This window comes from Hevea brasiliensis, chromosome 15, assembly GCF_030052815.1.
Source record: "Hevea brasiliensis isolate MT/VB/25A 57/8 chromosome 15, ASM3005281v1, whole genome shotgun sequence".
Lineage (NCBI taxonomy): Eukaryota > Viridiplantae > Streptophyta > Magnoliopsida > Malpighiales > Euphorbiaceae > Hevea > Hevea brasiliensis.
Window position 1 is genome coordinate 57,200,799 of NC_079507.1, and position 72,089 is coordinate 57,272,887.

At 32.1% G+C, this 72,089-nt stretch overlaps 2 protein-coding genes, 1 long non-coding RNA gene, 1 other non-coding gene and 1 pseudogene across 4 annotated transcripts; 3 read left to right on the forward strand and 2 right to left on the reverse strand.

Annotated features, from left to right (window-relative positions):
* Nucleotides 1–12,983: 12,983 nt before the first annotated feature.
* LOC110668884 (non-functional NADPH-dependent codeinone reductase 2) lies at nucleotides 12,984–15,030 on the forward strand. The gene is made up of 4 exons (XM_021830273.2): nucleotides 12,984–13,370; nucleotides 13,713–13,956; nucleotides 14,041–14,220; nucleotides 14,636–15,030. Exons 1-4 carry the CDS (start codon nucleotides 13,054–13,056, stop codon nucleotides 14,882–14,884), a joined length of 990 nt encoding a protein of 329 aa, XP_021685965.2. The 5' UTR covers nucleotides 12,984–13,053; the 3' UTR covers nucleotides 14,885–15,030.
* Nucleotides 15,031–26,065: 11,035 nt separating this feature from the next.
* LOC131173972 (uncharacterized) lies at nucleotides 26,066–27,612 on the reverse strand. Its single transcript, XR_009144321.1, has 3 exons — nucleotides 27,101–27,612; nucleotides 26,466–26,504; nucleotides 26,066–26,320 (listed from the first exon to the last, which is right to left on the reverse strand). It is a non-coding gene; the product is annotated as an uncharacterized LOC131173972 (long non-coding RNA).
* An 8,048-nt stretch (nucleotides 27,613–35,660) lies between these two features.
* LOC131173938 (non-functional NADPH-dependent codeinone reductase 2-like) lies at nucleotides 35,661–37,725 on the forward strand. Its single transcript, XM_058136767.1, has 4 exons — nucleotides 35,661–36,049; nucleotides 36,341–36,584; nucleotides 36,665–36,844; nucleotides 37,296–37,725. Exons 1-4 carry the CDS (start codon nucleotides 35,733–35,735, stop codon nucleotides 37,527–37,529), a joined length of 975 nt encoding a protein of 324 aa, XP_057992750.1. The 5' UTR covers nucleotides 35,661–35,732; the 3' UTR covers nucleotides 37,530–37,725.
* A 14,692-nt stretch (nucleotides 37,726–52,417) lies between these two features.
* On the forward strand, nucleotides 52,418–55,194 carry LOC131173937 (non-functional NADPH-dependent codeinone reductase 2-like; annotated as a pseudogene).
* Nucleotides 55,195–59,587: 4,393 nt separating this feature from the next.
* Nucleotides 59,588–59,695, reverse strand: LOC131174184 (small nucleolar RNA R71). The gene has a single exon (XR_009144432.1). It is a non-coding gene; the product is annotated as a small nucleolar RNA R71 (small nucleolar RNA).
* Nucleotides 59,696–72,089: the final 12,394 nt, after the last annotated feature.

A 72,089-nucleotide genomic window follows, 5' to 3' on the forward strand; every position in this document is an offset into this window, starting at 1 on the left:
CCCATAGGTTGGGTCGTGACAAAGTAGGTAAAAATGTAAAAGATTTTAATAAGTCATATACTTAATATTCAAGAGAAATGAGAAAAAAATTATTTTCTAATATTAATAAATAAATTATTTAATAATAATGGATATAAATACCATTTAATTTTGAATTTTAATAAATGATTTGTATTATATTTTAAATGAGTTAATGTATACCAATCAAAAGATAAAAAAAAGAAAAAAATAAAAATAAAAATATTATAACTTTAAAAGAAATAAAATGAATAAAAAAAGAAAATGAGGATTTAAATTTTAAAATTAAATAATATAAATTGAATTTTAAATTAATCAATATTTATGCCAAATGGATATTATTTGTCAATTATTAAGCCATGTAGATTACAAAATATGATACATATAAAGTTTTTAAGTGCATTGAAATAGCCTAAATAACCTGCTTGAAACTGGCCCACTGAATCACTAATGACAGCCCCATAACACGTTTTATTTTCCTCCACCATAACCCCATCATCTATATTACATTTCATCCAATTTAATAGAGAAGATTCCCACCGAGTAGCACTCACCAAAGAGACAGGCGAGTTAGACACCACTATCCTGCTTTGGGCTTCTTCCCACTCCTTCCGGCTTTTTTTGGCAAAAGAAATAATTTCATTTGTGCCACTATCCATACCATGCCAAAGTAAAAAATTCCTTTTAGACCACATGCTCCATATAATCATTAAACACCTGTCAACCTTACGGGAATCATGAAGTGTAAATAAATAATTCACAAAATCAATAAAAGATCAATAACATGTGCACTAACCTTTTGATACACTGTAGTTGTGTTTGGTACCTTTGTGAAGCACCTAGGACCCCAGATGTTGTCCCTTTAGCTTGTCCACACCAAGATCACTAATGGCAGCCCCTTGAACAGCTTCTCAAGCCTTTCCAATCAATTAGAAATTAATGTTTTGCCTTTAGATATGTTATAGATGTATATAGGACACAAGAAATAATTTCTAGCAATTTTAATTTAAGAGAATATTGGCAATTGTCTTTGAATTGATGAGATATGAAAAAGAAGAGAGGAGAGGTGCTCAATGGGTCCTGCACATGACAAGCATCTATTATCAACTTTCACACCTTTTAATTGAAGGTTGACTTTTATAGGAATAATATTATGAACCGCTCTCCATAATAAATTCTTCACTTTTGGGGGAACCTAAGCACTCCAAAGCCTTTTCTAGTTAAACAAAAATTAGAATTTAAATTGGGATGATTCAAATCCAGCAAGTACCGATACCTTTTCTTGACAGAATAGATACCATTTTTTGTAAAATACCAAATCCAACGATCTTCACTCTCAAAAAGACTAATTGGAATTTTTAAAACAACAACCACATCATTTACATTCAAAAATTCTTGAATTCGATGTAAGTTCCATTGTCTAATGCCATCATCAATAAAATCCATAACCTTAAGATCCTCGTGACCCGTAATCAAAGGAGTTTCAACAAAAAAATTATCATATCTAATTAACCAAGGATCGTGCTAGATGTTAATCCTTCTCCCATCACCCACTCTCCATCACAATCTTTATTAGGGGTGAGCATTCGGTTTGAACCGAACCGAACCAAATCGAATTAAAATATGAAAATCGAATTACATATTTTAGAAACTGAACCGAATAGAAATGACTGAAAAAGTGAATCGAACCGAACCGCTCTATTTTGATTTGGTTCAGTTCGATTCGGTTTAAACTGATCGTTTTGATTTTTGATTGATTTTTAAATTTAGACTTGATTTTTAAGTTGTTTGTTCTAATTTTGACTTTGGTTTGAACCTAATAACCATTAATCAATGAAATTAATATATATATATATATAATTAAATATAATTCATAAATTCCCCATAAAAATAAATAAATTTAAAAATCGATTCGGTTCGATTTGGTTCTGTTTGAATATATAAAATTACTATTCAGTTGATTTAATCGATTTTTTTATCTTCAAAATCGAATCGAACCGAAATAATCGAAATTTTTATAATATAAAATTGAACCGAACCGAACCGATTGAACCTAATTAATTCGGTTCAGTTCGATTTTTCGGTTTGAACCTAAATTTGCTCACCCCTATCCTCTATTTAGCACAACTTTAGCTTGCAAAAGACTCCTCCACACAAAACTAGGGTTAAAACCCTTTGAAGCATCTAAGAAATCCCCTCTTGGGAAATATTTGGCTTTGAAAATCCTACAAAGAAGAGTATGTGGGTTGGATATAAGACGTCAACCGTGCTTGCCAAGCATAGCTAAATTAAAAAGATGAAGATTACAAAAGCCCATACCTCCTGCATCTTTCTTAAAACACATATTGTCCCAAGAAAACCAATGTATATTTTTGTGACCATTAGGCTTTGAACCCCACCAAAAGCAATTCATCATCCTTTACAACTCCTCACACAAAGAGATAGGAATACAGAAGACGCTCATGCAATAAGATGGAATAGCCTGAGCAACAAATTTAAGAACAATCTCCTTACCCGTGCGAGAAAGAAGTTTACTATGCCACCTTGAGATCCTTTTCCAGAGCCTATCTTTAAGAAAGAAAAAAAAATATGTTTTTTATTCTTACCCACCAGAGAAGGTAAACCCAAATATTTTCCATGGTCAAAAGGAGAGTTAACAAGTAAAATATCAGAGATCTCACCCCTAATATCTACAGAACAATTAACACTGAAAAAGATTCCAGATTTTTGAAAATTAACTGCCTTCCCAGAAGCATTTTCATAAGTGGCTAGAATATTCTTCACATTTGCAGATTCCCTCGCATTAGCCCTAAAGAAAAAGAAACTATCATCCATAAAAAACAAATGGGACACACTAGGTCCATGTCTGCTCACCTTGCTACCATGAATATCCCCTCTAAATTCTGCCTTTTGAAGAAGCATAGACAAGCCGTCAGCACAAATAATAAAAAGATATAGAGAAAGAGGGTCACCCTGCCTTAACCCTCAATGGGAAAAAATAGGACCAATTTCAGTACCATTTAGCACCACTTTATAAGAGACAGAAGTAACACATTTCGTAATAATAGAAATCCATCTCGAATCAAAACCAAGCTTGTTCATCATCTGAAAAAGATATTGCCAATCAACTTTATTATAAGCCTTACTGATATCAATTTTCAAAGCTACTTCTCCTTTATTACCTCTTGTCTTCCTCTTAATATGATGGATAACCTCAAAAGCCACCATAACATTATCCATAATTAAACGACTAGGGATAAAAGCAGACTGAAATGGAGAAATCAAATAAGGCAAAACAAGCTTAAGCCTATTAACTAACACCTTAGACATAATCTTATAAAGAACATTACATAAAGAAATAGGTCTAAGATCTTTTAACAAGATGAGATTATCCTTTTAAGGAATAAGGACAATAATAGTCTCATTAAGAGTCGATGGAAAAGTCCCGCTAGAAAGCCACTCTTTACAACTATTCACCACAGAATCTCCAATAATATGCCAAAATTTTTAAAAAAATGCTGGGTTCAATCCATCTGGACCTAAGGCCTTATCAGGATGCATCTGAAAAATAGCCTTCTTAAACTCCTCATTACTAAACGGCGCCATTAGCTTACTACAATCAGTCTCAGAAATCTTTGTAGAGATGTGATCAACAACAGAAGAGTAATCACTAGAGGCATTAGAAAAAAGATCTTCAAAATAAGATATAACAAGATTACTCATACTATCCTGATCACTACACCAATTACCAGCATTATCCGGCAAAGCACTAATAAAATTAGTTCGCCTCCGAGCAGAAGCCTGAGAGTGAAAAAATTTGGTATTACAATCCCTCTCCTTTAGCAAAAAAGTCTTAGAGCGTTGTTTCCAATAGATTTCTTCCTCTTCTAAAACCTCATTGATTTTATTTTATTTTTAAGCTCCGCATCCTGGACCAAATCATTAACAAAATTATTCCGCACTCCCATAAGCTAAAATTTTAGACTGTCAATACGTTTTCAAAAATTGGTAGACAAAGTCCTACCCTACAAATGCAGCTTCTCACCACACACAGTTAGCCATCTCACAAGATCAAAACCTGAAGACTCCATCCAGCAAACCGTGATAATTTTAGTAATATCAGGATGATGAAACCAAATATTTTCAAACTTAAATCTTTTCACTTTTCCCACCCAACCCCAAACATCCGTCTCCAACATGATAGGAGTGTGATCAGACGTGGTAGTCACCAAATTAGTAAGCTTAGCATGCGAAAAAAAAAGACAACCAACTGCTAGAAGCTAAAGCCCTCTCTTGAACCCAATGATTCGTACCCTTCCCTCTCTCCCAAGTAAACCCAAACCATGCAGAGGCAAATCATTAAGATCACACTGCTCAACCACATCTCTAAAACCCTGTAGTAAAGAATTAGGATGAGGTGTCCCTCCTCTCTTGTCCTCTAACCATAATAAATCATTAAAATACCCAATACAAACCCAAGGAAGAAGAGATTGGGTAGCCAAATGAGATAAGATATTCCAAGACTCAAGTCGCCTATTACAGTCAGGAATGCCATAAAAGCTTGTAAGTCTTCAATTCATAGCTTTATCACCCTTAACAATCAAGTCAATAAAGTTTTGCGAATAGCCCACAATATCCACCAAAGAATTATTCCTCCAAAGCACTGCTAGTCCTCTTCCTCTACCAATTCGATCAACACAAAAACACCCCTAAAAACTAATTTTATTCTTTATATTCATAATTTTATCAACATGAACCAAAGTTTCACAAAGGAAAACAACATCCGGCCTCTTAGATTTAATGAGCTCAGAGAGAGCCCGAACTGCATGGGGGTTGCCAAGCCCCTAGCAGTTCCAACTTATATAGATCATTGCTTTTGGCAGGCTTGATTATCAGGTCCCACCGCTAGTAAATTTTTTAATAAATGATTGTTACGAGAAGAGGAATGTGCAAATGGGTTAATATTTTTAACCAATTGTTGCTTACCTGCTCCAACCCGCTGTCTTTTCTTGTGTTCAGCTTGACCAATAGATAAGTGGGCCTCATCTTGCATAACTGGCCCAATACCCATCTGGTCCTCTGGGTCAACTTGATACATACCATTAGTGGAACCCATCAACACGTCAGAGTCATCATTAGAATTGGACATATTTGCATGGGACATATCTGCACGTGAATGAGAGTTCTCTGCATGGAAACTAGCAAATGGATCAATGTAATTAGTGTGATTCTGCTCCTGAAATATAGCATCCATCATCGGTGAAGAATCCTTAGGATGATTTAATTTCACAAATCCCGCCTGTGAACTTACAACCGTCAATCATGATCTATCCCTTAGCCACCGTGATCCATTAGAACTCCTGGACCTCCCCGTCGGCCGCATCTAAGGTCCCCAACCCTTTGGCGCACTAGAATTCTAATCCTCAAAAAGTTTAGCACAAAATTTATCCAAATGTCCTAGTATGCCACACAAAAAGTAAAAATTTGGCAACCATTCATATTTAAAATGAATCATGTGAAAATGGTCATCACCAATCTGAACTTTTTTTCCATCTTTTTAATGGCTGGCGTGTATCCAGTAGAACACGCACTCTCATATAAGTTTTCCAGCCTCCAAATGAATTAATAGAATCATAGAATAAAAACTTGCCTATGAAATTACCCAATTTTTGAGCCACTGCTTCAGTATTGAATCCCACTGGTAAATCATGAATCTGAACCCAAACTCCGAATAAATGAGTGGAACTTGGGCAGGAATCTCCCCTGGTTTCAGATGATGAGTGATAACCAAATGATTATTGAAGGACCAGGGACCACCTTCGATGACTCTATTTAAATCCACTTGATGAAAGAATTGAAAGAGAAATAATTGGGGCCCTATCTCTTCAATACAAACTCCTTTTCCTGGTCGCCATAGATTAGACAAAGTCTCACGCATAGCACCTAGATTTATTTGCCGATCAGTGAGAAACTTTTCAATAAGATAGAACTCAGAGAACGCTGGTGTACCTTCACTGAGAAGAGGATCAAGCCGAAAACTCTCCTCCTCTTCATCTATAAGGGACATACTTCAAAAGAAAATGACATGAGGAAAACTAAACTTGTCATAGAGAACAAGAAGGAAACTTGCAACATGGCAAGACAAGTGCATTACTATGCTAAATGGCTTAATTTTATGAGACTATTTTTATGCTTTAGCTTTAATATATATATATATATTATTTGGGAGTGGTCCAAGAATTTAAGATTTTTAAAATCATCTATATATCTAGAGAAATGTTAAAAAAATATATAATTTTAAAAATTTCAAATCGAATCTAAAAATTTAGAATATTCTAATTAACTTTAAAAATTTATAGAAATTATTGCGTATCTTATTTGTGAATGGTCTAAGAATTAAAAATGCTCAAAATCACCTATGTCATCTAGAAAAATATTAAAAAAAAAAATTCAAAACTTTTAAATTAGTCGGTTCCTATTCAAAATTGCTAGATCGAACTAGCTGATTTTGATTCAGGACAAAGAAACCATAACCACCTCCCTTAGACTGATTTTGGTCCGAAACCATTAACCTAGTTCAGTCTTGAGTTTAAGTTGAATTAATTTCGGTCTAATTCATGGTCCGAATTAGATCATGACCAGATCTAGCCGGAAAAGTCATTATTGAGTGCTCTTGATCTGAAAATTTTTATTCAAAATCAAAATAATCAATTAAAAAAATTAAATTTCTTGCTGTGGGAAGAATTTACAATTTCTGTGCTTTTACTAATGATTTTTGTCTATATAATACAGTTTAAGAAAAATTATATTCTTAAGTTCACTCTTTGTTCATTCTCCACCAGTCATTTTTCAAGAATTCTATCGAAATATTTTGTTTTCAGAATTCTTAATATGAATAAAAAATTTATGAAGACACTATCATTAATCACTGATAAATAATAGACATAAAAATTAAGTTAAACACCCACATTTACGCAACAAACAATTACCAATTTCTGATGCAACAACATATAATTTTTAATTATCAATCATGATGAAATTTATGGAACACTCATCATTAAAATCTTTGTATATACGACAAACTGTATTTTAAAATTTCAACATTTGAAAAGTCTTCGAAAGCAAAACTTGTGCATCACTTTGTCCCCGCACTCCAAGTTGCCCCTTCAGTCTTTTGTTTTGTTATACTGTTTACGTTTGTTGATGGTTTAAATTTCATTTTGATTTACTCTTTGCATCGCATAAAAATGGACCGAGTTTCTGTATTTTCATTTGTTTTAATTTATAAATTATTTTTTAAATAATAATTTATTTATTAATTATTAATATATTCTTTTTAATATACATTGAAAAAGTGAAATTCGTTAATTTTAAATATAATTTAGTAGTATAAAATTTTCAATTTTTTTAATAGAGTAATTTAAGTGGAGTTTATATTAAAAAAAGATTGAATAAAATTTATTGTTTTAATTGTATTAATTATATTTTTTTAATTATATAAAAAATATAAGTAAATCTTTTTTTGTGAGAGTAAAAAATTACTAAACATTGTTGACATTAATTAATAAAATAAAAAAACTCAGCATTAATGAGAAGTAGGGGTGTGCAAATGGTCGGTTCGGTTTTGAACTGAATTGAACTAATAAAACTGAAAATCAAAAATAAAAAATTTTAAAAACCAAATTAAATCGATTATTAAGAGAAAATCAAATCAAATCAAATCAAACCGATATTCTGAATCAAACAGATAAATATCGGTTAGGTTTGATTTTAAACCGATCAAACTGAATTTTGTAAAATTTTATATTTTCAACATTAAATCTCAATAACAAAAATATAAAAAAAAAACATAGAAATTAAAACTAAAAAATCTTAGGATTTCTTTGATATATATATATATATATATTAGTAATTTCAGTTCAGTTTAGTTTTTTTTTATTTTTTATAAAAATAACTGAACCAAACTGATTAACTGAATTATCAAAATTTATAAATCAAATCAAATTGATTAAATTTTAAAATCAAACTGATTAAACCGAATTGATTTAATTCGATTCGATTTTTCAATTTAAACCAAAATCTACTCACCCCTAATAAGCAATATTGCTAGTCATTTTTAGATACATGAGGTTTTGAATTTTTACCAAAAAGAATAGAAATACCTAGTGAAAAATGCCCGAATCCTGATTCATTGCCGTCATATTCAAGTTTTGCGCAATCAATATATATATATATATATATGACAAATGCTAACTAATTTTCTTTATTTATGGCAATTTTACGTTAAGTACCAATTCATAGATTATAGTTTTGAGCTCTTGAGTACAAGTACACAAGCAAAGAAAAGAAGGTAATAGGAGACTAGGCTACAGAAAATGGGGAGTATTCCTGAGACCATCCTTGTTTCGAGTGACAAAACTATTCCTCTTTTAGGTTTTGGAACAGCTGAATGCCCTTTTGGTGCTTCTTCTTCTGAAACGATGAAAGACTCCATTTTATGTGCAATAAAAACTAGGTTATCGACGCTTTGATACTGTTGCTCTCCACTAATCTGAGCCTCCCTCGGGAAGCAGTATCAGATGCCATACAGCTTGGGCTTCTTGTTGTTACTTGTTAGCATATCTATGCATGACATGGTGGAGCAGAGGAGTGACAAGTAGTCAGTTATTATTATTATTATTATTATTTTGTATTTTAAAAGAGATCAGAATAATATTCAAATTTTTAATTTTATATGCCATAGCCCATGAGATAAATATTTAATTATTAACTCATTAATTAATATAACCAAAGGGTTCCAATTCCAATGTGCATCGGTCATTGCAGTGCAAGTGGCTTTATCATGCCGTTGGATGTATTTTTATTATTATTATTATTATTATTATTAGAATAATGCCGTTGGATTTAATTGAAAATAGAGATTAGTGTAGATATTTGGCTCCATCCCAAATGAAAACAAGTAACACAATCTAATGCAATGTTTTTCTAAGAAAAAAAATTAATGCAATATTTACCAAGGCGTAGGGCAGTATAATGTAATTAAATTCTATATTAAAATTTAATATAAAATTAAATTACATTACATTCTATTAAAAAAATAATTTTTATAATCTTAAATATTAAGGTGAATTCCAAAGCTTATTATTACTTATTCTCAATATTTTTTCCCTTTTTCATACTTTATTAAAAAAATGCATTGTAATATAATAATTTTCTATATTAAAAGATACATTATAATATTATTTGTAACGACCCAGCCCAGCCCAGTCAGTATTGTCCGCTTTGGCCCGTGGGCCTCACGGATTTGTCCCTTGGGAGGTTTCGCTCCCAAAAGCGCTACTTTAGGTGACTTCACATCTATGGCCCAGATTCTCTTCTCCCATTTCCGATGTGGGACGGGCGGCACCTGCAGGCGTTACGTATCGCCGTCCCCACAGTCCGTTACAACCCACCAACTTCCGCTGGGGGCGTCCTCGCACCCACTCGTACTGGAGGGAGTCCGGCTCTGATAAGGTTTTGTGGAGGAGTCAGTCAGTGGAAGAGTACACCTGGGAGTCAGAGCGGGACATGCGTAGCAAGTACCCTTATCTGTTCAATGTATAATCATGTGCTTTTATTCTGCCTTGTGTAAAATTCGAGGACGAATTTTCTGTAAGGGGGGAAGAATGTAACACCCCTGATTTTTTTATATATATTATTATTGGGCTTTGTGTAGGTATCCTCAATTCGCGAAAATTCGACAGTTGTCCGGATCTGTGAATTTCCGGCCAGACAGACCAGCTACCGGAAAAGTCTCCGAATTGGATCAAGGTTTTGGCTTACCCATCATTGTCAGGCATCCCGAGCGCGTTCCCGAAGTCGGAATCGGCAAAGGTAAACCCGAACCTTGCTTTTTCGTAATTTTCTAGTGCTTAAATAGGATTGAAAATCCATAAAATATTCGTGGTAGCTTAGAAAATTACGATTCTTTTTGCAATAGCTTAGTAATATTTCTAAGGACCGCGGGGTAGAGTTTTATAATTTTTAGAGCTTATTTGAGCAGTTTTTGCAAAAATGATCAATTATAAGGACTAAATTGAAATTTTACATATTGTGATGAATGATTGATTTGATGGGCCCAGGAGGGGCTGTGTGATGTGATTGAGTTGTGGATATAGAAGTGTGTTTTGAGCCCTTTTGCAGGTTGGGTAGGTCCTAGGTATAGGGGAGACTCTGCCGGATTTTCGGCACGACTTAGGACGTATTGGGTCTTTTCTTGATTTGTATTGAGTCATTTGTATTAAATAATTGTAATATAATTGTCGTGAGCCGATGCCTTCTTCCTCCGCCCTCGGTGACCATCGTCAAGTCTGTGAGTAAAATATTAATTTTAATTGTAATTTCGATATTATTATATGTTCAGCATGCCCATGCATCACTTATATGCATATATTTATGTAGTTAAACTCTAGGCACGATTTGTGTTGCATTCATAACTGTTAATATGCCATGGATGTTGTTGTGGTAATTTGGAGCAGTGTGCGTGCGTTGGCGTGCGTGTGATGTGGTGTGGACTATGGATAGGACGGGGTAGTCACGGCTTGAGTAATTCGCTGGGACCCGTTCCTTCGAGGGGTAGTCACGGCTTGAGTAATTGGGACCCTCGATTTGGTTATTAAGTGGAAGTCCGAGCTTGAGTAATTGCACCGTTGGATTTAAGAGAGTATAGGGATCACTCCCAATATATTATGATTGATACTACAGGGTGTGTGAGTGCTCCAAATTACCTTTTTGATGTTATGATGTGAAAATGTTGTTGATGTTGCATTTCACTCTACAGGGTGCATTAGTTCTAGATAGTTATAGAGATTATGGTTAAAATTGATATTTTACTCTCTGAGTTAAACGCTCACTCCTGTTCAATATTTTTTCAGGATTTTATTTTGGTTAACTGCTTTTCTCCTCGCAGTCAATTATTACTGTTTGTATAAACTTGTTAAATCTTAGAATTTCCGCATGTGTTAGAAATGTTATTTGATTTGGGTCTGTAAACTAAATTATTATTTTGGGACCTGTAAACTTAATATGCTATGCATGTTGATGGATTGGATGAGGGAGCTGAGCTCCCATTTATTATTATGTTGATGAGTATGTGGAGGGTGAGCTGAGCTCCCCAATTGACTATATATTGTGTTTACAGGTCGGGTGAGTCGAAAACTCCCCGTTGGTAAGTCCATTTTATGGCCGGACTCTGTCCGTTTGTTTTTTTGATATTGGGCCCAAATGGGCCTTAGAGTTGGGTTAATGAACAGTTAGGCTTACTACGGGTCTCGGGGGCTTTAGGCTGGCCCAGGTCCTAGTGCCGGTCCGGCCCATAGGTTGGGTCGTGACATTATTTTTCTTTTTTATTATATATATTGATAATTATTGGCATCGGAGTATCTAGATAAGTAATACGTATACAAGATACTGTTCAATAATGCAAAGGAATACGAATGCTTGGGGTATATCTACGACTACTTCTAGATGCTTTTGCTGATGTTTGAGGTTGGTTACGGTTGCTTTCCCTGCACAAAAGTAAAAGATTAGAGGGGTCATCTTAATACAAGACAAGGAAATTGAGAAAAGGCAAAAGACAAAAAAATTTAGAGTAAATGGTTCAAATAATATTTTATCTAAGGTAGGAAATACTTATATATATATATATTGTAAGAAATCCGATTATATATTAATATGTAAATACTTATGTCAAGTGGGATTAATCTATTAAGCTAAATCTTTACTCGAAGTTAGAATATATCACCTGATAGGATAATTATAACTTCGGTGGGTCTGAAATAATAGCGATTAGAAGTCTAGTAACTGTAAGCTTTGACAAGCTTGTTGGGTAATAGGGAAACGACGCATTGATGGTGTAGTATTCACTTGAGGCTTAAGCTTGACAAATGCTTGGCCTAGTCTAGCACTGCGTTCTCAAATTACATGTCACCTTAGATACATATCTTATTGAATTAAGTTACTAATAGTGTCCATAAAGATAGGTTTCGTAAGTTAGAGATCCTTTCGAGTAGCACTAATTGACTCCTTTAGTTTATAACTAGTGGGATGATTGATTGAGCCTAGAGGCTATTCAACTAGTTGTGCCAAGGCTCTGTCTCGCATATTGTGAACCCATGAAAGGAAGTTAGATGATCAAATGCTTTGGACGACTAATATGTGCTGGGTTTATAATACTCTTATATAGCATATAGCATTTGAGTGGTGGTCAGAAATATGATCCCTTTTGAGATACGTGACACCAATTTAAATAGTCGAGTAATTTATATTGTATCATGCATTATGATAATAATTTTTATAAACAATTAAATTGAAAATTATTTATCACACATATATGTGGAGAGATTTTTATTAAAAAAATAAGAAATTAATTTTCATATAACAAGATATAAATTTAAAGGATGATTATGTATAATTTTTTTCTCTCATATAATTTCATAAAGATAATTAACATTTTTTAAAAATTCAAGGACACGCTTGCAAAAAAAAATCAATAAAGTATATGGAGATTAAAAAATAAACGTAAGAGATAAAAGAGGGAAAGAGCTCCATGGGACGAAATTTGTTTTTATTAATTGTTTGAGATAAACAATAATTTTTTTTAAAAAAATACATTAAAATTTATAAATAAAATTTTAATTTTAAAAATTTTAGAGAAATAACAAAAAGTAATTTTTTAAAAAATACATGGGTAATTTTCCAATTTTAAAAACTTGTGGGGTCAAGCTCCATGTTGTTGGGCCCTTGTCTCCAATTAGAACCAACGGCAATAGAACCGGTGGACCCCACTTCGAATATTTTGCATTTTTGCTGGAAGAGTCATTGTAGACTGATACTGACTACTGAGGATTCCCATTTGAAAAGTCTTGAAAGCCGGCTGTGCACCTTTGATCTGAAGCTTTCTTTTATGTTAATTAATAGATTATAATTTTGAGATCTTGGGTATAAGTCGGCAAGTAAAGAACAGAAACTCATTGGAGACTGGGCTACCTAGAGAAAATGGGAAGCATTCCAGAGACCATCCTTGTTTCGAGTGACAAAACTATTCCTCTCTTAGGTTTTGGAACAGCAGAATACCCTTTTGGTGCTTCCTCTGAGACCATGAAAGACTCCATTTTACATGCAATAAAACTAGGTTATCGACACTTTGATACTGCTGCTCTTTACCAATCTGAGCCCCTCCTCGGGGAAGCAATATCAGATGCCATACAGCTTGGGCTTGTAAAGTCCAGGGATGAGCTCTTCATCACTTCCAAGCTTTGGTGCAGTGACGCTCATCATGATTGTGTCCTCCCTGCACTACATAAAACTCTCAAGTAATTAACAGCAATCCAGCAGTTTTTCCTTAATTCTTTTTCTTCTTCTTTTAAATTATTTGTCTCCTCGTAGATTTGTTCATAACCTCTCACCTCTATCCCAGTGGACATGAACCTACAACCACTTGTTAGAAATCCCAGTTTTCTACTATATGCGACCAAGGTTTTGATGTTTTTTATTTTCTTATGTAGATTAATTCTAATTTGTTTCTGGTGTTATGTCGATAATTACCATTTTCTGGCATTTCCTCATTGCTTTTCATATGTTCTTTAACAGCCTAGTCTTGTTGGTATCCTCATCTATATCAATTTTTTTTTTTCTGAAAAAAAAAAATGGAGCAGGAATCTTAAATTGGATTACCTCGACCTGTACCTGGTTCACTGGCCGGTGAGCGTGAAGCCAGGTGAATATGAGCTGCCTGTGAAGCAAAAGGACCTTATTCCATTTGATTTAAAGTCTGTGTGGGAAGCTATGGAAGAGTGTCAAAAGCTTGGCCTGACAAAATCCATTGGAGTGAGCAACTTTTCAATCAAGAAGCTTGAGACCCTGCTTGCTACTGCAAAGATTCCTCCTGCAGTTAATCAAGTGAGTGATTATCTTGTTGTACTTACTTATAATTGTTATTTGAGAACAAGAAATAAGGATTTATGAATGATTTTGATGGTCAAGGTGGAGATGAACCCACTTTGGCAGCAAAAGAAGCTGAGAGACTTCTGTGAGAAGAAGGGTATACATATTACTGTTTACTCTCCTTTGGGAGCCAAAGGAACTCTATGGGGTACAAACCTAGTCTTGGATTGTAAGGTCCTCAAAGAGATTGCAGATGCTAAAGGAAAAACTATTGCCCAGGTACAAAATTTTTCTACATCTTTATGTATTTGTATATTTATTCTTTTTAGAGGAGCAAATTGATTTTCTAAGGTTTATGGAAAGTATTTGGAGATTTCAAGGATTAATGAGTTAGAAAATAAAATTTTCAAAAACTCTTACTTTAAAAATTAACATAATGAATTAAACACTAGTTTATAACTTTTGAATCTTTCAAAACTTTGCATTATTTTATAAAATCTATTTATAAAAACAGTGTTAGTAAGTTTGCAAGTAGTTAAAGCCCAATCCACGAAGGGAAAGAACAAAGGGCTAAATCCACCTACATAATTAAAGGCCGAAAAGATTGTTATGGGCTTCTCTTTACCAGATCGTATTGGCAATTGGAAAACAGAAGCAAACCATCTGATGTTGTAGTCGCTAATTGAATGTGAAGGTGTGCCTAAGATGGGCTTATGAGCAAGAGGCAAGTGTGCTGGTGAAGAGCTTCAACGAAGAGAGGATGAAAGAAAACCTTGACATATTTGAGTGGAAACTAAGCCAAGATGATTTGCAAAAGATCAATCAAATTCCACAACGCAAAGGGTTTCCTGGTCTTGAATTCATCTCCGATGAAGGTCCTTACAAATCCCTTGAGGAGCTTTGGGATGAAGAGATTGATTTATCTTTAGAATATTTTACCTAATCGGGACTGTCTTTTTGCTTAATTTAAATTAAATGTTGTTTCTAAAGGAACTTTTAATTAATTGCAAAATAAGAGAATAATAATAATAATAATAAAAAAATCTGTAATCCTTTTGTCTCAATAAAAATTGCGTCATTCTATTTTTATTTTTTTTAATTTTTTTTTAATTTTGAGATTTTAATTCATTATTTAATTTGGTTTAATCCTTTGAAGAAAAAGATAATAGAACAAAAGTTTATTTTTTAAACAATTATTATTAAAATTTTAAATTAAAGTTAAGAATATAAAATATAATTAAAATTAATTTTAAAATAAGTCTAAAATAAATATAAAAATTATTCAAAATAAAGTCCAAATTGATAAATTGAATCAAATCAAATTAAATTAATTTTTACCTTAATTCAATTTAATTTGTTATAAATTTCAATTTATTCAATTTTTAGTTTTCGAAATTAAACTGGATGAAAGTTCGTTTAATATAATTTTATTATTTACACGAATTCTATATTTAATATTTTTATATTCACACACATATAGATTCCTCAATAAATTATAAAAAAAAATAAAATTAAGATTTATGTGAGTGAAGAAATTTTTAGTCTTAGTGCATTCAACAATTTATGAGTGATAAAAGCACATAATCTCACTAAAAATGAACATTCCAATTATTTGTGTTAAGTACTCTACTTATATATATATATATATATATATATATATATATATATATATATATATATATATATATATATATAATTAGTACTCTACTTAATTAGTCATATAAACAGGTGATATTTTTGTTTAATTTGGATAGTTTTTATAGTTAGTTTTTTTTTATTATTATTATTTTACAATTTTAGCTTATTTTAAAAGTTTTTTAATCTATAGTTAAAATTGAATTAACTAATGTGAAATAATTTTGATTGTCGGTCTTTGTTATAGTCAATTGACTCAATTTATTTTCATTTTACTGCTTACTAAAAATAGTAAATATATTTAAAATTTAGTTAAGTTTTTAAAAATTAAAGAATCGACTATAATAATAAAAAGAAAATTTTAAATTTTTTATTGTCAGGATTAATTTAACATTTTTTAAAAATTTTGAATAATAAAAATTTGATAGTAAAAAGTATTATATATAATAAGACAGGTATTTCAAATTTTACTTACACAAAAGAAGATATTATTGGTAAATAATTATACTATCTTATTTATTTCAAATGTATAACTAGAATTTAATGAAACTATTTTTTTAGATATTTGTATAGTTTTAATTTAAATCCTTGTTTTAATTTTCTTAGTTTTATTGTCTTATTACGCTTGTTTGAAAGAAAATTTCATTTATTTTAATATTTATTAATTAATTAGCAGAATTTTTTTGTAAAATTACATATACAACTCAACTCAACTCAACTAAGCCTTTATCCCAAAAATTTGGGGTCGGCTATATGGATTCGCTTTCTCCACTCTGAACGATCTTGGGTTAAATTCTAAAAAATGTGTAATACCTCTAGGTCATGTTGTACTACTCTCCTCCAAGTCAATTTAGGTCTACTCTTTTTTTTTCTTTCTATCTTCTAACCTAATGTGCTCTAATTGTCTAACTGGAGCCTCCGTATGTCTACGCTTCACGTGACCAAACTACCTCAATCTATCTTTTCTCAACTTATCTTCAATTGGCACCACTCTTACCTTTTCTCTAATACTCTCATTACGGACTTTATCTAGTCTAGTATGGCCACTCATCCACCTTAAAATTCTCATATCTACAATTCTTATCTTAGATGCATACGACTCTTTCAGTTCCTAACACTCACTACTATATAACATAGCTGGTGCTATAGCTGTACGGTAAAATTTTCCTTTTAATTTATTGGGAATCTTATGATCACATAAAACTCCCGTGGCACGTCTCCACTTCAATCATCCGTCTTTAATCCTATGACTAACATCCTCCTCACATTCCCCATCTACTTGAAGGACTGAACCTAGATATTTAAAGTTATTACTTTGAGGTAATATCACTCCATTCAAAAAACGTGCATTATACAATAAAAAGATACTAGCAACGATATATATATTCCATTTGTTATAATTATAATATTTAAATATATTAAAACAAGTTAATTTTTTATAATAATAATAATAATATATTCATGTAAGGATAAAGTTCAGCGATTTGAGGCGAGGAGATTTTCTTTTAATCCTTTGTCTCATGTAATTTTGGAATCGTATAAGAAAAATAAGGATGTATTTGTTTCTTCATTAAAATTGTTATTGAGAAAATTAATTTTTTAAATATATTAATTTAAAAATATTAAAAAATAATTTAAAATTAAATTTAATAAATTTATTATAAAATATTAAAATAATAAAATATTATTTAATTATTTTTTAATAATATTTAAAATAATATATTTATTTAAAAAAATAATTTCACTTTCTAAACACAATTCCAAGTAAACACCAAGTAAGTACAAGGCGAATTGGGATAGGGTGAAATCAATAGTCATACCCTAATTATTGGACAAAGAAAGGAGCAACATGGAGATCCATTTGCATTATTGATGTAGATTTTATTTCTGTGTCACACGCACTTAACAAAATACACCGTGTCATGTCCTTACCAAAAATAGTTACCCAATTATATACACACCAGCTCCGGTGAGCTCTGGTGTTGGCCTGTGATGTGAGGCTATGACACAACCTCCATGTACGGAGGCATTTAAAAAGCAGCAAGTAGAGAGTCCCTTCAACAGGACTACTTAAAAAGAAAAGTTATTATTCAGTCTCTTATCTCAACAATATTGATTATTTGATTGTTATATTTTAAAAAGTATATTATTTAATTTTTATAATTTATTTTTATTAAATTATTTAATTTTTTATTTTAATAAAATTAATTAATTCTTATATTTTGAAAATATATTTTTTAATAAAAATAAAAATGTCTATAGCTAAATATGAATTTATATTTTTTTAAATTGTTTAAGCATAATCATTAAATTCTTTAATCATTATTTTTGTGTTTTCTCGGTTAAAAAAATATTTTTTGAATTATTATCTTGATTATATAGAGATTTTGGATAACTTATTAATTTTTTTTTGCGTTAACAACTTATATATTTTTCTATCAAAAAAAGAAAAATATAAAAAAAATTAAAGGAGAAAGATATGAGTACAGAATGAAATAAATATGAAGGACAAAAATAAGAAAGCGTGAAAAAGAAATAAGAGGAGGGGATGAGAATTGTATTATTCTATTTCATTTTATTTATTTATTTTTTAATTTTGAGATTTTAGACGGTTATTTGATTTGGTTTGATCATTTTAAGAAAAAGATGTAGAATAAAATCAAATTGAATAGTTTATTTTTTAAATAATTATTATTAGATTTCAAATTAAACTTAAAAATATGAAATATAATTGAAATTAATTTTAAAATAAATTCAAAATAAATATAAAAATTAAATTTAAGATGAATTTCAAACTGATGATTTAAACCGAATCAAATCAAATTGATTTAATTTAATTTTTACCTTAATTCAACTTAATTCAATTTTGTTTCCTATAAATTTCAATTTATTCAATTTTTAATTTTTTAAATTTAATTAAACGAAAGTTTATTTAAACTCCGTTTGTTTCATGAAAAAAATATATTTTTCATATTTTTTAGTATTTAAAACATTCAAAAAAATTAATAAATAAAAAAAAATTAAGTCATTTTTAAAAAAAATAATTTTATTATTTAAAAAAGAAGAAGCCATTTTTTTATTTTTTTAGACTTTAAAAATCTTATTAAAATGTGAAAACACTTATATATACATAAAATGAATGTATATCATTAATTTAATATTACAACCAAATAACTGAAAATTTTTTTATAAAAATAATTTTTGAAAAAATATTTTCTATGAAAAACTTTTTTTCATATACAAATTGTTTAATCTTAATATAATTTTGTTATTTACACGAATTTCTGAGCATATTATGTGCTCAAATATTAAAGTGCTACTCTAACAAACCACAATTTAATATTTTTATTTTCACACATAGTTTCCTCAATAAATTATAAAAAAATAAAATAATTTTAAAATTTATGTGAGTGAAGAAATTTTTACTCTTAGTGCATTCAACAATTTATAACAGTGACAAGAGCACATTATCTCACTAAAAATGAACATCCCAATTATTTGTATTAAGTACTCTGTTTTTTTTTTTAAGTAAGCACCGTATTTAATTAGTCATTTAAACTGGTGATTAGTTTTGTTTAATTTGGATTGTTTTTATTTTTTTTATTTTTAATTTTGGCTCAATTTTAAAAGTTTTTTTTAATCTATAAGTAAAATTGAATCAATTAATATGACATAATTCTAATTGTTGATCTTTATTACAATCAATTGACATATCATATTTTCACCATCAATTTATTTCTATTTTACTGCTCACTAAAAATAATAAATATATTTAAAATTAAGTTAAGTTTCCAAAAATTAAAGATTTGGCTATAATAGAAAAAATTAAAAATTTTAATTTTTTTATTATCAGGACTAATTTAAAAATTTTTAAAAATTTTGAATAATAAAAATTTGAGAGTAGAAAGTATTATATATAATAAGGTAGATAATTCAAATTTTGCTTAATAGATAATTCAAATTTTGCTTAGACAAAAGAAGATGTTTACATCAAAATAATTTATTTATTAATTATTTTTAGATTTGAGATTAATTAAATTAATAATAATAATTATAATAACAATGATAATATTATCATACAAGAAGGTGAGATGTGGCAATCAAAGCCAGCCCATGCAGATGAAAGATTAAAGAGCCAGCAATCAAAATTTGCCAAACTGCAAACCCCACACCCTACACAACGACAAGTTTGATGATTACATGAAATTCAACGTCCAAAATGCCATCTGTTCACATTTCATTGGTTTTAGACTGTACGGACGCATCTCTTCTTAAAAAATTATATAATATTTTCTGTAAATATGGATCATTCTTAAAATGTAAATAATGAAATTCACATAAATATTTTTAGAATATAAATAATAAATTTTATATTATTATGCGAAGACAAAGTGTACGCCCACAATAATCACTCTCTTTTTCCTTACCTCTGATCATCTGTCTTTCGTTCTGTTTCATTTCATTCATTGAAGTATAGTTTTCGCCTACCCATTTCATATTATCTTCATCAGATTCAGATCCTTAGGTTTCATCCATCACAGCCATGGCAGAGAAGGCATGTAAGTGGGTCTTATTGCTATTTTATCTCTTTATCATAATCTCTTTCTACCCACTATTATTTTTCTTATTTTTTGTGGTGGTGGGTTTTTCTTGTTAATTAATTGGATATCTCTCTGGTTTCCATTTCATCCTTGTGTCAGAAACATGTTTCAATCATTCAAATTCTTTTTTGGCTTTATTCATTTGGAAAGTGGGAAGCTGTTGTAAATTAAGTTTATATATACTTTTGCAGAAAGTTACAGTAATGGTGATTAAGGTCGATCTTGGCTGCGAGAGGTGCTTATACAACCCCAGAGCTGTATAGAGGATTATCATACAGGTATTGGATTGAGTTGACCTCACTATCATTCTAAGTTACTTTCAAAACTCTAACCTCCAACTTAATTCCTGAATTTTTCTACACTCTAATTAAAATTATAATCTCAAAAGCTCTTACTAAAATATCATGAAATAATTATAATCAAGTTAATCAATAAAACTTCAATTTCATATTAAATTTCTAATGAATATTTGACAATATTCCCTCTTTAAATTAGACTAAATTTATTATCACAAAACTCAAATCCACTATTCAATAATTATATCAATTTACACAAATTTTCAACTTATATCTTCATACAATTATTAATTCCAACACTTCATACTCAAATCTAAATTAGAATATTCCACAATATATCCATGTCACAAAAAATCTAACTAAATATTTATACTTATTTTCTAAAAATATTTCACAATGATTTAAAAATTCATTAAACACCATATACTCTCTCAAAATAATTTTAATTCCATCAAAATAACATATTCAACTTAACCCAATCCTTAATACCAAAATTGACAATTTATTCATTCAAATTTATATAAAATATTCTAACTATTAGATAAATTCCAAAATTTAACCATACGTGTGAGACATCCAAATACAATAGTAGTAAAAATTTTAACATCAAATTATCTATACATCATGAAATATCAAAATATCTATTAAACCCTTCAAATTTTGAATTTTTTAGAATAACTCTTACTTAGATAACTCATACAAAATAATTTATATATCACAAACCAAAAGTTCAAAATTCACCAAATTTTAACACAATAGCCCCAACATCCTAAAGATCGTCTCTACAAAATTTAATAATTTTCTAAGTATCCTAACTACTTATTTTTCTCAAATTTCAGTAGCTAAAATTTAGAATTTCAAATGCAGACAGCCTATGTTCAATAATTTATTTCTCCAAATTTAATTGTTGAAAAATTACCAAATTTTAATTATAACTTCTACACATATAGACCTCAAATATATTCAATAATCAATGGTGAAAGATGCACAAACTCACCTGGACGGAAGACAAAGTTTCCACCCCTGCTCAACCCCTGTTTCTGCTTCTATTCATCATCTTTCTCCTTTTCTCTCTCTAATTTCTTGCTTTTCAGACTACTCTTCCTCTTTTTCCTTTGCCGGAGTCCATCCTTGCTGGAGATACCTCAAAAATTCAGCCATTTTGCCTTCTTCTTCTTCCCTTTCTTTCTTTCTTTCTTTCTTTTCCTTTCTTCCTTTCCTTTCCCGATACTCCTTTCTTCCTTTTGCTTTTTCTTTTCTTTTTTCTTTTTTTTTAATGTGGCCAACTGTCCCACTTTAAGAGGAAAAGTTCAATTTGGTCCTTGATCTTTCCAAAAGTCCATATTACTCCCAAAAATTCAAATCTTCACTTATAAATCAAATTTCCAAATTTAACTTTCTTCCCAAAACATTATAAATGTTATTTCTATTTCTAACAACATCCATATTTAACATTTTCACAAAAATTGGGGTGTTACACTGACACACTGTGGGAGGGGGGCATGAAGCTAAATATCATCCATTAAAATTACATAAAATATATCAGGTAATGCCCAGAAAAGGTAGTAGAGTCACAATGGTATCACTTAAGTACCACCTCCTTAGACAGCATTTCCTAGACATGCACTTCATACAATCCTAATAGAATCAAACCACTGGTAAGTACCGTCTTCCCATAACACTACCACGGTACTGAGGATTTATGCCACAAAGGCATAGATAGACAGAGTCGCCACCCAGGTAATAACCAGGACATATTCAGTGTTTTTTTCGAGGGTAATGGATGGCAACTTACTCCTTGCAGAGTTTTCACAACTATCATTAACATAGCCCAATGTTTAGGTTCGGGATAGTGGGTATGTAAGGGGAAGGTGTTGGGCACCCCTTACGCCTGGTCTAACCTCATTAATTCCAGTGCTAGTCCTCTACTAATGTTTCTAAAAGTCTTATTTATTATTCCTTTGTTAAACTTCATCCTAAAAAATACAATTCTAATCCTACACACGCAAGTAATTCACTAAAAGGTTGTTGTTTACACACAATTTTCATGCACAAGTAATTCCTATCTATGGGGTTGCTAATTATTTAAATGATATTTACCAGGTGACTAAAATTTATTTATTATTGAGAATTTAATTTACAAACAAATTCAATTTTAAATAACTCTACGATTCTATTTAACATAATTAATTAATTTTCACAAAGTTATCCTAAGGATAATTGAAATAAGTTAATTATGTACATATGTAATTTATTTTAATATCACATAAGACCCAAACAATCACAACCTAATAAAGATTTCTAACATGCAAATTTATTTTATAATTACCAAGTGTTAAATTAAATTTATTTTACATGCCAATGTTAGTTTAATTTACAAACAAAATTAATTTTAATTTACAAAGTATTTATTTAAATTAATTACATGCAAAATTCAGTTAAATTAAAAACAAAATTAATTTTAATTTACCAAATAAAAATTCTATTATTACTACAATTTCATGTCAATGGTTATTCGAGGAGTTTATAGCTATTTACCTGTTGGTAAATGCAATTGCCATTGGAGCAAGCTACCCTTAAAAAAGAGTCTTCTCTTCTAGTATGGCAATGATATCCCTGGCTTACTCCCGTTTAGCTCCACATAAGCTCCACTCAAATGCCCTCTTTGATACTTACCTTAGGGCTACTTACTAATTTTGTTTGTAATAAAAAATAAAGAAACTAAAGAAAATAAAAGAAATAAAGAAAATATTAATAACAATTTACATTGGATTCTAACTCTAGTCTCCTAAAGAGTTAAGATTCCTAATTAGTTACAACTACCAAATGGTCTAAGTCTTCTAACATGATCCAAACACTTCATAACACTCTTGAATTAAAAGAACACTGAAAAATAGATCAAATATCAATTAAAACCCAAGAAAATATAAGAACATGCATAAATATACAATTTTCTAATTCTGGCAGATTAATGGTAGCAAGAAATCTGATTTTTTAAAAATAGTTAGACATGCCTAAAAATCATAAAAAAATTACAGAAGACAGCCTACACATTATACAAGATCATAAAATTTATAAATCAAACAAAACCCTAGCCGAATGGTCTACATAAATCGTAACTTTTCTAAGTGACAGAATCGTACTACTTTTTTATAAAATTCATAACTCAATAACCATAACGGATATAAATGCAAAACCAATTGGAAAAGATTTATAAGATTCTGAAATTAATTTTAGACACTAGATTTACACAAAAATATTAAGAAATAAGGGAGATATGGGCTCCACAGATCGGATATCCTACAAATCGAATTTTATAGGAACTCTAATTTCAAACAGCCATAACTTACAAAATACAAAAACTTTTTTAGATTCTCGACCCTAAAATTAATAGAATTTCGTGAAGAATAGGAATATAATTTTCCTAAAATTTGTACAGATTCAGAAAATAACAAAAACTAATAAAAATACAAGAGACAGAAAACTGAACATGTGCAGAGTTGTGGATCTCCTCAAATTAAACATGATTACATGATCTATATGAACATATAAGATAAATTAAAAACAAATAACATAGAATTAAACATCACATGGCATAGATCTTGGAAAGAAAATAAAAGAACTAACATTTAAGAAATATCACTAGGAAGAAAGAAGAACTAAAAGAATTTTGGATATTATTCTCTTTAATTTTTTTTCCTTTTTTTTATATATTTTTTTGTCTTCTCTTCCACCTCCTTTCTTTTTTCTTTTTTCTTTTTTTCCTCCAGTGGGGTATTTATAGGGTTTTGGGAGAGATGTGTGATAGGGTTTGGAGTCCTAGGGTGATAAAATTCAGATAACTTAAATAACTAGGATTGCAAAATTTGGGTGAGACTGAAATATGGGTGAGGTATTTCAACCAATAAGAAGAGAGGGACAGAGAAAAAGATATTTTCTTATTTTAATTTTTAAAAAATAAATTAAATAAATTTTATTTAAAATTTCTAACTAGGCTTTCTTAGGCCCATGGGGCCCAATTAAACTTAATTAGGTAAATTTAAAAATTACCCATATTAAATTTAAATAAAACAAAATTTTTTTTAAATTTAATTAAATTCACTTCCAAAAAAAAAACATATTATTATTTTTTTTCAAGATCATGCCACGAAATTAATAATTCAGCTCCATGCCTCTAATTACATCTTACAGTCATATAATTTTTTATCATCGGGTTTCCCATAGCCTCAATGCACATACTCATCATAAAATAAGGGTCTACACACACTCGTGCAAACTATAAGCTATGAGACAGTCAAGATTATTTTTCACAGGAAATAATTTTTAACACACCCAATGGAACAAATTCTCGCACAGTGTTAAAACAATAATTTACACTACTGTTCTTCATCAAAAATTAGTAAACAATTTTTGGCATGCCCAGTGGGATAGAAGATCTTACATTTCACTATTATGCAAGTTCTTGATGACCTGTCACAAAATATCTTATATTGATGAAGAAAAACTTGCATCAACTATCGCTAATGCCTTGGAGAAAAGCATAGGAAGGCGAAGGGATATAACCTTTAACAGAATTGATGTAGTAATAAAGAAAATAATTTCTTTTATACAGTTTTTGTTTGATACACTTGTTTTACCAGTTTCAGTACTTCCTGATGGCCAAACTTCTAGGCCAAAGGAATTTAATTTGACATCCAAGAATGCTAAGGAACTCAGAGGGTAGACTCTGTCACAGACTCCCGTGAGTAGTTTTGATGGAAGCCGAGTTTAAAATGATAAAAAGCACTAGCCACCTCATGGGAGAGAGGAGCAGGTGGCTAACCACTTTAGAACATCAATGCAAATCAGTCGTCCTGGCGGCAAGACTGATGTTCCTACCTAGATTCTCAGCAATTTAAACCTTGTCACTCACTTGGGAATTTATCATGCAGAGGTAATTGTAGGTTCTCAAAGTCTCACGACTTCCTCAGCAAGTGCAGATACCCTAGGTAACATTCGACTCTGGAGCAACGATCACAAAGGAACTAATATATCTACAATGCAAATACCTCAGCCAACTGCACCAGTGTCCCAGGTACAAGCACCTTGATCTAGGTTCCTAATATCACAATTTCAATTGATAAGACTTTGGACAAGCTGATAATCTTGTAAGTGATAGAGGGAAAATTTGATCTCTAAGTTCCTCCAGCTTTTACTGCTTAGTTCCTCAGGCCAGAAGAGCCAAAATTGACTTCCAAAGAGTGCCAGAGAACTTAGGGAGCACTAGCTCAAAATCCTCCTGGGAGCAATATTAGAGAAATTAATGCTTCTATGGTTTAGGTTCCCCATATGACAATTCCTGTTGCTTTGTTTCTTAATGTAGCGGTTTTAATGATGCAATTCTATAAGTCTAAATCCATATCTCCTTGTAGAAAATCAATGACATAACACCAAGTATAAAATAGCCAAGGCCGACCCGTGATCTCAACTAGTTGACTTTAGGGCTTTTTCCTAAGGACCCTATAGAAAATGGAATAGACAAAGTCGACATAATGGCTAAAGTGTAAGTGAGTAGGCATTGTTGCAACTTATGCAAAATAAATAGAGGAATAATTGATAAGTAGGCTTCATGGCCACGTTCATTAATAAATAGAAAGCCAAAACAAGGCTTATTATTCAACAAGTACCCAAGTAATTAAATGTATGCTAACTTTATTACATCAAAATATAATGATTATAGCATGCAAGAAAGTTCTTGGAGGAAGCTTGAAGTCAATAGGCAACTTTGGAATAATGCTGAATTAGCAACTCCCTAATATCCTATACCATGCCTGATGAAGAAGCACCAGAGACCTACACTTACATTCTCTGCAAAAACAAAAATAAAAAAAATGAAGTTAGGTACCTGTGAAAAGCACCTGAGAAAATTAGCTCTTCCAATATGCAGCAGTTTTAGGAGACCGCAGGTACTTTCGAGAATCTTAACAAAAGCGGATGAAGGCTAAGCACCTACCTGTAGAGGTACCAAGTTCTAGAGGTACTTGCGAGGGACCTGCAGGTTAACAAAGGTACCTGGTCAGTAAAGATTTAGACAGAGTCTCCTTTGCAATACAAACATATAGAAAATTGGCTTTTCAAAATTTAGCCAATTTTCAGCACAACAATCAACACAACTTACAGGAGAAGCACATAATATAAAATAGAGCAAGATTCATCTAGTAGGCACAGAAGTGATAGAAGTACTTGCACCAGATGCTGGTACTTAAATGCGAAACCCTACAACAAAGGAACTAAATGTGAGGTACTGTAGCAAGGGAGCTAATACCCGGGGGAGTTGTTAGGTACTTGAGTACCAACAGGTAGCTACGAACCAGAAGGAGAATCTAATGCCATCTCTACTAGCACAAATAATAAGGGATATGTCAAATATGCATTCCTAACAACAATTAAGCAAGAAACACAGGTACCAATATGCAATTCAATACACAAATGCTTATGATCATATTGCAGTAAGTGCAGGTACCTGAGCATCAAACAGGTACCTATGAATTTCTCAAATCCAATAAAAATCAACAAGACCCATTAAAGTATTTGATTACTCCACAACAAAATTAGCGTCAAAAAGGAAATATAAGGTTGGATAGTTACCAAAATCAAGAGCAATAAATGTAGAAATGAAAAAATAATGTCGTGAAGGAAAATGACAAAATCTTGCAAATCGCCGACAAGGAGTGCTAGCCAGTATTAGAGTAGCGCCAATGATGAGAACTGAACTAGTGAAAAGAAGGATCGATGAAGTGAACCAACGACTAAGAATGGAGGATAGAGGATCGCACGATGATTGATTGGCTGAAGCTAGAGTTGAACGGTGGAGCAGTATTGTGCCGATGAGACAAATCGAAAGGAAGGTGGTCGATGATTAACAAAGAAGCAAGCCAGACAATGGCCGATGACCAGAGCAGGAGTTGAAAGGCGAGGAATGGGTAAGCACATTGAATGGGAAAAGAGAGAAAGAGAGAGGAAAGATGAGAGTGAAATTGCTTTTAAATTTAATAATTATGAAAGAGTAGAGAAAGAAAGAGGTAAAGTAATATGAGATTGGTTCTAAGAGTCATTAATACTGTGGGAAAGAGTGATTTGCGGTGGATAGAATACTATTGAAAGATGGACTCATGGAGATAGAATTAATTTAAAATTCAAAATGCCTAAGAAAAGGATAAGAGATACCGCAGAATCTGTTACAAATTTTGAACAGTAAGGAGATAAGCTAAGTCCAATCTTTATCCACCAAGAATGATTTAATCAATCAATCTAGGTGGGATAGGTAATTGTTCACACTAAAATAATTAATTAATATATTAATTAATTTTAGGCCTAAGAATTAATTAAATTAATTCTTTGTGAAATTAATTTAATTAATTTTATTTTATTAATTTAATTAATCTATGGCTTAAAGTAATTATTGAGTAAATATTTGAAAAGTTATTAGATGATTATTTAAAGATGAGAGAGTAACAGCAGTTCCAAGTAGTTTCAAAGAATAAACATGTAACAGTTGGTAACTGCAAAATGTGAAAAAGTATCTTCTACAGCCTTCCACGTACCTGCAATAAGAGCTATAAGAATCAGATATGCAGCAATGTGAAAAGACCCAACACCCCAAACAATCAGAACAACTCAAATTAAATAGCAACTTAGACTCTAGTAATCTTTTATCTTTATCTGTCTTTTATTTTCCAAACTTTCGCATTTAATTTTAAGTCTTGCATTTCCTTTTCAATTAATCAATCAAAATATTCAATTCTAGATCACTTACTTTCAATTATTTATGAGATTGATGAAGCTACATACAATAGAGTTAGTTCCTACAGTCATTTAGTTTAGATATTAGAACAAATTATGAGATATACTCAGTATCTAGTACATCCATACAAACTATAAATTGTGAGATAGCCAAAATTATTTTTCGGAGGAAACAGAAGATACTATTGATAAATAATTATACTATCTTGTTTGTTTCAAACATATAACTAGAATTTAATAATTTTTTTTCTAGATGTTTGCATGGTTTTAATTTAAATCTTTATTTTAATTTTATTAGTTTTATTGCCTTATTACACTTATTCGAATGAAAATTTCATCTATTTTAAGGTTTATTAATTGATTAGCATAATTTTTTTTGAAATTACATATAAAGAAAAATAAATTACAAGTAAATATAAATGAGTACAGACAAACAATGTGCAATACATAATAAAAAATATTAATTATAATAAATATATATTAATATTTTTTAATAATAATAATAATAATAATAATAATAATGTACTGATAAAGTTATGCGATTTGAGGCAAGGAAATCTTCTTTTTTTTTTTTCCGAGGACGCAAGGAAATCTTCTTTTAATCCTCTGTCTCACATAATATCGGAATCGGCTGAAAAAATAATAAGTTGGTACAAGACCAATCGGGATAGGGTGAAATCAATAGTCACCCCTAATTATTGGACAAAGAAAGGAGCAACATGCAGATCCATTTGCATTATTGATGTAGATTTTATTTCTCTGTCACGCGCACTCAACAAAATACACCGTGTCATGTCCTTACCAAAAATAGTTACCCAATTATATACCCACACACCAGCTCCGGTGTGAGGTTGTGACATGACGTTGATTGTATGGAGGCATTGAAAGCGGCAAGGAGAGGGTCCCATCAACAGAACTACTTAAAAAAGAAAGTTATTGTTTAGTATCATATCTTAGCAATATTAATTATTTGATTTTATATTTTAGTAATATATTATTTAATTTTTATTTTTTATTTTTAATAAATTATTTATTCTCTTTAATATTATTTTAATTTCTATTTTAATAAAATTAATTAATTAATCATCATATTTTAAAAAATATAATTATTTAATTTTTTAAATTTTAATAAAATTAATTAATTAATATTTATATTTTTTAAAAATATTTTTTAACAAAAATAAAAATTTTCCTACATAGTGATTAAATTTAAATTTGTATTTTTTTTTAAATTATTTAAGTGTATCCATTTAAGTTTTTAGTTATTTTTTTTATATTTTTTATTAATTTTTTTTAAAATTATTATCTTGATTATATAAAGATTTAAAAAAATTTATTAATCTTTTCACATGCTATGCCATTTGCTGATTGTCTTTATTTTGGAGACGGAACTGAATTATTTGTAAAAGAATCGGTGCAAGTTGCCTAGAGGTGTGCAAACGGTCGGTTCGATTTTAAATCGAACTGAACCGATAAAATCGAAAATTGAAAATCGAAAATTTTAAAAATCGAACCGAATCGATTGATATAAGAAAATCGAACCGAATCGAACCGATAAATTTCGGTTCTATTCGGTTTTAAACCGATAAAACCGAAATTTATAAAATTTCATATTTTTAACATTAAATCTAAATAATAAAAACATAAAAACAAAAAAAAAGAAGAAATCAAAACTCAAAAATCTTTAGGTTCGGTTCGGTTTTCTTTGATTTCAGTTCGGTTCGATTCAATTTGATTCGATTTTTTTTTATTTCCTATATATATTAATAATTTCGGTTTGGTTCGGTTTTTTTGATTTTTTTATGAAAATAACCGAACCGAACCGATTAATAGAAATTATCAAAATTATAAATCGAATCGAACCGATTAAATTTCAAAACCGAACCAATTGAACTGAATTAATTGGTTCGGTTCGATTTTTCGATTTAAACCGAAAACTGCACACCCCTAAAGTTGCCTGTGTCACGGAGTAAGGAGTCTGCTGACCTCAAACTAGGAGTGGAGAACTTCCAAATCGTTACACCTGTCACAGGCCAAAAGATGAGCACAATTGGCAAGTCTCAATATCCATTTGCCAAATAAAAATAAAATTTTTTTAAAAATTACAAATTTTCTAAAATTATATATAACTAAAACAAATAACTTTTTTATTGGTAGACTAATTTTATCCTTTTTATTTTTTTTTTATTTTGCAGAAATTTAATAATTTTAAAATTATAACATATTAAATAGCAGTATATATATATATATATATATATATATATATATATATATATATATATATATATATATATATATATATTCAAATTATTTTCCTTTTTAAATTTTGATTTCAATTTTAATTTTTTGAAATTATTTAATTATTATTAAAAATAATTTTATTTACAATATAGTGAATTACATTTTATTTTATCTGTTTTGATCTTTTATTTTCAATATCTTAATTTTTTAAAATATTTTTTATTGTTAAAAGTAAAAACTTTCTTTTCAATTTTTCAATGATATATTTTGAAATTTTTTGAAATGCTAACTTATTATTATTTCTTCCTTTTTTAATTAGTTGAATATTTTAAACTAAAATAAATGAGTCCACTCAAGTCATTTAGATATTTTATTTATTAATTATTTATTAATTTATTTTAAACTTTAAAACATATGAATTCAAATTAATTTTTTTTCTTTTTTTTGTTATTATCATTTTAATTTTTTTATTATTTTATTTCATTATTAAATTTATATTAGTTATTATTATCGATAATTTTATTTTATGATATAATGACTTTTACTTTATACATTAACATTATATAAATGAAATATCAAAATTCCATATTATGTTATTAATCGATTTTACTAATATCACTTACACCACCTTTTTCTTTTTATAAGCTACTATTTTAAAACAGCAATATAATTATTATTATGTAAAAAATATTAAAAAAAATAATATCTATAAAAATTTTCATAATATTTATTTAGAGTTATTCAGTATATTAAATATAGAACTGAGCATTTAGTTCAAACCAAACCGAACTGAATTATTAAAATTAAATTAACTAAATTATTATATTTTAGAAATTAAACTAAAATAAAATGAATAAAAAAAAGAATTGAAGCAAACCATTTTATTTTGATTTGGTTCGATTCAAACTGATCAATTTTTAAGTTTTGATTAATTTTTTAATTTAAATATATTTTTCAAATTATTTGGTATGATTTTAACCTTTATTTAAACTTAATAACCATTAATCAGTGAAATTAAATAATTTTTATATATAATTAATAAACTCTATATAAAAATGAATCAATTTAAAATTAAATAAAGTAATTTGATTCAATTCGGTTCAATTAATTTTATTCTCTTTAAAACTAAATCAAATCAAAATAATTAAAAATTTTAAAATATAAAATTAAATTAAACTAAATTATCTTAAAAAGTGAATTAAATTATTAAATTAATACTATTTAATTTAATTTATTTAATTTAAATTAAATATTATTTACTCATAATTAGATATATAAATTTCTTGCAGTCTTCTGGGGCTTGTAACTACACTAGGGGAGCACTTTTACTGTTCCTAATAAAAAACAGTAAAAGTACTCCCTTACCCCTCCCTTTCTTTTCAAATCAAGCTCACTTTTATTTTTTTTTTAATTTATTTATTATATTATTATTATATTATATTATATTGTTACACTAAAAGAGGGAATATTTTTACTATTCCTACGAAAGAACAGTAAAAAAAAGTACTCCGTTACCCCTCCCTTTCTTTTCAATTCAAGCCCCCTTTTACCCTTTTCTTTTTTTGATTTGTTTATTATATTATTATATTTAGAAGAACAGTAAAAGCACTCCTTTACCCCTCCTTTCTTTCCAATTCAAGCCCACTTTTACCCCTTTTTTTTAATTAATTAATTAATTTATTATTATTATTATTCTAAAAAAGGTAAACAGTAAAAGGTTGATTTGTCTCTACTTATTATATTATTATTATTATTTTTTTTTTAATTTTTATTTTAAACTATTCTTTTTTTTTGCTTTTTTTTTCCTTCGTGGGTATAGCAAATGGTAATTTTTTTTTGGTGCAAACTTTTTTATTTTAATGAGTACAGCATGGCAATAGAAAATGGAATGATAAATAGTAAAAATAATATATTTTTATTTTATTTTTTTTTGCAGCTTTTATTCATTAATTTAAGAGGATTTATTTTTATTTTTTTTATTATCATCATTAATTACAAATATAATTATGTATATTATTTTATTTATATATAAAAAATAATGTCTTTAAATTGTTAAGACGTATATAGGAATTTTTTTTACTTTTTTCTTATTACCATCATTAATTACAAATATAGTTATGTATATAATTTTATTTGTATATAAAAATGTATATATATATATATATATATATATATATATATATATATATATCAATTATTGATAAATATGATGTCAATCCCTAGCAACGCGCAGGCAATCATACTTGTATAAACTAAAAGTTTTAAACATCCAAAAATCTCACATTATTTTATAAAATTTTCTCATATTTTTTTTAATTCAAAAAATTCAAGCCATAATAATTAATTTCTATACGTTCTAAATTAAAAAAAAAAAAAAAAAAACTTGCTTGACCAATATCCCCTTATGGGAGACAAGAAATGCATATTATCATATAATAGCTCGGATTGGAGTAAATGGAATGTAATCACTTGCTGATATAAAACATGTTTTTGCTTTCACAATTAAAGCACGTGAGGAGGAGCAGAGGACGATGAAGCGATAAACTGAGAAATTTTTCAAATCAGGGTATTGGAAAAAAAAAAAAAAAACAGGGTAAAAAGAAAAGTAATTTCGAAATAAGAGTTTTCAACTCATTATCAGTCAATTATAGTGGCAAACAATGAATTGAGAGATTGTTCGCCACTATAAATGGCGAACAATGATATTCATGCTTTTTTTATTATTTTTTACATTCAAAATTCAATAAAAATATTTTTACATATCACAAAATTATGAACAAATTATTTTTGGATTTCTTGTAATATTTTTAATTTTTCTAATGTGAAAGTTTTTATTTTTAATGCAGACATAAGTCGGATATAAAAAAAAAAATTATTTTAAGGTGTTTTACTTCTAAAGTCATGAAAAAATATGTTTACAAATAAAAATATTTTTTTTCATAATTTTTGATATATAAAAATATTTTAAATAAATTTTGCATGTAATTTAAAAAAAAATTACATGAACAAGATTAAAACTCAAATTTTTTTTTTCCGTCACCCCAATTTTGTAAAATTTTTTTTCCTATTACCATTACCATGATTTGAAAAATTGCCCTAAATTAGTTTGCAGACAAGGATTTGGATCTAGTTATTCCCCTTTGTTGTGTAGGTTGCTTGGCGATGCCAAAACTTAGTGATGTGCTCGCATGGCGGTTTTTCCTTCTTGTTTCTTGGTGGATCCTGTATCTGCCCCAATTTAAAATTATACGATGAGGAGAATTTCAAATCCCATTTCTAAATTTTTCCTTAAATTTAATTTATTATAAATTTAAAATATATAGATAAATTATGCACTTAATAAATAAATCTGGCGACACATATTGCATCTTGAATCATAATCAACCTACGATTCCCAACGGGTCATTATTATCGAGGCCCACCCCGCACAAACATTATCTCAACTTTTCATCTGTGTTGATGATCATTACTTTGCCTGGAACTAGTTAATTAAGAATAATTTTGGTATATATATACCATGCAGGACATGCAAATGCAGCCATAGGAACCACCAGATGTTGATCTGACGGTAGTTTCTACTCCACATATGGGTCCCAAATGCAACATTTTGAAGGTCCACCAGACAGTTTCACCATTCCCGTACTCGTTGCAGGTTGGCAGTGTATTTTTTTTTTTTTTTTTTGACAAAAGGGGAGAGAAGCAAACAGATTACATTGGGCAAAGAAATCCCGCGGATATCATGAAAAAAGTAAGCCACTGATGCTGTAGGAAGATCCTTGAGGAGCTGCATACCAATAGGAAGAGTCCCTCCAAAATGAGCCATTCAATAAGCACACATGTTGTCTTCCCTGTATGTATGCATGATTCTAACAGTCCAATCTCGAAAGAGCAACTCTTTAATGCCACTGATTAGTCCCGCGTAAATATTAAAATCAACATGCAATTTTCTTTCTTTGATTGCCACAAGCGTGTTATTTTCTGGGCTCCATATATTTTTTTTTGGTTCAGTCATTCTGTTACTTTCATAACCATACAGATAAACTTATGGATGACATTTGCATATCTGCTCTGTGGAAGGGCATGGGAATGACGGTGCTCCTTAGAGAGATCAGTATTGCATTTCTTTCATAGTTTCTATAATTATTTTTTAAAATTACTGTTTTTTTTTGAAATATCTTGGGTATCCCACCCTCTATTTTAAGGTTAGATGAAAAATTAATTCATTCAAATTAGGGTAAAATTATGCTAAAATCCCCTTTATGAATAGGACTCCACTACTCAAACATGTATCTAAGCGTGGAGTATAAAAGCACCTTACAACTCAACCAACCCTTCATGGATTTTTTTATTTTCAAATGTCGAATACCTTTTGACCAAACCTTTTGATCCTTTGGTGCGAGCCATATTATTAGTTCCCTTGCCAATCTGAGGAGTCTTTAGGTTTGTACTATCTTTTGGTTCAGACACCATGGCGGGCAGTCTTGTATCACGTGGCAATCAATCTCCATTAGCCGCCCTAAAAAGACCAAAGAACCCTTACAATTAGCTAACTATAGAACCAAAGGCTATTTGCTGAGCAGCTATGTGAACGCATAAAATTCCAGTAGAAGTAGTAAACTTCTATCCAAGGTAGCTAAAGAGAACAGTGTAAACATTCATAAAGGTGTTATGATTAATTATGTGTTGTTTGTTTGTGAAATATGAGCAAACATGTGGCGCAAGTAAAGAGAGTAGCTTAAGCATTCGTAAATGTGTTTATGATCAATGATGGTTGTTTGTTTGTTTGTGTGTTTGTTTCAACTGTTATGGGTAAGGCAATAAGATCAAGATCATTTCCATGAGTGTAAAGCTGAAGTGGCAAACAAACGTCAAGCTAAGGCGGCTGCCACTGCAAGCCAATATCAGCAGTTAGCCGATCGAGGCCAATTTTGTCAGCAGGGGTTGCAATAGAAAAAAAAACAAGGAGGCAAGGGAACGGCGCCGTTTTGTTTTAATAGTCATGGGCATGACATCACGGATGAAAACGGGAAGAGAACATTTGCTTAGCTGTGGACCCCACACAGCACTCAAAATAATTATCCAACCGTTGTAAAGCCATGTAAATAAACAACAATAGACAAATCAATAATTTTACAACATCAAAATCACCTGAATTTCTTATAGTTTTTGAGTTTCTCAGCATAAATACACAAGCAAAGAAAAGGAACGAATAGGAAACTAGGCTAGGCTAGAGAAAATGGGGAGCATTCCAGTGACGGTCCTAGTTTCAAGTGACAAAACCATTCCTCTCTTAGGTTTTGGAACAGCTGAATACCCTTTTGGTACTTCCTCTGAGACCATGAAAGACTCCTTTCTCCATGCAATAAAACTAGGTTATCGACACTTTGATTCTGCTGCTCTTTACCAATCTGAGCACCCCCTTGGTGAAGCCATATCAGATGCCATACAGCTTGGGCTTGTAAAGTCCAGGGATGAGCTCTTCATCACTTCCAAGCTTTGGTGCAGTGACGCTCATCATGATCGTGTCCTCCCTGCATTACATAAAACGCTCAAGTAATTAACAGCAATCCAGCAACTTCTTCTTCTTCTACTTTAAAATTTTTTACTTCCAGATAGATTAGTTCATAACCTACGACCACTTGTTAGAAATCTCAAGTTTCCACTATATCCGAATAACGTTTGGATGTTATTTATTTTATATTTTATATTAATTCTAATTTGTTCTTGGTGTTATTTACTATTTTGTGGCATTGCCTTACTGCTTTTCTTATGTTCTTTTAACAGCCTTGTTTTGTTGGTATCCTCATATATATCATTTTTTTTCTTTAAAAAAAATTCAAGCAGGAATCTTAAATTGGATTACCTTGACCTGTACCTGATTCACTTTCCTGTAAGCGTGAAGCCAGGTGAATATGAGCTGGCTGTGAAGAAAAAGGACCTTGTTCCATTTGATATAAACTCTGTGTGGGAAGCTATGGAAGAGTGTCACAAGCTTGGCCTGACAAAATCCATTGGAGTGAGCAACTTTTCATGCAAGAAGCTTGAGACCCTGCTTACTACCGCAAAGATTTCTCCTGATGTTAATCAAGTAATTATCTTTTTGCTCTTGATTATAGTTGTTATTTGAGAACAAGAAATAAGAATTTATGGATGATTTTGGTGGTGAAGGTGGAGATGAACCCACTTTGGCAGCAAAAGAAGCTGAGAGACTTCTGTGAGAAGAAGGGTATACATATCACTGCTTACTCTCCTTTAGGAGCCAAAGGAACTCTATGGGGTACAAACCAGGTCTTGGATTGTAAGGTGCTCAAAGAGATTGCTGATGCTAAGGGAAAAACTATTGGGCAGGTACAAAATTTTTCTAAACATATTATGTAATTGTAAATTTATTCTTTTAAGAGGATTAAATTGATTTTCTTACGCTCGACTTGAAAAAGGTAAAGTATCATAATTTTTAAATTTTAATTTTTTTAATTATTTGAGAGAAATTAAGTTTAAAATTTTATAAAATCTCATTATTTTTATAAAATCTCTTCTGAACAGTGCGTTAAGGACAAACAAAAAAACTAATCATTTTGAAAGTAGTTAAAGCCCAATTAATCCACGAAGGGAAAAGTCATCCACCTACAAAGATAAAGCCCAAAGAGATTGTAATGAGCTTGTCTACCACACCACATCATATTGGGAATTGAAGAAAAAAACAGGAGAAGGGCTTGCTCTTGTTAAACAAAAAAAATAATGATAATAAAAAACCAACCTAAGCAAACTGTAATGTTATTGTGGCTAATTGCATGTGAAGGTGTGCCTGAGATGGGCTTTTGAGCAAGGGGTAAGTGTGCTGGTGAAGAGCTTCAACAAAGAGAGGATGAAAGAAAACCTTGACATATTTGAGTGGAAACTAAGCCAAGATGATTTGCAAAAGATCAATCAACTTCCACAACGCAAAGGGTTTCCTGGTCTTCAATTCATCTCCGATGAAGGTCCTTACAAATCTCCAGAGGAGCTTTGGGATGAAGAGATTGATTTATCTTAAAAAATATTTAATTGGGTAATGATAATTGGGACTATGTTTTGCTTTATGTTAAATTAGATGTTTTTGAAAAATCTTAGTATGGCTTGGTAAAATTATAATAATTTTATTAAGAAGTGTGTATTGTATCTGTCTAATGTATGTTGTTTCTATAAAAAAAAAAATATAATAAGAAAAGTCTGTTGTCCCTTTGTTTTAATTTTCTAACCTCAATTTTAGTAGATACAGAAACAATTTTAATATTGTCAAATTAAATTTCACTAATTTCAATTATTTACTTCTATTTCATTGTTTAAGTTTTCTTTGCTTAATGAATAATAAAAAATATTTTGTTTTAAATTTGCTTATGATGTATCTCTTAAAATATAGATATATACTTTAATAGTGTAAATATGAATTTCTTCTGAAGATAAAAATGTAAATATTAAATTTAAATTAACAAACGGATTATCCCAAACCTTCGTCAACACACACAAATATATATATATATATATATATATATATATATATATATATATATATATATAATAACAATTTTATTTTAATAATTCTTTTTTTAATATGTTATTTTTTTCCAATACAATCAGGTATATATACATTATGCTCAATGAATAATAAATAATATTATTCAGAAACTTCCCATTCAATATCGCTTCGTTGATTATATGTATGAATTATTACTTTTTTAATAATAATAATAATAATAATAATAATAATAATAATAATAATAATAATAATAAAAGCATAGGCCAACTCTGCCAAAAACAGAGATTATCATCTTCTTTCTTCTCAAGCAGAATATTTGTTCCCTTAGCTATAGTTCAACTTTGCCAGAAAAAAAATTTTCCTCTTTCATTCAAGCTTTTCTGCTCTATATATATTATTCTTGGACGGACCATAAATATAACAACAGTTTTGATCTTTGAAGTTTGGACTATACTACTCCTGAAAGGAATAAGAAAGGACGTCAGAGAGTCTCATTTATCAGTAGGTTCATCTACACATTTTGGACTACACTATATCATCTATCAGTATGTTCATCATACATTTTTTTTTTTGAAAAGGTAGAATTCCATTATTTAGTTAAATTGAAGGTTACAAGGCCTTGGTCCAACACTCAAGCCCAAATAATAAAAGGCTCAAAGTCCACATTAAAAATCAATACTAATTGAGTAAACCTGAAATACAAAGCAAAAGAAGTTACCAGAATTAAAAAAATAGTTAACTAAATATAATGATATTTAGTAAATAATTTTAGTTACTAACTAACTTTGAGATAAACAATACTTGATTGTCGCTATCAATTACTAACTAATTATTTTTTATCGATAATTACCTCCTAAATATATAGTCAATAATATACAAAATTTAGTGAGTAATTTTATCGCCGAACCTTAAGGTAGGAAGATAGTTGGTCACTTTTTGCCTACAAATATTTAGTCGATAATTACCTACTAAAAATATAGTCGGTAATATGCAACATTTAATTGGTTATTTTATCCCCAAACTTTATAGTGAAACAAAAGTTAGCTACTATTTACCAACTAGATGTTAGTTGGTAATTACGTACTAAAATTATAGTTAGTAATATGTAAATTTTAGTCGAAAATTACCTATGAATTATATAGTCGATACTATGCAAAATTTAGTCAGTAAGGAAAGGGAATTACTTACAATTTACTTATTTAAATTTAGTTGATAATTCCTGACTAAATATTTAATATTACCGACTATAATTTGTTTAGTCAATAAATTATCAATTATATTTGAATTTTACAAAATATTTACATTAGACGGTAATATTTTGAATTATTTAAAATTTATTTACCTACAAGAAGGATAGTAGCTAAATTTTATAAATTATTTTTTTGGCATGTTAATTACCTATTATTTTTTTATAATTTTTTTAAACTTTTAAATTTTAAAATATTTTATAATTAATTTGAAAGTTAATAAGTTAATAATAATAATAATAATATTATTATTATTAAAATCCAACAATAAAAATAATTACTAAATATATCAAATTAAATATTCATATTTGTAAAATACAGCATACTAAAGTCCAATAAGCCAAATATAAAATTTGAAACCTACAATTTTATGGAGATGGAGGTGTTAATAGGCCTCTGACTAGTCTCATCATCTCCTTTGTCATAGAGCTTCTCATATGTTCCATATTCGTCCCCATTTGCAACTTCAATTGATCTATACGATCTGTCATAGTTTGCCTCTTATCCTTAAGCTGTTCCTCCAACTCTTTTATTCATTGTTGTAAAAGCAGCATTTTGACTAAAGCTTGATGAAGAAGCCCGACTCGAAGATGTTCCAACTGAAGAGTAAAAGGTAGATGATTCAGATCCAAGACCATACACCTTTCGTCTCTTCTTGCTGCCTTCGATAACATCCAAGTAAAGTAGGTTCTCGCCGATGTTGTCAGGTGTGGTTTGTGTTAGCTCCTCCCTCCTAACTACTATATCGTCCTATGTAATAAAAAAAATTAAAACCAATTATAATTCATTTATCATATAATACAATAAAAAAATAATTGTGGTGAAATAAATAAAAGTGTACTGTACATGTATCTCCTTAGATTTTTTGTCTACAAAAGTCTCCTTGTCATGCTTTCGGGTGTGAGTGTGGACAAACAATTCAATCAGAGTTGGCTTTCAACCCAATTCTTTTCCCTGAACAAAAGATAAACAATTTTCATAAACTATTATTTTATGTATATATATAATAAATTATTGAAATTTATTATGAAATTAAAATAAAAATGGACAGAGTTTTTCTTATATTTTGACATTTTACCCTATCATAAATCAATAAAATTCTCACAATTCAATCACACAGCAATTATTATGAAATTAAAATAAAAACGGACAGAGTTTCCCTTATACTTTGACATCTTACCCTGTCAAAAATCAATAAAAATCTCACAATTCAATCACACAACAATCCACAAAATTTTTCATGACAATTTCATCATATTTCTATCAACAATCATATATGCCCATGTCCTCATAATTAAGGGAATATATATATATATATATATATATATATATATATATATATTTCTGAAGAAACTTATAGAAAATTTGAGCAATACTGGAATGAACCTGAGGTCATTCAGAGGTCAGAGCTATATTCTAGAAATTGCCACGATGTTGCAAATGCTCCTGGATCATCTACCCACACAGGCGGATCCATAACATATGCTGAATGATCAGATCGGATGCTTACCAATTTATCTGACCATTCAGCATATATTATGGATCCGCCTGTGTGGGTAGATGATCCAGGAGCATTTGCAACATCGTGGCAATTTCTAGAATATAACTCTGACCTCTGAATGACCTCAGGGTCATTCCAGTATTGCTCAAATTTTCTCCAAGTTTCTTCAGAAATATATGAGGGCTTTTTCCTAGAATTTTTCAAATCAGTCATCACGTCCTTATAGCGTTTGACTACCTTTAATCTCCATGCATCCTTTATCACTGCTTCATTAGAGGAATCCCAAAAGTTTTTTTTTTGGGAAAAAAAAAGAATATTTATTTTTAAAGATTAATGTATATTGAAATATGAAACAATATAAGAAAAAAAAATGATGTTAACTTAAATTCTTCCTAGTAAAAATCTATTGTCTCTTGCGAAACAGCCTTCCAGTTGACACCATTAGAGTTGATACGCTACTTAAAAGTATTTGTGATCACACGAGCACACCTAGAACCATCCGATAAGCTAAACACATAGAAAATGTTTTTAGTAAATGGTACATTTGCAATGCATAGCCTTGATAAATAAATAAAATAATTATTTTACACACTTTCCATTACGAAGTTCTAGTTGCCTTCGCCTTAAAGAATCAATCTCTATTTCAATTGATGGATGAGAATCCTGTGAGCTAACAGTTGTAGACTCCTGTAATGTCTCTGGTGTAGTCTCTTGGCTGACAACTGGTGTGTCGAACTGCACCCAATGTTGTGACTGAGGTGTTGAAGGCTCGCCTCCTTCAGATGGCAGAAGTGTTTCTGTGTTAAAATCATGAGAAGCAGATGCTTTGTGTTTACTCCTAACCATATCTACAAATTAAATAAACATGATAACAAAAATTAATTTGCAATAAAAATTATTTTATTCCTACCAAAAATCCAGCAGAACCTCCCCTTAAAATTGTACTTTTCCAAAATTTCAACAACACAACCTGCAAAAAAAAAAAAAAAAGGCCATCTTGGCCTGCACATTTACTATACATATCTCCTTTTCACAAGCAATTCATAAAGTTGAATTATAACATAATAGACATGAACAGTATTATAATATCAAAATCATTAAGTTAAAGTGCATTGAATAATAATATAACAAATATAAGTTACAATTAAATTGAACATTGCTTTTAAAATATTTGTAATTCAACAAAATCACAAATGATATTGGCAAAAAGTAACATATTTCATAAATTTATACATCTATAATTTCACTGTCCATTATAATATAATTTATTCACAATCATCATCATATTCATGAAGTTCTTCTTCATCTTCTTCATCGCTTTTAGATCTGTATTGTCTAGTAGTTCCTCTTCTTCAACAACTATAAGCTCTAGTGGTTCACCACTTGGATTATCTAAGGGTGCAATTTGTTCACCTCGTACTTCTATATCAATTTGCAACACTTCAACTACCTCATTTTGAAATGCTTGGTTAGACATTTGCTATATTAAATTTGTCTGAGGCATGATAATAATGGAACTAGGCTTTACTTTACATACTGCATACCAGTCAGTCTTGTCTCGTCTTAAGCTAGGATAAGGGAGGTAAACCACTTGTTCAGTTTGTGAAGCAAGTATGAACAGTTCATATTTATTTAATCTTTTTTGATGATTGATATCCACTAAGTTATATTATTTGTGAACTTTAATATCGTCATCCAGAGTTAGATCAAACCATTCACACTTGCAAAGAATAGTTCTTTTTATTAGTAACATAGGATACTCTATTTGAACTACTTCTTTTAAGATACCATAGTAATCATTAGAGTTGTCACCATATGTTGAACCCCTAATGTAAACTCTGCAATTCATCGTAGATCGATTAGCACCATGACTGCTTGTGTGAAATCTATAACCATTTATAAAATACACAGGATGTGATTTCACACTTCTTAATGGTCCCTCCTTTAAATTCATAATGAATTTATTCTCAATGTTTGAACACCTTGCTTGATAAGTTGAAGAGAATTGAAATCATTATTATTACATACTACATTATTTGAAGCTTAATAATTAAATTAGTTAGATAAATTGATTTGAACCAATTTGCAAATCTGTTTTCTAATGCTTCATCAATTTTTGCGTCACTAATATTACGCGATGTATGTCACAACTCAGTCAGGAGCAAACTACAAATATAATTAAATTGGGCTGATCTTAGAGGGAAAGAAAAATTCACAATAATTTCAATGGATTTAACTTAAATTTTAGGTATTCTATAAACTTACTTGACATATGTGTCAATTTTAGTACAATTTAGTAGGGAATATATTTCAGCGGCCTTATATTCATCATAAGCCAACACTCTCGTTTTTGCTCTACCATATGGTTGATCGGAAAACTTGAAGATTAATAAATTGCCTTTGATATTAGCATCATGCCCACCATAATTGTTACGGGGTACTTGCCGATCTCACTTTATTACATGAGGTTCAAAATAATGCGTACAAAAATTGGATGCTTCTTCAACTAAGTGTGCATTACTTATTGAACCTTCTACTTTTGTTTTATTTTTTACATTTTGCTTCAGGTGGCATAGAAATCTTAAAATTAAAAGAATATTATGGAAGTGGCTTATAAAAAGTGATCGATGCATTTCACAACATTGAAAGAAAAATAAAAAGTATTTATTACCTCTCAAAAGGATACATTCATTGATATTGTACCGGGCCTGCAATTTTTTGTTTCATATGGCAAATGGATGGGAGGATGCTCCATTGAGTCAAAAAAGACAGGAGGAAATATGTGCTCTAATTTGCAAATAATAATGAGAATTTCTGATTCCAGGTGCTCCATATCTTGAACCTTAATATTTATAGAAGTAAGAAGTTTGAAAAAAAGCTCAACTTGGTTATTGCTTGCCAAACTGTATTTGGAAGGAGCTCACAAAATGCAATGGGTAATAACCTCTGCATAAATACATGATAATCATAACTTTTCATGCTGAAAAGCTTATACTTATGCATATCAATGCACCTTCCCATGTTAGACACATAATTGTTTAGAAACTTAAGGTTTTTCACCCACTCACATAAAACCTGCTTCTGCTGTTTATCAAGAACATAACAAGCCTTGGTATATTTACCCATTAGCAAATTTCTCTCTAATTCTTTTCTACGACATAAATGTGTCATATCTTCCTTAGCCTTTGCATTATCATAAGTTTTCCCTTCTATATTCATCATTGTATTGAATGTATTCTCAAAGACATTTTTCTTGATATGTATGACATCTAAATTATGACGTATGAGATTAGAAGACCAATGTGGTAAATCCTAAAATATGCTCTTTTTCTACTAACCAGTGTTTCTAGCTAAGACTGAATTAACTACTTCACCATCAATGTCTATTACTCTCATCAGTCCTAAATCTTCTATTTACAAAAAAGTGTCTTCACTACTTAGAATTGGAGGAGACTCATACATGCATACTTTTTCTTTAAGGAAATTTACCTTGTTCCATCTAAATGGATGGTTATCTGGAAGAAACTTACGGTGATTATTAAACCAATTAATTCTCCCTCCATGACTCAGTGAATGCATTGAATGATCCATACATTATGAACATGATAATTTCCTACAGTACTCCACCCGGACAACATTGAATATGCGGGAAATCACTAATTGTCTACATCAGGCAGCCCTAATTTAGAAATTTTACTTCTTAGATACATCATACGTCTACACCCCCACTTCCCATAACTGAGTTAGTTCAGCAATTAGTGGTTGTAAATGGACACTGTTGCTTGGGATCTTATGGTCTAGGTATTATTATCGATAAAAACAAATAAGGCTCCTTCATGCACATACTAAGAGGTAAGTTATAAGGCGTAATTATTAATGGCCAACACGAGACTGTTATCTTGACTATCCAAATAGTTGAAAACCATCAGTACATAATCCCAGTCTGACATTTCGACTTTCAGCTGCAAACAGTGGATGGGTGCGGTTAAAGTGTTTCCATACTTCAGAATCAGATGGATGGCACATAACATCATCTTCCATGTTATGCTCATCATGCCATCACATGTGTGAAGCTGTTACCTTAGAAGCATAGAGTCTCTGAAGCCTTGGTGTCAAAGGAAAATAATACATTCTCTTACATGGTATTCTTGCCTTCTCTGTCCCACACTGAGACTTGTATCTTGTTTGCCCTCAAAATTTGCATTATGTTGAATTGATATCTTCCCCCTAATAAATCATGCAACTAAGCTTGTATCTATCAATTTTCTCAATAGGTAGACTTAACCCACGTATAAGCTTCTTTGTCTTACAGAAACTGTCAACAAATTTTTATCATCGGGTAATATTTCCTAAACGAAATTCGCAATTATGTCATAGCAGTTCTCAGACAAATGATGCTCTGACTTAATATTTAACATATGAGCTACTGTTGATAATTGTAAATGTCTTTCATAACCAGGCTATAATTCTTCTTCAGCTGCATTTAGCATGTCATAAAATTTTTATGCTTTTAGATTGGGTGGTTTTTCGATATTCTCAAATTCAATATCCAGAGAAGGAACACTTGAAGCCATATTTTGAAATTGGGGACTATCAGCATCAAACACTAAATTACAATACGAATTATTATCACTATGAAAAAGTTTTGCACTTGGAACTGTCACCTTAATGGCAGCCGTTGATGGAATTGGTGATTCACCATGTGCAGTCCATTCATGATAATTTGGTCTAAACCCCCACCTCATAAGATGCAATGTGACATCATCCACAGTTAGATATTTTCGATTTATGCACTTTTTACATGGACATCTGATTTTACATGCATCTATAAATTCCAACTTACTATAAGTAAATTTGATAAATGCTTACAATTCTTTAACAAACTTTGGATTCAGTTGTCTATCTTGAAGCTTCTTAGCATACATCTAACTCCTTGGGGGATCCATGTTCTATGCATATTAAAATATGGTCAGAAAAATTTAAGGGTTCATAAAATTGCTTATATGTAGAATTTTTGAATTGAAAAGGTATAGACCTAGCCCATTCAGATGTGCACTTACACTACCAAACATAACAAATAATGTTTATCCATTTATTTGTACAAATTCTAGCAGCATCTCTCCATAATTCTCCTAGTGTAATATATGAAATATGCACCTGAAGAATAAAGGGAGACATTGTACAGAATTCACACAAATATATGGAGAAACATTTACATTTACTAGTAGAGAATACAAATCCAAACTATCCACAAGGATAATTCACTACTATAACGTCCTCACTTTAGGTAGTCCGTACATTCTACTGTTCCGATGACTAACGTTTGTTCGGACAGCCAGGATTTCTAGAACTACACTTGAACTAGAGTGAGGAGTCATGAGATGGTTAAATGAAGACCAAGTAAAATTAAGGAAAAATAAAAGAAGCAAAGTGCAACTCAGTTAAATGAGCCAGAGGTCACAGTGATGAGTAACCCTAACGGGAAAAGATTGTGAAGAAAGTTGCTAATCCTAGACTCATGGGAAACCCTATGAAATAATTATTTTGGATGTAATTGAAGGAATCTATGAGGTTTAGATGAAAATAAAATGCTAAGAAAAATATGAGAAAATCTAGCCAATTGGTAAAGACAAATATAACTCGACAAGTTCAATGAAGAGCATTCTGGTCATTTTATCCTTAGGGTTGAATTTTGACCTAAATGTGAAGTAAAATGAGAGAGATTAAAACACATAAAATAAATGAAAATTATGAATTTGTGTAATGGAAAAGAAGAATGGGAAAAGGAAAGAAAAGAAAAAGAAATTAAATTATGATGTAAGCATGACACAAGGATGAGTTAAGCATGATGGAATAATGACATGATTAAAATTTTAATTCAAACCTTAGGAAGATAAATATGACTAAAGAGAAAAATTTGACCAAAAGATCTCATCTTCTTCCCTTGGTCTTCCATGGCCGAACCACTTCTCCTATAGTCTTCCACCATTTTCAAGCTTTTAAGCTTGATTTTCCTATGCTTCTCACCATAAAACTCCTAATTGCATTCACTAAAACTTGCTTTTACACCTTGAGGGAACTAGTGACAGTCAAGAACGAGAGAAATATTGAAGTTTTTATAAGCTTGGACATCTCTTGATCAAGGTTAGTGCCTATTCTTTCTTCCTTCCTTCTTTAAACTTTAAATTGGAGTTAAGATGAATTGATATTGCATGAAAATTAAAGAAAATAAAGGGCATGTGAGGGAACCAATTTTTAGCAGCCTTGATAAATGAGAGTAGGTTGAGTTTAATTGATATTAAAGCTTACCTATAGATGGTATTTGATGTGTATATATGATGGTTATGATGATTGGATATGGGATTACATGAATTGAGAAATGATAAGTTAGGGTTTTGATCTAACTTTGGGAATTTTGTGTATGGCTTGAAATTAATGATGTTGAGATGAATTTTTGACTATTAAAAGTGCCATGAATGTGAATTGAAGTTTGGAAGTTGGGTGGAATTGAAATTGAAAGTGCTAAATTTTCATGCAGGATTTTGGACCTATGAGTCCAGTGTGGTTTTTAAGCCATAAATAGAGTTGTGTTACTCTAATTGGTGTGAGACTAATTGGAGATGAAACCTAAGACAATTTGCTACATTTTTCATGGAGAGACCATACCCAAAAACTGACCCTAACCTGACCTAAAAATTAGCTTGATTCTGGGCAACCCTAATCTGGACCTAGGAAAATAATCATATGAACAGTGATTGTTCAAATGGGCATAACTTTGTGTAGAGAGGTCCAAATGACCTGATTCTTGAACCCATGGAAAGCTTAGACATGGTAGAACAACTTTCATGAAGAACTAAAATCCAAATTATGACCATAACCTAATCAAATTACTAACCAAATTTAGCTCATTAAAACTATTAGAACCAAAACTACCTAGAAAATCCTGGACATTGACCAACCCGACCAGCTTTGGCAAAAATGCCATAACTTGGTCCAAAAAACTTAAAATGCAGTGAAACCAAAGCCAAAATTTTTATAAGACCTAAAACTACATTTTTGATATTTTGACCAAAATCCAAAACCTAATGGAACTTAGCCAAATTGTTAGAACAATTCAGCCACCCAAATCGTTAGAACAATTCAGCCACCCAAATCCTAAAATTGAACTAAATAGCTACTTGACCCCAGAACAGTCTTTATATCATATCTCCCACTAGGAAATTTCAAATGGGATCAGCCAAACTGTTTTGGAAACCTAAGAGACAGGGCTCCAACTTTGATTTAGGAACTTTCCCCAAATTTTGAGTGTAGAAACCCCTAAAATGGGAACCAAAGACACTGACCTGAATTTGGAATCTTGAAGGCACAGGGTTCATGAGTCCAGGTCAGTCAATTAGCTATAACTCACCCTACATAACTTGAAAAATTATAATTCTTAAACCTGAGTGATCTTAAGACATAGGGTAGCAACTTATATGAAGAATATTAGGCCTAAAATTGACTGTAGCATGCCTAAATGACTAGGCAAAGATTTACTCCAGAATCTGCCTGATTTTGGAACCAGAAAGAGCCAATGAACTAGTTATGGTAATTTGACCATAACTTGAGTTCTAAAACTCCAAATGACATAATTCAAAAAGGAAAACAAATATAAGACATAGAGGAACAACTTCTGTGGAGGAAGTGTGGCCAAACAGTAACTACAACCAATTGGTTAGGTGAAATTAAGACACTAATTTTGGATTCATGAAATCCTTTACAAAATGACCTAAGTTGTAAATGTTATTCACCCTACATGAGTTGATGAACATATATGAGATGTTATTATATACTTGGGACTTATGTTTTCCCATTACAAGTAACATGAAAATACTATGAAATACAACTAGTACACAATATGAAATAATGAAACAATAAGTACTTAATAATACTACCTTGCCCAAAGTATACCTAGACTTATGTATATAGCATGGATCGATTGATATACCAATTAGGGACTACAGATTGTAGTATTGCCCACAGGAATAATCATTGATAGATAATATATGTTTGATATGGTTGTTTTACAGGCTTTATGCTTGCCTGCCATTGTGCCTATTATAATTTCTGCCTTTATGCCTGCCCGCTGGCATTGTGCCTGACATGACCGATGTATACATGATAGACATACGGATGTCTAACTAGTATACTCCCGTGTATCCAGTCTTTATAGTCTGTCATAGGTTACTTGGGCACAAATATGAGTAATAAGCTTTAAAATTGAATAAGTATATGAAAAGAGAACTAATATGAATTTAATAAGACTGAATATGAGATAAATGACCAGAAAAGATCCAGATAAGTTTATTTGCTCCCAAAGTCAATAAACATGTAAATGACTTAAAATTCATGAAATTATACTTGGAATAATTTTCTTTAATTATTTAGTTATTTTTACTTTAATTTATGTACCACTAAGCGTTATGCTAAGCGCATTAGTTTTTTCATCGCGTAGGTATTGGAGACTAGCATCAGCAGCAATAGTGCCCAGATAAGGATTTTATCAGATCTTACAGTAGTGTGATGTGTCACCTCAGTAGTCCATTTTGGTAGGGCCCATATATATTTAGATTTTGCATTTTGATCATTGTAAATAAGTAAATGATGTAAATTATTCTGAGATTGTAAATGAAATATAAATTATTGTATATAAATTTTATATGAATGAATGAAATATATTTTCTTGAAAATTATATGAGAAATGATATGATATGATCCATGGGAAATTGATATGATATGAAAATATGAAATGGATATAAACTATTTTTAACAAGTAAATAGTAGAACCCACCATACGCTAATAAAAACATATGAGACTCTGTTCGGGTCTCCATAAAAATGAAATGTGACACAAAAAAAAAAAAATTCTATACATGGGATGATATAAATAAATGAACATTAAATTAATAATATACATGAAAAGATAAGATAGGGTGCTCTTACACCAAATGTGGCATACCTTGCTCGGCTACAGTGTAGATGGTAAGGGGTATCACAATTGCCCTCTTGTATCAAATACAAGTAGGGCAATGAATGGGTTTCTAAGTTGGTAAATAAGTATTTATTTAAAGTTAAAAAGAGGCTTCATATAAATATTAAAAAAAAAGAGGGTAAACATGCTACTTAATATTCACTTATAAAAATATACCTATATATCTCGAATTTACTAATTAGCAACCATGGTCATGTGAGGAGAGAAAACTAGTAATGGTATTTCTTTTGGGCTCTATAAAAGCCTGCAGAAGCAGAACTCTTTTATTTACCTTCTTTAAACTTTATTTTTCTTCTCTCATCTTTAGCTTGGCTTGAATCTTTAGAGGTCTTTATATTTGGCCATCAGGTAGTAAAGGCATAAAAAAACTTTTGAATTTGTTTGGCATAACAAGAAGAGAAATAATAAAATACTAATATTTACATGGTTCACCATCTCAACATAGGGCCACATCCATTTTCATGCCAACTTTTACTATCAATAATAATAAATCATGTTACAAGCTCAAACTATACTACCCATTAACCTAATTACACCCAAGGGAACCCACACTACATCAAATTATTCATAGTAAATATATTAGTTAATCCCTCTCATTCTCCTTTAAACATAACCCAATATATTTACTATTTTAACTGCTACACCACAAAGGGTGACTTCAATTATATGAGCAAGAACCCTCTCACCAATGGACAAGAATTCATTCCTTTTCAATTCTATGCCCTCTCTCTATCTTAGGCCAAAGCCTCTTTCTCTCTATGGGACTGTAATGGGCATGAGCCCCTCATCAATGGATAAAGTCAAATCCTTAGCAATTGGCAAAGTCTCTCTCTACAATGGGCGACAGCCTCACTTTATAAGCTGAAAGCCAAATAACCTTTTCCACCATTCTCCTATTTATAGTATTAATTCCCTCAATCCTAATCTGATTAGGAGTCCTACTCAATTTAGGAATAACACTAAAATAAGAGTTCTACTCTATATAAAAAAAATATTTCTCCATTCCATTGAGAAATATTTCTTCCACTCAAATTAGGAAAGGGTCTTCTCTCCAAATCCCATTAGGATTTTGAGTCATAATTCTAACAATTTCTACCTTGACTCAAAATCCATCAACCATTACATACCTTGAATTCTTAGGCGTTATCAAATCATCAATTCTTCATGCTTGGCTTGAACCTTTTAAATCTTCAATTCTTCAATCTTCATCTTGGGTGTAAATTGCTTCTTTCTTTAAAAAATCTTCGTGTCATCAATCTTTTTGATTTTGCATCAAGAGCTCTACCTTAATTAACTCTCCACCACCACCATTATTGTACGTGCAACTTTCTACATATCGCAACACCTCCATCTTTAACCAAACTCACCACGATCATCCCATGCTCTGTACCAATTTGTTATGCATCGCAGAAGTATGTAAACTATAAAGAAATAAAGCAAACACACAAAACATAAATATTTACATGATTCACCCTCTCAACATAGGGCTACATCCACCGGCATATCATCTTCCACTATCAATAATAATAAATCATGTTACAAGCTCAAACAATTACACCAAAGAGAATTCACACTATATCAAACTACTCAAAGTAAATATATTAGTTGGTTCCTCTCAATCTCCTTTAGACATAACCCAATATATTTACTATTTTAACTATTACATTACAAAGGGTGTCTTCAACTATATGGGCAAGAGCCCTCTTGCCAATGGACAAGAATTTCTTCCTTTTGAATTCTATACCCTTTCTCCACCTTAGGCCGAAGCCTCTTTCCCTCCATGGGACTGTAATTGGCATAAGCCTCTCATCAATGGATAAAGTCAAATCCTTAGCAATTGGCAAAGCCCCTCTCTGCAATGGGCAACAGCCTCACTTTATGAGCTGAAAGCCAAAAAACCTTTTTCTCTATTCTCTTATTTATAGTATTAATTCTCTCAATCCTAATCTGATTAGGAGTCCCACTCAATCTAAGAATAACACTAAAATAAGAGTTCTACTTTGTATAGAAAATATTCTTCCATTCCATTAAGGAATATTTTTCCCACTCAAATTAGGAAAGGGTCTTCTTTCCAAATCCCATTAGGATTTTGAGTTATAATTCTAACATGTATTTATAAATAATTATGCATTGTTTGTTTATTTGTTTCAACAGTTATGGGTAAGGTAATAAGATTAAGATTCTTTCCGTAAGTGTAAAGCTAAAGTGGCCAAAAAACATCAAGCTAAAATTGATTTCAAAAGACAGAAATTGGCTGCCATTGCAAGCCTATACTACCAGCTAGCCAAGGCCAATTTTATTAGCAGATGGTGCAATAGGGGCAAGGGAAACGGCGCTGTTTTGTTTTAATAGTCATGGGCATGAGATCACGGATGAAAACGGGAAGAGAAAATTTGCTTAGCTCTGGACCCCACACAACACTCAAAATACAAAATTATCCAACCATTGTAACGCCATGTAAATAAAAAATAATAGACAAATCAGTAATTTTGCAACATCAAAATCAATTTCATTGTGAAGAAAATCTCCTGAATTTGATAAGAATTTCTTATAATTTTAAGTTTTTTAGTATAAGTGCACAAGTAGAGAAAAGGAGCTAATAGGAAACTAGGCTAGGCTAGGGAAAATGGGGAGCATTCTAGTGACAGTCCTAGTTTCAAGTGACAAAACCATTCCTCTCTTAGGTTTTGCAACAGCTGAATACCCCTTTTGTGCTTCCCCTGAGACCATGAAATACTCCTTTCTCCATGCAATAAAACTACATTATTGACACTTTGATTCTGCTGCTCTTTACCTATCTGAGCACCCCCTTGGTGAAGCAATATTAGATGTCATACAGCTTGGGCTTGTAAAGTCCAGGGATGAGCTCTTCATCACTTCCAAGCTTTGGTGCAGTAACCCTCATCATGATTGTGTCCTCCCTACGTTACATAAAATGCTCAAGTAATTAATAACAATCCAACAATTTCTTCTTCTTCTACTTCTTCTTCTTTTAAAATTATTTTTCTTTAGATAGATTTGTTCATAACCTCTTACCTATGATGCATGGAAATGGGAGGAGCCCGCACTTCCCCGTTCCGAAAACATTTCCTCATAAAAAATGTGAGGACATGGCTAAGAAACGTCTTCGGGCCGTTTTCGTAATTCTTAGAAATCGGACACGCATTTCCTATCCTTGATACGCGTTTCTTTGAAAAAAAAAAACTTAAAAACAAAAACTTAAAAGAATCATGTAATATCGAAACAACCAAACTCAAAGATGGGTTAAAATCAATTTGCACTGCAACAAGAAGAAAGAGGAAGAGGAGGAGGACCTAGCGCTGGTTGGTTGGTGGGGCAGTGATTGAAGTAGTGGATCTGACTAGTGGAGGCAACACAGGGTGGTGACTCGAGGGTGACTAGTGGCAAATCGAGGGCTCAGGTATGTTACACTGCTCTGCCTCCTCCCTTTCCCATTGATGCTCTATCTCCCTTGTCCCTTCATGCTTTGCTTGCCTGTGACTTTGAGATACTGATCGATACCCAATTACCCATATTTAAACAGTTATTATTTTTTTAAACAGTTATTAAATTATTTTTTTTAAACAGTTATTAATTTTATTTATTCAATTTTACAATACATTTTTAGAATATGCTCTACTTTAACTTTTTGGTAAAAAAAATTAGTGATAAAATGAGTTTGATTAATTTTAATATATCCTATATATTTAATTAATATTTGAATGTATTGTAGTTTTTTTTTATGAGTATGAAACTTCTAAACATGCAACTTTTTAATATGGTTGAATTTGAATGTTGATTTGGATTATATATATATATATATATATATATATATATATATATATTTATTTATTTATAAATATACCCCTATATTTTTCATATTTACGCGTTTCCCCACATTTTCGTTTCATATATTTTTTAAAATGTAGTTTCCTGTGTCCGTTTTCCCATGTTCGCATTTCCGTTTCCGTTTCCGTGCTACCTAGCCTCTCACCCCTATCCCACTGGACATGAACCTACGACCACTTGTTAGAAATCTCAAGTTTCCACTATATCCGAATAAGGTTTTGATGTTATTTATTTTTTATGTATATTAATTCTAATTTGTTCTTGGTGTTACGTTGGTTACTATTTGTTGGCATTGCCTTATTGCTTTTCTTATGTTCTTTTAACAGCCTAGTCTTGTTGGAATCCTCATATACATAAATTTTTTTCTTTAAAAAAAATTCAAGCAGGAATCTTAAATTGGATTACCTCGACCTGTACCTGATTCACTTTCCTGTAAGCGTGAAGCCAGGTGTATGTGAGCTGCCTGTGAAGAAAAAGGACCTTGTTCCATTTGATATAAACTCTGTGTGGAAAGCTATGGAAGAGTGTCACAAGCTTGGCCTGACAAAATTCATTGGAGTGAGCAACTTTTCATGCAAGAAGCTTGAGACCCTGCTTACTACTGCAAAGATTTTCTCCTGCTGTTAATCAAGTAAGTAATTATCTTTTTGCTCTTAATTATAGTTGTTATTTGAGAACAAGAAATAAGAATTTATGGATGATTTTGGTGGTGAAGGTGGAGATGAACCCACTTTGGCAGCAAAAGAAGCTGAGAGACTTCTGTGAGAAGAAGGGTATACATATCACTGCTTACTCTCCTTTAGGAGCCAAAGGAACTCTATGGGGTACATAGAGATTGCTGATGCTAAGGGAAAAACTATTGCGCAGGTACAAAATTTTTCTAAACATATTATGTATTTGTAACTTTATTCTTTAAAGAGGATTAAATTGATTTTCTTACGCTCGATTTGAAAAAGATAAAGTATCATAATTTTTAAATTTTAATTTTTTAAATTATTTTAGAGAAATTAAGTTTAAATTTTGTAAAATCTCTCATTATTTTTATAAAATCTCTTCTAAACAGCGTGTTAAGGACAAACAAAAAAAAACTAATCATTTTGAAAGTAGTTAAAGTCCAATTAATCCACGAAGGGAAAAGTCATCGACCTACAAAGATAAAGCCCAAAGAGATTGTTTTGAGCTTCTCTACTATACCACATCATATTGGGAATTGGAGAAAAAAAAAACAGAAGAAGGGCTTACTCTTGTAAAAAAAAAAAAATAAATAAAGAACCAACCTAAGCAAACTGTCTAATGTTATTGTGGCTAATTGCATGCGAAGGTATGCCTGAGATGGGCTTTTGAGCAAGCGGTAAGTGTGCTGCTGCAGAGCTTCAACAAAGAGAGGATGAAAGAAAACCTTGACATATTTGAGCGGAAACTAAGCCAAGAAGATTTGCAAAAGATCAATCAACTTCCACAACGCGAAGTGTTTGCTGGTCTTGAATTATCTCCAATGAAGGTCCTTACAAATCTCCTGTGGAGCTTTGGGATGAAGAGATTGATTTATCTTAAAAATATTTAATCCTGTAATGATAATTAGGACTATTGTTTTGCTTAATGTTAAATTAGATATTGTTTCTGAAAAATCTTAGCGTGCCTTTATAAAATTATAATAGTTTTACTAAGAGTATGCGTTGTATCTGTTTAATATGTATTGTTTCTATAAAAAAAAATATACAATAAGAAAAGTTTGTTATCCCTTTGTTTTAATTTTCTGACCCCAATTTTAGTAGATATAGAGACAATTTTAACACTATTACATTAAATTTCTCTAATTTCAATTATTTTTTTACTTCTTTTAAGACATATTTTTCATTGTTTAAGTTTTCTTTTTGCTTAATGAATAATAAAAGTCATTTTGTTTTAAATTTACTTATGATGGATCTCTTAAAATATAAATATATACTTTAATAGTGTAAATATGAGTTTCTTCTGTAGATAAAAATGTAAATATTAAATTTTAATTAACAAACGGATTATCCCAAACCTTCATCAACACACACACACACACACACACACACATATATATATATATATATATATATATATATATATATATATATTTATAAAATAACAATTTTATTTTAATAATTCTTTTTTTTTAATATTTTACTTTTTACATATACAATCAGGTATATATACATTATGCTTAATGAATAATAAATAATATTATTCGGAAACTTCCCATTCAATATCGCTTCCTTGATTATATGTATGAATTATTACTTTTTTTAATAATAATAATAATAATAATAATAATAAAAGCATAGGCCAACTCTGCCAAAAACGACTATCTTCTTCTTTATTCTCAAGCAGAATATTTGTTCCCTTTACTATAGGTCAACTTTGCCAGAAAAAATTTTCCTTTTTCATTCAAGCTTTTCTGCTATATATATTTTCTTGGATGGACCATAAATATAACAACATGTTTGATCTTTGAAGTTTGGACAACACAACTCCTGAAAGGAATAAGAAAGGAAGTGAGAGAGTCTCATCTTTTGATCTCCATCCCTTTTTCCTTATCGTCCATCAGTAGGTTTATCATACATTTTTTTTTTGGTCGATAAAGTAGAATTCCATTAATTAGTTAAATTGAAGGCTACACGGCCTTGGCCCGACACTAAGCCCAAACAATTAAGGCTCACAGTCCACATTAAAAAATCTAGACTAATTGGGTTCACCTGAAATACAAAGCAGCAGATCCGCTATATCAAGTATTACAATGCCACCAGGGAAAGGTATGAACCACAACGATAACCGCAGGGATGAGGTCCTCTTCCAATAGAAAGAAATGCAAGGCAGAAGTGCCTGATTGATTCCATGCAGAGTTCACCCAACCAGTAGTCCACCCCTCAGAGAACACCGCAACCAGGCAACCCAAAACAAGAACTGTAGAGGCACCAGAGGCCAAGAATGGTCGTAAATACCAGACAATTGCTGCAAGCCAACACAGACAGCCCACAGAAGGTTGAGATGGCAGAGCTTAGATGATAATGCAAGCCTTAAGGGTTAGCCAAATTGGACAAAGCCAGTTAAAGACCCCCAGAGATACCATCAACACTAAAAACACAAAACCTTATGCAGAGTTTACAACAGGGTACCGCGGTCTGCAGTTGGAAAGCACAAACCCAACTCAAACTCATCCCAACTCAGATCTCCAAGAACCACTCTCTCCTTGAGCTCAAGATCTATAGACCCAAGAAAGCACAACCCAAAAAACCATATTTACACCCCAGTCAAGGGTGGAAACGGTGAAGACCCATGACCAGCTAAGATGGAGCTCTCCCTGTCCACTAGGGGCATAGGAAGCCTTGGTCAAGGTACAAGACTGAAGACTTAGCTCCTAGGCAGAAAACAAGAACACGAAAAAATCTCTATCCAGACAAATTAGAAAGAGAAAAATGAATTTTGTAGGTTTACCGTACATGGGACTCAGAAATTGACCACTGGTACATATATGGTTAAACAAATGGATAGAGTCAATTCAAGAGAAGTTATTTTAAATTATTTATTAATTTAAATTATTGATAACTGATGCATACATTTTGCATAATCATTTAGGTTTAATTTCATAGCCATTTTATTTGATTATTAGTCACTTTTAGCTAATTTCATTAGTTATTTAGTTAGTTTTTCATAGTTGTCAATTTTGCATTAATTTGTAATTTTTACTTTGTTTTGTAGGAAAAATGGTGTTTTTGAAGGACTGAAAAGAAATTTTGCCATTAAGGAGTGACTTCTACAGCCAAAGATGTCAAAAACAAGTTTTCAAGTTGAAATATGCATTGACAAAATTGCGTATAACTTGCCGCATAAGCTATGCAGATCTGCATAAGCTATGCAGATCTGCATAAGGAGAAAAATCACTGTTCCAATACCTGCCGAATGGTGCATAAGGAGAGTGCATGGCTTATGCAGATTCACGCCTCCCTTATGCACTCTCACGGAATTGTGCATAACCTATGCACCAAGTCATGCAGTTTCGCATAAGTGAACCAGAAACAGCCGAAAACTGCATAAGGGACTGCATAACTTATGCAGTCCACTTATGCAGTCCCACAAAGGTTTTATTAATGAGCTGGCAGAAGATTCCTTCAGAAAATTCCTCCTAGAACACACCATTTTAGGGCTCCATGTCAGAAAATGCTATAAATAGTCCCATTTCCCATTTTAGAAAGGGAGAGACAAGGAGCAGAAAAGGAAAGGAAGAGGAGAGGCAGCAGCTGAAGGGTCACATTCACCTTCCACACCATTTCCAATCAGATTTGGAGATTTCTTTCTTTTCTTACATTTTTCCTATATTTCTAGAGTTTATTTTCTTGTTTCTTAGTTTAGATTAAAGCTTTATTTGCTTATAAATTCAGAATATCTTGTAAACATTATGGATAGTGAGTAGTTTTACATAGATTCTGGAGTAAGGGTTGTAATATTTGAGATATTTTATGGATTTTGATTGGGTAATCCATATTTTGTGGTCTTAATGAGTTTTATTCATTTCTTGTGTGCTTAATGACATGTTTAGTGTAGGATCCCATTAAGTGATGTTCTTAATCCATGGTTGAGGCACTGAAAGGAGAAGGCCCTGTGATAGATAATCAAGAAATTGGACTTAATTAACTTAGACCTAGAAATAGGCTAAGGATTAAGAGGATTCACAGATTAATTAAAGAACCTAATGGGTCTTAATTAACTCTAACTCCACGAAAGTTGGATTAGATTGATTAAGGCACTCTTTGTCTCACTCGAAAGGGTATTCAAAGGATTTAAGAATTAATCTCCTTAAAACCCGTAAGTTCGACAAGATTGGATAACCAATTTAAAATCCCAAAATAGCTTGAATATGAAATCCCGAACTCCGGAATCGCCTTTTTATCATTGTTAATTTTTAATCGAATTTAATTGCTTGCCAATTTAAATATTGCCACATTTGAATTTGCTTTATTTTAATTTGATGCAAATTTAGTTAAATCATTATATAGTTGAATTGATTATTGATTTTGCACATATAGATTTCATACTCAAATACCCATCAATTTATTACTTTAATTTCAAAAATAGTTCAATTTACTCAACTTTTTATATCAAAAATTCAATCATTAACACAACTCCTCGTGGGAACGATATCTTTTCTATATTACTTGTACGACCCGTGCACTTGCGGTTGAGCCACATCAAGTTTTTGGCGCCGTTGCCGGGGAGTTGTTTGTTTAAGATTGAATTCTTGATTATTTTAGTTGTTTTTAGTTTTATCTTTGTTAATTTTTTCATTTTGTGTTTGTTTGTACTTTTTCAGGTACTTTTAATCTTTTATGAGAAGAGCTAGAAGCACAAGTGACACATCCTTATTGTTTAACCCTGAAATTGAGAAATTTTGTAAAGCCAACAAGAAAGAAACCAAAAAAAGGAAAGAACCTTTGAGAGAAACTGAATTAGAAGCAGACATGGCTGATGAAAGAATGAGAATTGATGGTAATGCTAGAAATGATCGAAACAATGAAAATATAGCCCAAGGTGAAGAGGTTGTAAATGCTAATGTGCCTAGGGGAAGTATGATGGATCATGCTTTTCCTCATTTTGATGACTTGAGAGAGAGCATAGCAAGACTAAGAATTGATGCAAATAGTTACAAGATGGATTTTGGAGTTCTTCAAATGATTTAGAATTCTCAATTCGGAGGACATCCTTCTGAAAATCCACACACACATCTGAAGAAGTTTGCTATGATTTGTGACATGCAAAAACAACCTGGAGTGTCTGATGATGCAGCAAGATTGAAGCTATTCCCATTCTCTTTGAAGGATAGAGCATTGGATTGGCTTGATTCTTTACCTCACAACTCCATCACAAATTGGGAGCAACTCACTGATGCATTTCTTGCACAATATTTTCCACCTGGAAAAACTCAAGAATTGAGGAATCAAATGACAGCTTTCAGACCAAGAGAAGATGAAACTCTCTATGAGTCATGGATGAGATGGAAGGAATTAGAGAGACAATGCCCACATCATGTCATTCTAAAATGGATGATAAATCAGAATTTTTACACAAATGTCACTCCAGCTATCAGAGGAATCATTGATGCTCAAACAGGAGGAGAATTTATTATGAAGCATGAAGATGAAGCTTATGAGCTATTGGAGAAAATTGCAAAGAATACTCATCTTTGGAGTAGCCCAAGAGGAGCAGCTCCAACCCAAAAGAGGCAAGCTGCTGGAATGTATGATCTTGATCCATTCAACATGATTAATGCAAAGTTTGATGCACTTACAAATGTTTTGGCTAAGAAGATGGAAGATTTGAGTATGTTGGTTAGTTCATCATCATCATCTGGAAGTTCACAACAAGTTGCTTATGCAGAAGGAACTACCAGCTACGGAGTATACTATGGAGAGCAAGCTGCATATGTTGGTAATTATGGAAACAAACAAATGGGGAATCCTTACTCTCAAACTTATAATCCAACTTGGAGGAATCATCCCAACTTTTCATGGGGAAATCAGCAAAGTCAAGTTCCAAATCAGAATTTCAACCACAACAGCAACAAGGAATTCCATATCAGCAAAATAGGCAACCATTGCCTAATTTTCAGCAGAAAAATATGAATCCTCCACCAAAACAGCAGGAACAAAGTTCCACCACTGAAGCTTTATTGCAACAGATTCTTGCTAACCAAACTAAACATGATGAGGAGATGAGAGAGATGAAAGCAAGGCTAGAACAGATGCAAACACATAACAGAATGCTGGAAAATCAGATTGCACAACAAGCATCTTCCTCAAGTACCAAGTCTTTTGGAAAACTTCCAAGTCAACCAGAAAACCCAAGAGAGCAGTGTCAAGCTATTACTTTAAGAAGTGGGAAAGTTGTAAATAATGAGAAGAGTGAAAAAAATGAGAAAAGTGAAAATAGTGAGAAGAGAGAAAATGAGAAAGAAATTGATGAGAGTGAAAAAGAGAGTGCAGAAAAATGTAAAGAGGAGGTTGAAGAGAAAGAAGAGAAATACATACCTCCAGAGCCTTACAAGCCACAACTTCCCTTTCCACAAAGATTTCAAAAAGCCAAGCTTGATAAGCAATTTGGGAAGTTCTTAGAGGTCTTGAAGAAGCTTTACATAAATGTGCCCTTTATTGATGCTCTTTCACAAATGCCCTCTTATGCAAAATTCTTGAAAGAAATTCTCTCAAACAAAAGGAAACTTGAAGATCATGAAACTGTAGCTTTGACAGAAGAATGCAGTGCTATCTTGCAAAGGAAACTTCCTCCAAAGCTCAAGGATCCAGGGAGTTTTTCAATTCCATGCCACATTGGGAAATCATGTTCTACAAAAGCTTTATGTGATTTAGGGGCTAGTGTTAGCCTTATGCCCCTTTCCATTTATGAGAAGCTCAATATGGGAGATCTTAAGCCAACCCACATTTCTCTGCAGTTAGCTGACAAATCAATTAAGTATCCTGAAGGGAGTTTGGAGAATGTGCCTCTGAAGGTTGGGAAGTTCTATATACCTGTTGACTTTGTCATCTTGGACATGGAGGAAGATTCTAATATCCCAATTATCTTGGGGAGACCCTTTCTAGCTACAGCAGGAGCATTGATTGATGTTAAGGGAGAAAAATTGACTCTTAGAGTTGGTGAAGATCAATTGGTTTTCAATATTAATAACACTATGAAGAAGCATCATTCTGAAGCTGATACTTGTTTGAGAGTTGATATCATTGATGAGCTGGTTGAAGAACACTTCAGAAAGAAATATCCAGAAGATCCACTTGAAAATTGTTTGGTTCATGGAGAAGGCATAGACTGTGACAACCCTCATGTGGCTGCATATGTTCAACATTTAGAAGGTAGTCCACCATTCATTTCTGCTCCAGTTTTTCAACTCACACAAAAGGAAATAGCAAAATCTAAGCAACCATCATTCAAGGAAGAAGATGCACCTAAGGTAGAACTTAAGCAACTTCCTTCTCAGCTCAGGTATGAATTTATTGGCACTAATAACACTTATCCAGTAATTGTAAATGCAAATTTGAGTACCTTAGAGGTTGATAAGTTGTTAAGAGTGTTGAGGTAATTCAGAAAAGTCTTAGGATATACCATAGATGACATTAAGAGAATAAGCCCACACTTTTGCATGCATAGAATTATTTTGGAAGAAAATTGTAAGCCATCTATTGAACATTAGAGGAGGTTGAACCCAAATATAAAAGAAGTTGTTAAAAAGGAAATTTTGAGGTTGCTTGATGCAGGGATCATATATCCTATCTCAGACAGTACTTGGGTGAGCCCAGTACATATTGTCCCAAAAAAGGGTGGAATGACAGTGGTCAAAAATGAAAATAATGAATTAATTCCCACCAGAACAGTAACTAGTTAGCGAATGTGCATAGATTACAGAAAACTAAATGTTGCCACTAGAAAAGATCATTTTCCACTTTCCTTCATTGATCAGATGTTAGAAAGACTGGCTAGGCATTCTTATTTTTGCTATTTAGATGGATACTCAGGTTTTTTTCAAATCCCTATCCATTCAAATGATCAAGAGAAAACCACTTTTACTTGTCCATATGGAACATTTGCTTATAGAAGGATGCCATTTGGGTTGTGTAATGCACCAGCCACTTTTCAAAGGTGCATGATGGCAATCTTTTCAGATTTCATTGAATACATAATGGAGGTTTTTATGGACGATTTTTCTGTTTATGGATCTTCATTTGACATATGCTTGGCTAACCTTTCTAAAGTTTTGCAGCGATGTGCAGATACTGACCTTGTGTTAAACTGGGAAAAGTGTCATTTCATGGTTCAGGAAGGGATAGTGCTTGGACATCTGGTGTCTAACAGAGGAATAGAGGTTGATAAAGCCAAAGTTGAAGTGATAGAGAAGATGGCTCCTCCTACCAATGTCAAAGGAATTCGAAGTTTTTTAGGACATGCTGGGTTCTACAAACGCTTTATCAAGGATTTTTCTAAAATAGCTAAACCTTTGTCTAATTTGTTAAGTCATGACATACCATTTGTATTTGACCAAGAGTGTTTGGATGCCTTTTGCAGGTTGAAGCAAGCTCTTATCACTGCACCAATCATGCAACCACCTGATTAGAGCCTACCTTTTGAAATTATGTGTGATGCTAGCAACTATGCAATTGGAGCTGTTCTTAGTCAAAGAAAGGACAAAAAGGCTTATGCTATTTATTATGCTAGTAGAACACTAGATGAGGCTCAAACAAATTATGCAACAACTGAAAAGGAATTTTTAGCAATTGTCTTTGCATTGGAAAAGTTCAGACCTTACATAATTGACTCAAAGGTGGTTATATTTTCAGATCATGCAGCCATCAGGTATTTGCTCCGTAAAAAAGAGGCTAAACCTAGGCTCATTAGGTGGATTCTGATGCTACAAGAGTTTGATTTGGAGATTAGAGATAAGAAGGGAGCTGAAAATGTAGTTGCTGATAATCTTAGTAGGTTGAAATTGGATGATGAAGACATGGATGAAATCCCTATTGATGAGTTTTTCTTGGATGAACAACTTTTCTCTCTTGTTGCTAAACTACCTTGGTATGCAGACTTTGTGAATTATCTATCTTGTGGAGTCTTACCTCTAGGAATGACATGGCAACAAAAGAAAAAGTTTTTGCATGAGGTAAAATTTTATAGGTGGGATGATCCTTTACTCTTTAAGAGATGCTGTGATGGATTAATAAGAAGATGTATTCCTGATGAGGAGACACAGAGTATTATGCATCATTGCCATGCTTCTGATTATGAAGGACATTTTGGAATCTCTAAAACAGCTAGTGAAATTTTGCAAGCTGGTTTCTTTTGGCCAAATCTTTTTAAGGATGTGAGGAAATTTGTGTTAGAATGTGATAAATGTCAAAGGAGTGGAAATTTGTCAAAAAGAGATCAAATACCCCTAAATGATATTCTTGAAGTGGAATTATTCGATGTTTGGGGAATAGATTTTATGGGGCCATTTCCTCCTTCATTTGGTAATAAATACATTCTAGTTGGAGTTGACTATGTGTCAAAGTGGGTGGAAGCTATTGTAACTCCAACTAATGATGCTAGAGTAGTAGTAAAATTCTTGAAGAAATTTGTCTTGAGTAGATTTGGAGCTCCTAGGGCTATAATTAGTGATGGTGGTTCACATTTTTGTAATAAGTAATTTGAGAGCTTAATGAGGAAGTATGGTGTAGTGCACAAGATAGCTACCCCATACACCCTCAAACTTCAGGTCAAATTGAAATTTCTAACAGAGAACTCAAGCATATTTTGGAGAAAACAGTGAGCAATTCTCGGAAAGATTGGTCTATCAAACTAGATGATGCTTTATGGGCATATAGGACTGCTTACAAAACCCCTATAAGAACTACTCCCTTTAGGTTGGTGTATGGTAAGTCTTGTCATTTACCTGTGGAGCTAGAACATAGAGCATATTGGGCCATTCAGACCTTGAATTTTGATCTTAAGCAAGCTGGAGAAAAGAGGTTATTGCAACTTAATGAGCTTGAGGAATTGAGGATGGATGCTTATGAAAGTGCCCGTATATACAAAGAAAGAACCAAAGTTTGGCATGATAAGCATCTTAGGAAAAAGGAATTCAAAGCGGGTGATCTAGTTTTATTGTTCAACTCAAGATTGAAATTGTTCCCTGGAAAACTTAAATCAAGGTGGACTGGTCCATATAGAGTTTCTAAGGTTTTCCCTTAAGGAGCAATTGAAATTTGGAGTGAAAAATCTGGGAATTTTAAGGTTAATGGGCATAGATTGAAACATTACATAACTGGAGACCCAATAAAAGGAGCAAGCTGTAACAAGCTCTCCAATCCCTCACCTCTTTTCAATGAAGTGCATAAAGAGTCCAGCTAAGGACTATAAATTAGCCCTCTTGGGAGGCATCCCAAGTCCTTTTATTTTGCTTTTGCTGATTTACTTTTACTTCCATTGCTTTTGTTTTTATCTTAAATCTCCCCAAATTCAATTTTTGACATTGTTGAATCTTGTCCCTTGTAGATGTATTTCAATGGAGGAAGGTTGGTGAACTGCTGGGGAGTGATTCTTAACTTGAAAATTTTATCCTTCAAACTCTCCCAAAAACTGATTGGTTTTTGCTGCATAACCTGTGCAGGAGCTGCTATCTGGTTTATGCAGAGGAAAAATGACATTTTGTAACAAGGAAAGGTCTGCAGCAGATTACTTATGTTCTTGGTGAGGTTGGGTGTGTAACTTTTTAATATTTGTGCTTATAATGTTAATATGGTGGTAAGTGAGTCATTTTTGCAGTTTTGAACTTATTTGGATTGTGAGATTTAAAGTGGATATGCTGCATTTTCTTGGCATAACTTGGAGAGTTCATTTCTCATTTGTGGATAGATGCAACTTTATGCAGATTTTATGGAGTTTTATGTGCTAAAGGTTGATTTGCAGAATTTGAGTTGAAATGGCATGGTTCACAAAGGCTTTTATGCAGGATCCATTTTTACAAGCTTATGTGATGAAATTTTGATGGACTTTGTATATATTGATGTGTTTTTGGTGAAAATTTCTCATGGTTTATGCTTCATAGAATTATATTTCTTCATTTTAGGGTATTTTTCACACTTGCAAATCATTTTCCATTGCAATCTCAATCTTGTTGAATTGTGCATAAGCAACTGCATAGCTTATGCAATCCTGCATAACCACAATTCTTGCCATTTTCATCCCTGTTGCAAACTGCATAAGGAGAGTGCATAGCTTATGCAACTCTGCATAGCCACATTTTTGTCAAATTTCAAATCTGCCGAGACTTGCATAAGTGTGTGCATGACTTATGCACTTTTGCATGACTTCAAATCCTGCATTTTCTCTCTCTGCCGAAATCTGCATAAGGAGGGTGCATAACTTATGCACTTCCGCATAACCAAAGACTTTGAATTTCAACACTTGCCGAGAGGTGCATAAGCAGAATGCATAACTTATGCACTTCCGCATGACCAAAAACCCTAAAAACCAAAACCTGCCGAGAGGTGCATAAGCAGAGTGCATAGCTTATGCACAACTGCATGACCACATTTTCCAAACACCAAAATCTGCCGAGACCTGCATAAGGAGGGTGCATGACTTATGCACTTCTGCATAACCACAAACCCTGAATTCCAAAACCTGCCGAGAGGTGCATAAGCATAGTGCATAGCTTATGCACAACTGCATGACCACATTTTCCAAACACCAAAATTTGTCGAGACCTGCATAAGGAGGGTGCATGACTTATGCACTTCTGCATAACCACAAACCCTAAATTCCAAAAACTTGCCGAGAGGTGCATAAGCAAGGTGCATAAGCTATGCACATTCACTTTCCCCTTATGCAGTTTTATATAAGTCCAGTTTAAAACTTCTTTTCGGCAATCTTTTTTCCCACCTCCACCTCCCGATATCTCTATTCACTCCGTCCCCCCCCCCCCCCACGCCCTTTATTCCGGCATAACATTTCCTCTTCCTCTCCACTTCTATTTTCGCCTATTTTGCCCTAATTTCTCCCTGCATTCTTTCATTTTATCCCTCAACCTCCTCTTTTCTCACCATCGATGACCCATGGAGTCGCCTCCCCATTCCCCTCCAACCTCCCCTCTCCAAGTTTCGCCATTGTCAATGCGGCCTCCTAACCCTGATTCCCCTCCACAAGAAACACCTCCACCACCTCCCGTAGCCACCTACAAGCGAAAAATTAGGTCGAAATCTACACGACCCATGGCTTCTGCCCCTCCTCTCTCAAAACGCAAAGAACCACCCACCCCATTTTCAGAACCACCACCCAAAAACCCCAAAACTTTAGCCTCCACACAAGCCAAATCACCCTCTTCCAGCAAAAAGTAAATGTCAGCAGCCTCACTGGTATCAAAACTACCTTGGCCTCTTCCTGATGCAGTTCAAAAGGCAGCCTTTAAGAGACTTAAAGAAAGGAGGGTGCAACCCACTAGGTATATCTCTGCAGACTCTCTACAATCACTGGGTTTATTTGACAATGTGGTTGCCTATCTTGATGGTATGGGTTGGATGGAATTTGTGCACAAGCAAGAAATTGTTTATCCAGCTTTAGTTTTGGAATTTATTCCCTCATTCTCTGCCACCCTGAAATTGCATGATGTAGATTTTAAGCCAACTATGAAATTTAGATGTTTGGTGCAAAATAGAGAGTTATCATTGGATCAATTTCATAGCATTCTTGGTTTTGCAATTGATGGGCTATTTAGAGTGCCATATACAGGGGTAGAGGTAGCAAACAAGGGTATTTGGAATGCTGCTCAATTTTGGAGAATTATCACAAACCAACCTCAGACTTTTTCTGCTGGCAGATCAAAAACCTCTCAAATACTTGACCCTGCACTTAGGTTTATTCATAGACTGATTGCTAGCACTATCTTAGGCAGAGGGACTAGTTCTGGTGCTGTGGGGAAATCTGAATTATTTATGTTATGGTGTGCCTTTCACAAGGTCAAGGTTTCTCCTGGTTACTTCTTTTGTGAGCATGTGTTGCATATTGCCACCAAATCCATAGGTGACATTGTCTTGGGTAGGCTCATAACTGTCATAGCCAAGCATTTTGGTTTTAATCCTGAAGAGCACCCAATACCAGCACTTGTAGACACCTTATATTTTGATGCTGCACACCTATCCAAAACAGGGTTCAGTTTGCCACATTCTGACATTGCACAACCAGTAACAGAAACTGAACCCATTGCACAACCAGAAGCCCAACCAGTCCCACCAGTCCCACAGCACTCTACTGAACCGACCCCACCCCTCGATGCACAGACACCCCAAGCCTTACGCACACCACACCTCCTACAGCTGAACCCTCCTCATCCACAGCCCCTCCTGCATTCAACACTAAAGCCTTATTCACCTATCTTGAAAGGCTTAGTGATGATATATACTTTGTGGATAGGAAGCTTGACACTGGTCTTGATACCCTCAAGGATCGTCATGATCACCTATTTGACCTTGTCATGGAAACCAGAGATAAGCAGAAAGAATTGAAGGAGATGATGAAGCAGCTCATGATTTTTCTGGGAATGCCACCTCCACCTCCATCACCTCCTCCAGCACCATCATTTCGACAGCAACCAGCAGCTACTAGCCCCTTAGCAACATCTTTGGACAAGGGCAAAACAATAGAACTAGATTAGCTTCTGTTTTACTTTTGTTCAAATTTGTAAGACTTTTTCTTTGTAAATATGTTCAAACAATTGTAGTTTGTTTTGAATTATGTTTGTTTGTTTTGAATTAGTTTGTTTTGAATTCTGTTTTTCTTGAAGTTTTATTGGATAGCTATTACATTAGTTTTCTTTGATTTTCATTGCACTTATTGCCCTTTTGTGCATATTTGTCCATGCTCTGTATATATTTGCATGCTTCTATTGTTGGTTGTACATTTTCCCTTGCTCATCATCATGCAACAGCTTTTGAATATACTGCACAGACTGTGAATTCCCTTATGCCAATATTTTGCATAGCCTGTGCAATCCTCTATGCCACTCATGCAGAACTGCATAGGCTGTGAATCCCTTTATGCAAATGTTCTGCATAGCCTGTGCAGTCCTCTATGCCACTCATGCAGAACCGCACGGCTTATGCACCCTACTTATGCACATGTTCTGGACAGCACTTTACTCTGCATAACCTGTGCAGCTTCTTATGCATCCCCATTATTTTTTTGACTTCTCATCTGCTACATACCAGGTAACTCTTTCTTTTTGCTCTTAAATCTCACAATTCCTGGTAATTCCTGTTTACTTTGAGTTTTGATATTGCATTGCTTGAGACATTGAGGACAATGTCCAATTTTGAGTTTGGGGGTGTGCATTTTGATTTTTGCTTCATTTTTCACATTTTGAGTATAAGAGCATCTCATCCCATTCTATTTACATATACTGTAAATATTTTACATATACATCCATACATACATATACATTACACATTTACACACACATTATACACAACTTAGAATTGTACACATTGCACACAAATAGACAAATAGATTTCCTCCATTTAGTTAATGCATTACTCATTTTTAGGAATCATGCATCATGCATTAAAATTTTTTGCCAAATCCCTTGAGTATTGAAGAGCTGCCTATAAGAGTGATTTGACTCACCCTTTAATTGGGTTTGTGGATTGAAAGTTTCCTAAGAGGTGCAAGGTTTTAAAGTGTCTATCTCTTGCCTATATCTTCTTAGCCAAAAAGCCACCCAACTAGTCATTTGGAGATGGAAGTGTTTAGAGGGAATTATTGGATATGAGGTAGTCAAATGATGTCTCACCAATCCTAGAACAAATTTTCTAAACCTTTCAAGGCGAAATACCAGCTTGTACTTGAAAGGAGAGATGATTAGGCATTCTTTGATTTAAACCTTCTCATTTTAAGTGTCACAGCTCAATTGGTAAGAGGCGAAGCAAATCCATGAGGTGATATGGGTTCGAATCCTAGCTCTGCAGGGCGAAGGGATTGAACTCCACCAAAGCGGACAGTACCGATTTGAGTCGCATCGCCGGCCTCTAGAGGGGTACGCCGGCAAGATGGCCACCCATAGAGGGGCTTGAGCTGGGGCCCACTAAGCCGGGGTGTGACAATAAAAAAGGCGCCTTTTTTTATTGTCACACCCCTGGCAAGATGGCCACCCATAGAGGGGCTTGAGCTGGGGCCCAATAAGCCGGGGTGTGACATTAAGCCTTTGGCCCTTTTCCTAATTAAAATTGACCCTTGCAAATCCCTTTGAGCTTTTTTGTCCCTAATTTTTCTTGAAACCCTTATTACTATCTAGCCAATGAACCAAACACTCCAACCCTTTTCATGAGAATAATTATTCATAATATTAGGTACATAAAAAAATAAAAAAAATAAAAAAAAAAGAGAAAAGAAAAAAAAATACAATAAAAGGGAGAAGAAATGCTTGTCATCTTGTAAAAGTGCTAGTATATGTACTTTTCATTATTGTCATTCAAATTGAAAGAAATCCACCCAAAGTATTAAAAAGGAATGAGCTTGGGGTGGCATTGTTAGGGACAATCATCAAAAGAAAATACAAGATACAAGTTTAAAGTATCAAAATGTCCCTCCATTTTTATGTGTTTTGTAAACTATGCTAGCACTTGACAATTCTCATTGTGTATTTCTCTCCTCCATATATATATATAAAAAGAGAAAAAGAAAAAATATATAATAGAATAAGAAGTGTGCCTTATGTTGTCAAGATTGGAAATATTCTCATGCTTTGAACCCTTTTTACCATTTTTCTTCTTAGCCTCATTTTGAACCCCATGGCCCCATTACATCCCTAAAAAGACCTTTGATCTCTTGATAGTACTTGCTACATTAGTGGAGATAGGAGTAGGGAATTTGCCTATGGGATTGGAAATCTATCCATTCATTCATTCAATTTCATCATTCTATATAGAGACACTTTAGTTATTGATTGTCCAAGAATTCCTTTTGAGGATAACTCTCTCTTTTGATTGGTTGGTTTGGGAATTTTGAATGATAATTGACTTGATGGCTAAGCGGTGAAAGCTTGGATAAGCATTAGATTCTTTGCATTTTGAAGGATGGGTATATGGATTGTTAGTATGGTTAAAGGGGTGTTAAGTTACTTTAATAGGTGATTTTCATAGCTCTTTGGATAAGGCACCCCTAAAAATTTTGCATCACATTTTAAAGTTTGCTTAAGGACAAGCAAAAGCTTGAGTTTGGGGGTATTTGATGCATACATTTTGCATAATCATTTAGGTTTAATTTCATAGCCATTTTATTTGATTATTAGTCACTTTTAGCTAATTTCATTAGTTATTTAGTTAGTTTTTCATAGTTGTCAATTTTACATTAATTTGTAATTTTTACTTTGTTTTGTAAGAAAAATGGTATTTTTGAAGGATTGAAAAGAAATTTTGCCATTAAGGAGTGACTTCTACAGCCAAAGATGTAAAAAACAAGTTTTCAAGTTGAAATATGCATTGACAAAATTGCGCATAACTTGCCGCATAAGCTATGCAGATCTGCATAAGGAGAAAAATCACTGTTCCAATACCTGCCGAATGGTGCATAAGGAGAGTGCATGGCTTATGAAGATTCACACCTCCCTTATGCACTCTCACGGAATTGTGCATAACCTATGCACCAAGTCATGCAGTTTCGCATAAGTGAACCAGAAATAGTCGAAAACTGCATAAGGTTATGCAGTCCACTTATGCAGTCCACTTATGCAGTCCCACAAAGGTTTCATTAATGAGCTGGCAGAAGATTTCTTCAGAAAATTCCTCCTAAAACACACTATTTTAGGGCTCCATATCAGAAAATGCTATAAATAGTCCCATTTCCCATTTTAGAAAGGGGGAGACAAGGAGCAGAAAAGGAAAGGAAGAGGAGAGGCAGCGGCTGAAGGGTCACATTCACCTTCCACACCATTTCCAATCAGATTTGGAGATTTCTTTCTTTTCTTACATTTTTCCTACATTTCTAGAGTTTATTTTCTTGTTTCTTAGTTTAGATTAAAGCTTTATTTGCTTATAAATTCAGAATATCTTGTAAACATTATGGATAGTGAGTAGTTTTACATAGATTCTGGAGTAAGGGTTGTAATATTTGAGATATTTTGTGGATTTTGATTGGGTAATCCATATTTTGTGGTCTTAATGAGTTTTATTCATTTCTTGTGTGCTTAATGACATGCTTAGTGTAGGATCCCATTAAGTGATGTTCTTAATCCATGGTTGAGGCACCGAAAGGAGAAGGCCCTGTGATAGATAATCAAGAAATTGGACTTAATTAACTTAGACCTAGAAATAGGCAAAGGATTAAGAGGATTCACAGATTAATTAAATAACCTAATGGGTCTTAATTAACTCTAACTCCACGAAAGTAGGATTAGATTGATTAAGGCACTCTTTGTCTTACTCGAAAGGGTATTCAAAGGATTTAAGAATTAATCTTCTTAAAACCCGTAAGTTCGACAAGATTGGATAACCAATTTAAAATCCCAAAATAGCTCGAATATGAAATCCCGAACTCCGGAATCGCCTTTTTATCATTGTTAATTTTTAATCGAATTTAATTGCTTTCCAATTTAAATATTGCCACATTTGAATTTGCTTTATTTTAATTTGATGCAAATTTAGTTAAATCATTATATAGTTGAATTGATTATTGATTTTGCACATATAGATTTCATACTCAAATACCCATCAATTTATTACTTTAATTTCAAAAAGTGTTCAATTTACTCAACTTTTTATATCAAAAATTTAATCATTAACACAACTCCTCATGGAAACGATATCTTTTCTATATTACTTGTACGATCCGTGCACTTGCGGTTGGGCCACATCAATAACTAAATTATATGTCACCACGCAATTTCTTTTGAACACACT

Bases quoted from the DNA above. Each gene is read 5' to 3' on its own strand.
- LOC110668884 (XM_021830273.2), top strand. From the start codon at position 13,054: ATGGGAAGCATTCCAGAGACCATCCTTGTTTCGAGTGACAAAACTATT. The intron at 13,371-13,712 runs GTAATTAACAGC...AAAATGGAGCAG, and splicing joins GCACTACATAAAACTCTCAA to GAATCTTAAATTGGATTACC. The intron at 14,221-14,635 runs GTACAAAATTTT...TTGAATGTGAAG, and splicing joins AAGGAAAAACTATTGCCCAG to GTGTGCCTAAGATGGGCTTA.
- LOC131173938 (XM_058136767.1), top strand. From the start codon at position 35,733: ATGGGGAGCATTCCAGTGACGGTCCTAGTTTCAAGTGACAAAACCATT. The intron at 36,585-36,664 runs GTAATTATCTTT...TTGGTGGTGAAG, and splicing joins TTTCTCCTGATGTTAATCAA to GTGGAGATGAACCCACTTTG. The intron at 36,845-37,295 runs GTACAAAATTTT...TTGCATGTGAAG, and splicing joins AGGGAAAAACTATTGGGCAG to GTGTGCCTGAGATGGGCTTT.